The 71904-nt window shown below is 43.2% G+C and overlaps 3 protein-coding genes across 8 annotated transcripts in view; 1 reads left to right on the top strand and 2 right to left on the bottom strand.

Moving 5' to 3' along the window:
* Nucleotides 1-16148: 16148 nt before the first annotated feature.
* Nucleotides 16149-57007, bottom strand: LOC137006777 (leukocyte elastase inhibitor-like). Of its 6 annotated transcripts, XR_010892537.1 has the most exons (8): nt 56942-57007; nt 51761-51937; nt 48199-48339; nt 45166-45283; nt 42675-42817; nt 42295-42462; nt 41772-42223; nt 16149-16418 (listed from the first exon to the last, which is right to left on the bottom strand). XR_010892537.1 is itself a non-coding variant. In XM_067367814.1 (7 exons), exons 1-7 carry the CDS (start codon nt 56948-56950, stop codon nt 41828-41830), a joined length of 1152 nt encoding a protein of 383 aa, XP_067223915.1. In that variant the 5' UTR covers nt 56951-57007; the 3' UTR covers nt 37992-41827. The 6 variants fall into 6 exon arrangements, 5 of the variants coding, with proteins under 5 accessions (XP_067223915.1, XP_067223920.1, XP_067223916.1 ...); XM_067367814.1 differs by lacking the exon at nt 16149-16418 and having other exon boundaries at nt 37992-42223; XM_067367819.1 differs by lacking the exons at nt 16149-16418; nt 56942-57007 and adding an exon at nt 56724-56880 and having other exon boundaries at nt 37992-42223.
* Nucleotides 29704-37799, top strand: LOC137006314 (uncharacterized). The gene is made up of 5 exons (XM_067366948.1): nt 29704-30334; nt 31641-31738; nt 31925-32100; nt 32166-32454; nt 32872-37799. The coding sequence occupies exons 1-5, from the start codon at nt 29704-29706 to the stop codon at nt 34174-34176; spliced, it is 2499 nt and encodes an 832-aa protein (XP_067223049.1). The 3' UTR covers nt 34177-37799.
* An 11722-nt stretch (nt 57008-68729) lies between the features above and the next one.
* Nucleotides 68730-71904, bottom strand: part of pole2 (polymerase (DNA directed), epsilon 2) — a 7537-nt gene continuing 4362 nt past the window's right edge. Inside the window, exons 12-19 of the mRNA XM_067367441.1 lie at nt 71771-71860; nt 71629-71683; nt 71477-71536; nt 70238-70315; nt 70047-70155; nt 69563-69739; nt 69003-69070; nt 68730-68908 (exon numbers count right to left, since the gene is read on the bottom strand). Of these exons, the coding sequence (XP_067223542.1) occupies nt 68890-68908; nt 69003-69070; nt 69563-69739; nt 70047-70155; nt 70238-70315; nt 71477-71536; nt 71629-71683; nt 71771-71860 (656 nt within the window). The 3' untranslated portion in view covers nt 68730-68889. The remainder of the gene's footprint in view (nt 68909-69002; nt 69071-69562; nt 69740-70046; nt 70156-70237; nt 70316-71476; nt 71537-71628; nt 71684-71770; nt 71861-71904) is intronic.

The following is a 71904-nucleotide window of genomic DNA, read 5'->3' as shown; positions in this document are numbered from 1 at the left end:
GCTTCAGCACAACTGCTAGCACAACTTCTTTCTTTCAGCACAACACAGCACAACCTTCTTTTCACAACACAGCACAACTGCTTTCTTTAGCACAGCACTTCTTTACAGCACAGCACAACTGCTTTGCTTTCTTTCTTGCTTCTTCTTTCACAACACCTTTAGCACAGCACCAACTGCACCTTTTACTGACAACTGCTTTGCACAGCAGCACAGCACAGCACAGCACAGCACAGCACAGCACAGCACAGCACAGCACAGCACAGCACAGCACAGCACAGCACAGCACAGCACAGCACAGCACAGCACAGCACAGCACAGCACAACTGCTTCTTCTTCTTTCTTTAACTGCTTCTTTCCTTTCTTCTTCTTTGCACAGCACTTCTTTGCACAGCACTTTGCCTGGCCTGGCACCAGCACAACTGTGCACAGCACAACTGTACAGCACAACTGCTTCCTTTTCACACACTGCTTCTTCTTCTTCTTCTTCTTCTTCACACACTTCCTTCTTCTTCTTCACTTCTTCACACACACCACACTTCACTTCTTCTTCTTCTTCTTCTTCTTCTTCTTCTTCTTCTTCACCCCTTTCTTCCTTCTTCTTCTTCTTCTTTCTTTCTTCTTCATCTTCTTTGCACTTCTTCTTCTTCTTCTTTCACTGCACAGCACAGCACAGCACAGCACAGCACAGCACAACTGCACAGCACAGCACAGCACAGCACAGCACAGCACTGGCAGCACAGCACAGCACAGCACAGCACAGCACAGCACAGCCTGGCACAACTCAGCACAGCACAGCACAGCGCAGCACAGCACAGCACAGCACAGCACTGGCTTCCAGCACAGCACAGCACAGCACAGCACAGCACAGCACCGAGCACCAGCACAAGCACAGCACAGCACAGCACAGCACCAGCTTTCAGCACAGCACAGCACCAGCACAGCACAGCTTTGTGGCACAGCACAGCACAGCACAGCACAGCACCAGCACAGCACAGCTGGCCTGGCACGCTGGCACAGCACAGCACCAGCACAGCACAGCACAGCACAGCCTGGCAGGCACAGCACAGCACAGCACAGCACAGCACAGCACAGGCACAGCCTGTACAACCTGGCTGACACAGCACACAGCACAGCACAACCCTGGCCTGGCAGCACAGCACCTGGCACAGCACAGCACAGCACAGCACAGCACAACTGTACACAGCACAGCACAGCACAGCACAGCACAGGCACAGCCTGGCATAACAAACTGGCACACCAGCACAGCACAGCACAACAGCACAGCACAGCCTGGCCTGGCCCTGGCCTGGCCTGGCCTGGCCTGGCCTGGCCTGGCCTGGCCTGGCCTGGCCTGGCCTGGCCCTGGCCTGCCCTGGCCTGGCCTGGCCTGGCCTGGCCTGGCCTGGCCTGGCCTGGCCTGGCCTGGCCTGGCCTGGCCTGGCCTGGCCTGGCCTGGCCTGGCCTGGCCTGGCCTGGCCTGGCCTGGCCTGGCCTGGCCTGGCCCTGGCCTGGCCCTGGCCTGGCCTGGCCTGGCCTGGCCTGGCCTGGCCTGGCCTGGCCCTGGCCTGGCCTGGCCTGGCCCTGGCCTGGCCCTGGCCCTGGCCTGGCCTGGCCTGGCCTGGCCTGGCCTGGCCCTGGCCCTGGCCTGGCCTGGCCTGGCCTGGCCTGGCCTGGCCTGGCCTGGCCTGGCCTGGCCTGGCCCTGGCCCTGGCCTGGCCTGGCCCTGGCCCTGGCCTGGCCTGGCCTGGCCTGGCCTGGCCTGGCCTGGCCTGGCCTGGCCCTGGCCTGGCCTGGCCTGGCCTGGCCTGGCCTGGCCTGGCCTGGCCTGGCCTGGCCTGGCCTGGCCCTGGCCCTGGCCCTGGCCTGGCCTGGCCTGGCCTGGCCTGGCCTGGCCTGGCCTGGCCCTGGCCTGGCCTGGCCTGGCCTGGCCTGGCCTGGCCTGGCCTGGCCTGGCCCTGGCCCTGGCCTGGCCTGGCCTGGCCTGGCCTGGCCTGGCCTGGCCTGGCCTGGCCTGGCCTGGCCTGGCCTGGCCTGGCTGGCCTGGCCTGGCCTGGCCTGGCCCTGGCCTGGCCTGGCCTGGCCTGGCCTGGCCCTGGCCCTGGCCTGGCCTGGCCTGGCCTGGCCCTGGCCCTGGCCTGGCCTGGCCTGGCCTGGCCTGGCCTGGCCTGGCCTGGCCTGGCCTGGCCTGGCCTGGCCTGGCCTGGCCTGGCCTGGCCTGGCCTGGCCTGGCCTGGCCTGGCCTGGCCTGGCCTGGCCTGGCCTGGCCTGGCCCTGGCCTGGCCTGGCCTGGCCTGGCTGGCCTGGCCTGGCCTGGCCTGGCCTGGCCTGGCCTGGCCTGGCCTGGCCTGGCCTGGCCTGGCCTGGCCTGGCCTGGCCTGGCCTGGCTGGCCTGGCCTGGCCTGGCCTGGCCTGGCCTGGCCTGGCCTGGCCTGGCCTGGCCTGGCCTGGCCTGGCCTGGCCTGGCCTGGCCTGGCCTGGCCTGGCCTGGCCTGGCCTGGCCTGGCCTGGCCTGGCCTGGCCTGGCCTGGCCCTGGCCTGGCCTGGCCCTGGCCTGGCCTGGCCTGGCCTGGCCTGGCCTGGCCTGGCCTGGCCTGGCCTGGCCTGGCCCTGGCCTGGCCTGGCCTGGCCTGGCCTGGCCTGGCCTGGCCTGGCCTGGCCTGGCCTGGCCTGGCCTGGCCTGGCCTGGCCTGGCCTGGCCTGGCCTGGCCTGGCCTGGCCTGGCCTGGCCTGGCCTGGCCTGGCCCTGGCCTGGCCTGGCCTGGCCTGGCCTGGCCTGGCCTGGCCCTGGCCTGGCCTGGCCTGGCCTGGCCTGGCCTGGCCTGGCCTGGCCTGGCCTGGCCTGGCCTGGCCTGGCCTGGCCTGGCCTGGCCTGGCCCTGGCCTGGCCTGGCCTGGCCCTGGCCTGGCCTGGCCTGGCCTGGCCTGGCCTGGCCTGGCCTGGCCTGGCCTGGCCTGGCCTGGCCTGGCCTGGCCTGGCCTGGCCTGGCCTGGCCTGGCCTGGCCTGGCCTGGCCTGGCCTGGCCTGGCCCTGGCCTGGCCTGGCCTGGCCTGGCCTGGCCCTGGCCTGGCCTGGCCTGGCCTGGCCTGGCCTGGCCTGGCCTGGCCTGGCCTGGCCTGGCCTGGCCTGGCCTGGCCTGGCCTGGCCTGGCCTGGCCTGGCCTGGCCTGGCCTGGCCTGGCCTGGCCTGGCCTGGCCTGGCCTGGCCTGGCCTGGCCTGGCCTGGCCTGGCCTGGCCTGGCCTGGCCTGGCCTGGCCCTGGCCTGGCCTGGCCTGGCCTGGCCTGGCCTGGCCCTGGCCTGGCCTGGCCTGGCCCTGGCCTGGCCTGGCCTGGCCTGGCCTGGCCTGGCCTGGCCTGGCCTGGCCTGGCCTGGCCTGGCCTGGCCCTGGCCTGGCCTGGCCCTGGCCTGGCCTGGCCTGGCCTGGCCTGGCCCTGGCCTGGCCTGGCCTGGCCCTGGCCTGGCCTGGCCTGGCCTGGCCTGGCCTGGCCTGGCCTGGCCTGGCCTGGCCTGGCCTGGCCTGGCCTGGCCTGGCCTGGCCTGGCCTGGCCTGGCCTGGCCTGGCCTGGCCTGGCCTGGCCTGGCCTGGCCTGGCCCTGGCCTGGCCTGGCCTGGCCTGGCCTGGCCTGGCTGGCCCTGGCCTGGCCTGGCCTGGCCCTGGCCTGGCCTGGCCTGGCCTGGCCTGGCCTGGCCTGGCCTGGCCTGGCCTGGCCTGGCCTGGCCTGGCCCTGGCCTGGCCTGGCCTGGCCTGGCCTGGCCTGGCCTGGCCTGGCCTGGCCTGGCCTGGCCTGGCCTGGCCTGGCCTGGCCTGGCCTGGCCTGGCCTGGCCTGGCCTGGCCTGGCCTGGCCTGGCCTGGCCCTGGCCTGGCCTGGCCTGGCCTGGCCTGGCCTGGCCTGGCCTGGCCTGGCCCTGGCCTGGCCTGGCCTGGCCTGGCCTGGCCTGGCCTGGCCTGGCCTGGCCTGGCCTGGCCTGGCCTGGCCTGGCCTGGCCTGGCCTGGCCTGGCCTGGCCCTGGCCTGGCCTGGCCTGGCCTGGCCTGGCCTGGCCTGGCCTGGCCTGGCCTGGCCTGGCCTGGCCTGGCCTGGCCTGGCCTGGCCTGGCCTGGCCTGGCCTGGCCTGGCCTGGCCCTGGCCTGGCCCTGGCCTGGCCTGGCCTGGCCTGGCCTGGCCTGGCCTGGCCTGGCCTGGCCTGGCCTGGCCTGGCCTGGCCTGGCCTGGCCTGGCCTGGCCCTGGCCTGGCCTGGCCTGGCCTGGCCTGGCCTGGCCTGGCCTGGCCTGGCCCTGGCCTGGCCTGGCCTGGCCTGGCCTGGCCTGGCCTGGCCTGGCCTGGCCTGGCCTGGCCTGGCCTGGCCTGGCCTGGCCCTGGCCTGGCCTGGCCTGGCCTGGCCTGGCCTGGCCTGGCCTGGCCTGGCCTGGCCTGGCCTGGCCTGGCCCTGGCCTGGCCTGGCCTGGCCTGGCCTGGCCCTGGCCTGGCCTGGCCTGGCCTGGCCTGGCCTGGCCTGGCCTGGCCTGGCCTGGCCTGGCCTGGCCTGGCCTGGCCTGGCCTGGCCTGGCCTGGCTGGCCTGGCCTGGCCTGGCCTGGCCTGGCCTGGCCTGGCCTGGCCTGGCCTGGCCTGGCCTGGCCTGGCCTGGCCTGGCCTGGCCTGGCCTGGCCTGGCCTGGCCTGGCCTGGCCTGGCCTGGCCTGGCCTGGCCTGGCCTGGCCTGGCCTGGCCTGGCCTGGCCCTGGCCTGGCCTGGCCTGGCCTGGCCTGGCCTGGCCTGGCCTGGCCTGGCCCTGGCCTGGCCTGGCCTGGCCTGGCCCTGGCCTGGCCTGGCCTGGCCTGGCCTGGCCTGGCCTGGCCTGGCCTGGCCTGGCCTGGCCTGGCCTGGCCTGGCCTGGCCTGGCCTGGCCTGGCCCTGGCCTGGCCTGGCCTGGCCTGGCCTGGCCTGGCCTGGCCTGGCCTGGCCTGGCCTGGCCTGGCCTGGCCTGGCCTGGCCTGGCCTGGCCTGGCCTGGCCTGGCCTGGCCTGGCCTGGCCTGGCCTGGCCTGGCCTGGCCTGGCCTGGCCTGGCCTGGCCTGGCCTGGCCCTGGCCTGGCCTGGCCTGGCCTGGCCTGGCCTGGCCTGGCCTGGCCTGGCCTGGCCTGGCCCTGGCCTGGCCTGGCCTGGCCTGGCCCTGGCCCTGGCCTGGCCTGGCCTGGCCTGGCCTGGCCTGGCCTGGCCTGGCCTGGCCTGGCCTGGCCTGGCCTGGCCTGGCCTGGCCTGGCCTGGCCGCTGGCCTAGACAAACAAACAGCTGGCCTGGCCTGGCCCCTGGCCTGGCCTGGCCTGGCCTGGCCTGGCCTGGCCTGGCCGAGACGTTTTAAGCTCCTTTTAGACAAACAAACAGATTGCGGCGGTCAATCAAACAACCCGTCCGTCTCACTGGCCTACTCAGGATATATCCCCACCTAAAACTGACCCTAAACCTAACCGTCTCACAGGCCTACTCAGGATATAACCCCACCTAAAATTTACCCTAGCAACATCCTGTCTTCCAGACATCCACGCTACCTGAAAGAAGACAGCTTTCTGAATCCAACGATACCACTTATGTGCACCTCGGACCTCCGCTTCAAAAGATACGGCCAGGTAAGCTTTGGCCAATCAGATCGCATATGCAAATGAGGGTGGAATTAATGAGGGTGAAACTCGCTTTTACCTCTATACCTACTGGCAGTTAACCCCAGACTAGCCCCTAACCCAAACCTACTGGCAGTTAACCCCAGACTAGCCCCTAACCCAAACCTACTGGCAGTTAACCCCAGACTAGCCCCTAACCCAAACCTCCTCTATTACCCTTGGCTTCTCGTCGCCCTCTCCTGGATAAAACTGTGAATAGCCATGTGTAAGAAACTGCTAAGAATTCCAATATTTTAGCAGAAAATAACACTCCAGGGGGAGCTCCTGAGCGACTGACTTCATTCAAAGACATCTTTCAATTCTAACTTCCAATGATGCGTGCTCTCTCTCTCTCTCTCTCTCTCTTTCACAAACGCACACAAACTGGATGGAAAACTGTTGTTTTTATAAAGACTTGTATTACCTTTTTCCTACCTTTTTGATTCTTTGCATCCGCCAGTCTTGACCTTTGACCTTTTGGCCACTTAGAGTGGAATTTTCAAGATGGATTCCATTTATAGTCTTTTATTAGCATCCAATTTCATACAGTATTTAACTGCTCAACAGAACAAAGCCAGTCTGGGCAGTGACTAAGAACCGAACGTTTTAAGCTCCTTTTAGACAAACAAACAGATTGCGGCGGTCAATCAAACAACCCGTCCGTCTCACTGGCCTACTCAGGATATATCCCCACCTAAAACTGACCCTAAACCTAACCGTCTCACAGGCCTACTCAGGATATATCCCCACCTAAAACTGACCCTAAACCTAACCGTCTCACAGGCCTACTCAGGATATATATCCCCACCTAAAACTGACCCTAAACCTAACCGTCTCACAGGCCTACTCAGGATATAACCCCACCTAAAATTTACCCTAGCAACATCCTGTCTTCCAGACATCCACGCTACCTGAAAGAAGACAGCTTTCTGAATCCAACGATACCACTTATGTGCACCTCGGACCTCCGCTTCAAAAGATACGGCCAGGTAAGCTTTGGCCAATCAGATCGCATATGCTAATGAAGGTGGAACCAATGAGGGTGACACTCGCTTTTACCTCGATACCTGTCTTCCAGACATCCACGCTACCTGAAAGAAGACAGCTTTCTGAATCCAACGATACCACTTATGTGCACCTCGGACCTCCGCTTCAAAAGATACGGCCAGGTAAGCTTTGGCCAATCAGATCGCATATGCAAATGAGGGTGGAATTAATGAGGGTGAAACTCGCTTTTACCTCTATACCTACTGGCAGTTAACCCCAGACTAGCCCCTAACCCAAACCTACTGGCAGTTAACCCCAGACTAGCCCCTAACCCAAACCTCCTCTATTACCCTTGGCTTCTCGTCGCCCTCTCCTGGATAAAACTGTGAATAGCCATGTGTAAGAAACTGCTAAGAATTCCAATATTTTAGCAGAAAATAACACTCCAGGGAGCTCCTGAGCGACTGACTTCATTCAAAGACATCTTTCAATTCTAACTTCCAATGATGCGTGCTCTCTCTCTCTCTCTCTCTCTCTTTCACAAACGCACACAAACTGGATGGAAAACTGTTGTTTTTATAAAGACTTGTATTACCTTTTTCCTACCTTTTTGATTCTTTGCATCCGCCAGTCTTGACCTTTGACCTTTTGGCCACTTAGAGTGGAATTTTCAAGATGGATTCCATTTATAGTCTTTTATTAGCATCCAATTTCATACAGTATTTAACTGCTCAACAGAACAAAGCCAGTCTGGGCAGTGACTAAGAACCGAACGTTTTAAGCTCCTTTTAGACAAACAAACAGATTGCGGCGGTCAATCAAACAACCCGTCCGTCTCACTGGCCTACTCAGGATATATCCCCACCTAAAACTGACCCTAAACCTAACCGTCTCACAGGCCTACTCAGGATATATCCCCACCTAAAACTGACCCTAAACCTAACCGTCTCACAGGCCTACTCAGGATATATCCCCACCTAAAACTGACCCTAAACCTAACCGTCTCACAGGCCTACTCAGGATATAACCCCACCTAAAACTGACCCTAAACCTAACCGTCTCACAGGCCTACTCAGGATATAACCCCACCTAAAATTTACCCTAGCAACATCCTGTCTTCCAGACATCCACGCTACCTGAAAGAAGACAGCTTTCTGAATCCAACGATACCACTTATGTGCACCTCGGACCTCCGCTTCAAAAGATACGGCCAGGTAAGCTTTGGCCAATCAGATCGCATATGCTAATGAAGGTGGAACCAATGAGGGTGACACTCGCTTTTACCTCTATACCTGTCTTCCAGACATCCACGCTACCTGAAAGAAGACAGCTTTCTGAATCCAACGATACCACTTATGTGCACCTCGGACCTCCGCTTCAAAAGATACGGCCAGGTAAGCTTTGGCCAATCAGATCGCATATGCAAATGAGGGTGGAATTAATGAGGGTGAAACTCGCTTTTACCTCTATACCTACTGGCAGTTAACCCCAGACTAGCCCCTAACCCAAACCTACTGGCAGTTAACCCCAGACTAGCCCCTAACCCAAACCTACTGGCAGTTAACCCCAGACTAGCCCCTAACCCAAACCTCCTCTATTACCCTTGGCTTCTCGTCGCCCTCTCCTGGATAAAACTGTGAATAGCCATGTGTAAGAAACTGCTAAGAATTCCAATATTTTAGCAGAAAATAACACTCCAGGGGGAGCTCCTGAGCGACTGACTTCATTCAAAGACATCTTTCAATTCTAACTTCCAATGATGCGTGCTCTCTCTCTCTCTCTCTCTCTCTTTCACAAACGCACACAAACTGGATGGAAAACTGTTGTTTTTATAAAGACTTGTATTACCTTTTTCCTACCTTTTTGATTCTTTGCATCCGCCAGTCTTGACCTTTGACCTTTTGGCCACTTAGAGTGGAATTTTCAAGATGGATTCCATTTATAGTCTTTTATTAGCATCCAATTTCATACAGTATTTAACTGCTCAACAGAACAAAGCCAGTCTGGGCAGTGACTAAGAACCGAACGTTTTAAGCTCCTTTTAGACAAACAAACAGATTGCGGCGGTCAATCAAACAACCCGTCCGTCTCACTGGCCTACTCAGGATATATCCCCACCTAAAACTGACCCTAAACCTAACCGTCTCACAGGCCTACTCAGGATATATCCCCACCTAAAACTGACCCTAAACCTAACCGTCTCACAGGCCTACTCAGGATATATATCCCCACCTAAAACTGACCCTAAACCTAACCGTCTCACAGGCCTACTCAGGATATAACCCCACCTAAAACTGACCCTAAACCTAACCGTCTCACAGGCCTACTCAGGATATAACCCCACCTAAAATTTACCCTAGCAACATCCTGTCTTCCAGACATCCACGCTACCTGAAAGAAGACAGCTTTCTGAATCCAACGATACCACTTATGTGCACCTCGGACCTCCGCTTCAAAAGATACGGCCAGGTAAGCTTTGGCCAATCAGATCGCATATGCTAATGAAGGTGGAACCAATGAGGGTGACACTCGCTTTTACCTCTATACCTGTCTTCCAGACATCCACGCTACCTGAAAGAAGACAGCTTTCTGAATCCAACGATACCACTTATGTGCACCTCGGACCTCCGCTTCAAAAGATACGGCCAGGTAAGCTTTGGCCAATCAGATCGCATATGCAAATGAGGGTGGAATTAATGAGGGTGAAACTCGCTTTTACCTCTATACCTACTCGCAATTAGCCCCAGACTAGCCCCTAACCCAAACCTACTGGCAGTTAACCCCAGACTAGCCCCTAACCCAAACCTCCTCTATTACCCTTGGCTTCTCGTCGCCCTCTCCTGGATAAAACTGTGAATAGCCATGTGTAAGAAACTGCTAAGAATTCCAATATTTTAGCAGAAAATAACACTCCAGTGGGAGCTCCTGAGCGACTGACTTCATTCAAAGACATCTTTCAATTCTAACTTCCAATGATGCGTGCTCTCTCTCTCTCTCTCTCTCTCTTTCACAAACGCACACAAACTGGATGGAAAACTGTTGTTTTTATAAAGACTTGTATTACCTTTTTCCTACCTTTTTGATTCTTTGCATCCGCCAGTCTTGACCTTTGACCTTTTGGCCACTTAGAGTGGAATTTTCAAGATGGATTCCATTTATAGTCTTTTATTAGCATCCAATTTCATACAGTATTTAACTGCTCAACAGAACAAAGCCAGTCTGGGCAGTGACTAAGAACCGAACGTTTTAAGCTCCTTTTAGACAAACAAACAGATTGCGGCGGTCAATCAAACAACCCGTCCGTCTCACTGGCCTACTCAGGATATATCCCCACCTAAAACTGACCCTAAACCTAACCGTCTCACAGGCCTACTCAGGATATATCCCCACCTAAAACTGACCCTAAACCTAACCGTCTCACAGGCCTACTCAGGATATATATCCCCACCTAAAACTGACCCTAAACCTAACCGTCTCACAGGCCTACTCAGGATATAACCCCACCTAAAACTGACCCTAAACCTAACCGTCTCACAGGCCTACTCAGGATATAACCCCACCTAAAATTTACCCTAGCAACATCCTGTCTTCCAGACATCCACGCTACCTGAAAGAAGACAGCTTTCTGAATCCAACGATACCACTTATGTGCACCTCGGACCTCCGCTTCAAAAGATACGGCCAGGTAAGCTTTGGCCAATCAGATCGCATATGCTAATGAAGGTGGAACCAATGAGGGTGACACTCGCTTTTACCTCGATACCTGTCTTCCAGACATCCACGCTACCTGAAAGAAGACAGCTTTCTGAATCCAACGATACCACTTATGTGCACCTCGGACCTCCGCTTCAAAAGATACGGCCAGGTAAGCTTTGGCCAATCAGATCGCATATGCAAATGAGGGTGGAATTAATGAGGGTGAAACTCGCTTTTACCTCTATACCTACTGGCAGTTAACCCCAGACTAGCCCCTAACCCAAACCTACTGGCAGTTAACCCCAGACTAGCCCCTAACCCAAACCTCCTCTATTACCCTTGGCTTCTCGTCGCCCTCTCCTGGATAAAACTGTGAATAGCCATGTGTAAGAAACTGCTAAGAATTCCAATATTTTAGCAGAAAATAACACTCCAGGGGGAGCTCCTGAGCGACTGACTTCATTCAAAGACATCTTTCAATTCTAACTTCCAATGATGCGTGCTCTCTCTCTCTCTCTCTCTCTCTTTCACAAACGCACACAAACTGGATGGAAAACTGTTGTTTTTATAAAGACTTGTATTACCTTTTTCCTACCTTTTTGATTCTTTGCATCCGCCAGTCTTGACCTTTGACCTTTTGGCCACTTAGAGTGGAATTTTCAAGATGGATTCCATTTATAGTCTTTTATTAGCATCCAATTTCATACAGTATTTAACTGCTCAACAGAACAAAGCCAGTCTGGGCAGTGACTAAGAACCGAACGTTTTAAGCTCCTTTTAGACAAACAAACAGATTGCGGCGGTCAATCAAACAACCCGTCCGTCTCACTGGCCTACTCAGGATATATCCCCACCTAAAACTGACCCTAAACCTAACCGTCTCACAGGCCTACTCAGGATATATCCCCACCTAAAACTGACCCTAAACCTAACCGTCTCACAGGCCTACTCAGGATATATATCCCCACCTAAAACTGACCCTAAACCTAACCGTCTCACAGGCCTACTCAGGATATAACCCCACCTAAAACTGACCCTAAACCTAACCGTCTCACAGGCCTACTCAGGATATAACCCCACCTAAAATTTACCCTAGCAACATCCTGTCTTCCAGACATCCACGCTACCTGAAAGAAGACAGCTTTCTGAATCCAACGATACCACTTATGTGCACCTCGGACCTCCGCTTCAAAAGATACGGCCAGGTAAGCTTTGGCCAATCAGATCGCATATGCTAATGAAGGTGGAACCAATGAGGGTGACACTCGCTTTTACCTCTATACCTGTCTTCCAGACATCCACGCTACCTGAAAGAAGACAGCTTTCTGAATCCAACGATACCACTTATGTGCACCTCGGACCTCCGCTTCAAAAGATACGGCCAGGTAAGCTTTGGCCAATCAGATCGCATATGCAAATGAGGGTGGAATTAATGAGGGTGAAACTCGCTTTTACCTCTATACCTACTCGCAATTAGCCCCAGACTAGCCCCTAACCCAAACCTACTGGCAGTTAACCCCAGACTAGCCCCTAACCCAAACCTCCTCTATTACCCTTGGCTTCTCGTCGCCCTCTCCTGGATAAAACTGTGAATAGCCATGTGTAAGAAACTGCTAAGAATTCCAATATTTTAGCAGAAAATAACACTCCAGGGGGAGCTCCTGAGCGACTGACTTCATTCAAAGACATCTTTCAATTCTAACTTCCAATGATGCGTGCTCTCTCTCTCTCTCTCTCTCTCTTTCACAAACGCACACAAACTGGATGGAAAACTGTTGTTTTTATAAAGACTTGTATTACCTTTTTCCTACCTTTTTGATTCTTTGCATCCGCCAGTCTTGACCTTTGACCTTTTGGCCACTTAGAGTGGAATTTTCAAGATGGATTCCATTTATAGTCTTTTATTAGCATCCAATTTCATACAGTATTTAACTGCTCAACAGAACAAAGCCAGTCTGGGCAGTGACTAAGAACCGAACGTTTTAAGCTCCTTTTAGACAAACAAACAGATTGCGGCGGTCAATCAAACAACCCGTCCGTCTCACTGGCCTACTCAGGATATATCCCCACCTAAAACTGACCCTAAACCTAACCGTCTCACAGGCCTACTCAGGATATATCCCCACCTAAAACTGACCCTAAACCTAACCGTCTCACAGGCCTACTCAGGATATATATCCCCACCTAAAACTGACCCTAAACCTAACCGTCTCACAGGCCTACTCAGGATATAACCCCACCTAAAACTGACCCTAAACCTAACCGTCTCACAGGCCTACTCAGGATATAACCCCACCTAAAATTTACCCTAGCAACATCCTGTCTTCCAGACATCCACGCTACCTGAAAGAAGACAGCTTTCTGAATCCAACGATACCACTTATGTGCACCTCGGACCTCCGCTTCAAAAGATACGGCCAGGTAAGCTTTGGCCAATCAGATCGCATATGCTAATGAAGGTGGAACCAATGAGGGTGACACTCGCTTTTACCTCGATACCTGTCTTCCAGACATCCACGCTACCTGAAAGAAGACAGCTTTCTGAATCCAACGATACCACTTATGTGCACCTCGGACCTCCGCTTCAAAAGATACGGCCAGGTAAGCTTTGGCCAATCAGATCGCATATGCAAATGAGGGTGGAATTAATGAGGGTGAAACTCGCTTTTACCTCTATACCTACTGGCAGTTAACCCCAGACTAGCCCCTAACCCAAACCTACTGGCAGTTAACCCCAGACTAGCCCCTAACCCAAACCTCCTCTATTACCCTTGGCTTCTCGTCGCCCTCTCCTGGATAAAACTGTGAATAGCCATGTGTAAGAAACTGCTAAGAATTCCAATATTTTAGCAGAAAATAACACTCCAGGGGAGCTCCTGAGCGACTGACTTCATTCAAAGACATCTTTCAATTCTAACTTCCAATGATGCGTGCTCTCTCTCTCTCTCTCTCTCTCTTTCACAAACGCACACAAACTGGATGGAAAACTGTTGTTTTTATAAAGACTTGTATTACCTTTTTCCTACCTTTTTGATTCTTTGCATCCGCCAGTCTTGACCTTTGACCTTTTGGCCACTTAGAGTGGAATTTTCAAGATGGATTCCATTTATAGTCTTTTATTAGCATCCAATTTCATACAGTATTTAACTGCTCAACAGAACAAAGCCAGTCTGGGCAGTGACTAAGAACCGAACGTTTTAAGCTCCTTTTAGACAAACAAACAGATTGCGGCGGTCAATCAAACAACCCGTCCGTCTCACTGGCCTACTCAGGATATATCCCCACCTAAAACTGACCCTAAACCTAACCGTCTCACAGGCCTACTCAGGATATATCCCCACCTAAAACTGACCCTAAACCTAACCGTCTCACAGGCCTACTCAGGATATATATCCCCACCTAAAACTGACCCTAAACCTAACCGTCTCACAGGCCTACTCAGGATATAACCCCACCTAAAACTGACCCTAAACCTAACCGTCTCACAGGCCTACTCAGGATATAACCCCACCTAAAATTTACCCTAGCAACATCCTGTCTTCCAGACATCCACGCTACCTGAAAGAAGACAGCTTTCTGAATCCAACGATACCACTTATGTGCACCTCGGACCTCCGCTTCAAAAGATACGGCCAGGTAAGCTTTGGCCAATCAGATCGCATATGCTAATGAAGGTGGAACCAATGAGGGTGACACTCGCTTTTACCTCTATACCTGTCTTCCAGACATCCACGCTACCTGAAAGAAGACAGCTTTCTGAATCCAACGATACCACTTATGTGCACCTCGGACCTCCGCTTCAAAAGATACGGCCAGGTAAGCTTTGGCCAATCAGATCGCATATGCAAATGAGGGTGGAATTAATGAGGGTGAAACTCGCTTTTACCTCTATACCTAACCCTAACCCTAACCCTAACCCTAACCCTAACTCAAATAGCAATGTGCTGAAATATAATTTCTCTTCAAAATTTTAAATGTAGTGCCTTACCTGCAGCATTTATCAGTGAACTTCTGCTGGTAGACCCGCAGATTTTCAAACAAGGAGGGCATCACACAACAGACTGAGACATCATCAGTGCCAACACTATAAAAAAAAGACAATCGTTTCTTGCAGGGAGAAGGGGCTCAGACTGTCACGATGGCACGGACTCAATGACACATGCATTTAAAAAAATAAATAAAAATAAGTTTGTGGAAATGGTATGAACAGACAAAACAGCTGGTGTGTAGAAACCTTGACAGATAAATTTAGAATACTGTAATAGATTGTAAAGGAGACTTTTCTTTTGCAGGCTGGACAAAGAGAACCATACACTGAGAAGCTGACGAGGAGATAACAGGACAGGAGTCAATGACTAAGACTTTGAAGATGAGTTTGAAGACCATGGTCAGATAATGATAGGAATCCTCAGGCAAGCATTCGACTAGGCCAGACACCAATTTCTCTGTGTGAGTTTGCTTTGTAGTGCTGCTGATACGGCTTTGAGTGACAGGTGTGATTAGAACTCCATGGATTGTGATCACTTGTAGAGTGAGGGAGAGCATGGCATGACTGACACAGACAAAAGAAAATGGAGAGCATTTGTAAACCATGCAACATACTAGCCTGGGGAAAGAAAGAAAAAAAAAACACTTTAACTGCTTGTTAATGTTGACTTAACACACCAGTGATCAACCATCTCTAAAGCTTTTTTAATTTGCACATTGCTAGATACATCTCTGCTTTTGCTGAGATGCAAGAGAACAAAGTTAGAACATTAAGAGAGGGGAAAGGCACAAAAGAGAAAGATACTCAAGGTCCCTTGTCTCCACACAAGAAATGCTTCATAAGACAGGCCGAGGAACTCGCATCAGTGCTTCTGTTTCATTTAAGTGCATTGTGGGATGTCATTACAGAGGACTGGAGTTGAGAAACAATGCTATAACAGACAAGCACTTAAACAGCAAATTACAAAGGATAAATCTATATATGGGTTGCAAGAGATAAACGGATATTAGCAAGCAGTCATCAGTGCACCCATGATCACGGTCCCCAAAGTGCTTTAGAGAGCACATAGAAAAGTGCATCTAAATTCACCCGTCACCAAGTCTGGGGCACCCCGTATATCCGATATCGGTGTTCAAGTGAGTCAGAGGCCTTTCATATCTCTAAATAACTCTTGCAACACCATAAAATAATATGCAGCACTTTCTCAGTTAAGGTTGTCATGATCTCACTGGAACAAAGCTATCATTTTAAATAAGCAAAATGATTTTTAAAGCACTTTAAAAGACATATTGGGCATTTGGAAAACATGGGTTTAAACGGTACATGACACATTGTAAAGACATTGTAAATTGGATGAGATATCAAGTGTCACAAACAACAGACCTTGTTACTTGACAGAACTTCTCAACAACACAGACCCCATTAGATCTCAGACCTATATTAGAAAAAAGAAGTTAGCATGATACTGTAATGATATGTAGACTCAGAGCACAATGGGAGAACTTTAAACAGTTTATTGAACACGGTGAGAATGTAAACAGACAGGTATCCAAATAAAGCAGAGAGATGAATGAAGATGAAAGGGTGGTTTTTTAGTTCTCACTCCTTGCTTGAGTGTAGCAGATGAGTTACTGAATGAAGGGGACTGGATGAGCACACACCTCAGCTGAAGTTGACCAGAGTGAATCTATGAAGACAGGGGACTTGCACAGAGACACAGGAGGAAGACGTTGGAGGCGAAGGACATGGAGTGAAGACCATGGAAGAATGGAGAAGATTACTTCTTAGAAGGCTAGCCAACCAGGTAAGCAGCACATAGGGTTACATCTGGTATCCTTTAGGGAAAACAGACAATGAGTGTGACTGAGGTGTGTGCTTCAATAGTTCATGGCTGATGGGATGATGAGTGACAGGTGCAGGTGATTAGTGGTGAGTGACTGGGTGATTGCTGAAGGATTGCAGGTGATCAGAAAGAAGGATGATGGGAAATGTAGTGTGAATAGACTAGTGACCGTGACAGATAAATGTTCAACATTTTTTTTTAAACCATGTTTTCCAAATTCTGTGTGAAAGCAGCAAATGGTGAAACACTGGCATAGGCCAGCTGTTAACAGCTGCAACAAAGGATAAAAAGTCAACATTAATGAACACATACAGAAACTGCATATACATTGATATGTTGCACTTTAATTCTCAATCTTATTAATCATAATATATTATCAATAGAATGTTTTTAAGAACAGTACACAAAGGAATTCTAACATGTACTGTAATTCTTACATTTCTATACCATTAGAAGTATTGTTACATGCAGCACAATTTTAAAGCAATCAGAGGATTGAAGGTATGTATTCCTAAAAGACATTCTATGCTATACTATAAAAAAGATTTTTCTTTTGGTTTTTACACTTTGAGTTTTTATAAATTATTTTTCCTTCAATAAGAGACTCAAGAAACTTAATGAAACTATAGCATAACAAGTGAAAAAAACAAACATTAAAACCAATTTCTCTCTCAAATAGTGATGGGACTGTTGATACTGGGGCTCAGATGCTTCGATGCAGTTTTCAAAGCACTATTGTATCATACACTGTACCGATGCTTGTATCGAAATGACAATACCACGTGATTGATGACGTCTGAAGCTTCAAACGTCATGCAGTATCGGAAAGTCGGGACAGCTGGTTAGAAGAAATTGGTGCTTCAACTGATGCATAAAAGGAAAATGCATTTGATCCCGTTTTATTGCTGGGGTCTCAGAGACCCTGAACAGAACATGTCAATTATGATCACATCAGTGTATTTTATATTATTAATCAATATGTGAATCCGTTGATCAGGCTATGCATGACACGGTTGTTGTCTCATTGTCACAAATTAATTTAGATGAGATTAGATCAGATCAGATAGAACTGTATTGATCCAAGACAAGAGTGATTCCATGTCACAGATTTCCGACGCTTTGTTTGGTCACGTGCTTTTTCAAACCATATGTGCTCCGCCATGATTTAGATACGGTGCAGAATACAAGTCTGACCACCAGATGTCGCTAATGCCTACTGTGTTAAAAGCTTTGAGTAATGAACCATTTTCCAGCACAAAAAAGAAACCAGCAGGGATTAAACAGCTAGGGATGGGTATTGTTAAGGTTTTAACAGTATTACTACTCTTACCGATACTGCTTATAGATCCAGTACTTTAACGGTATTCTTATCAGTACTTTTGGTTTATATATAGATATATAAGAGCTGAATTAACTGCAGTGTCTGACATTTTTGGTGTTTTATATAAGATAAAGTAAGAACATGAACTAAGAAACAAAGTAAAGTAAAACAAACTCACAAATTCAATAAAACAAAGATACAAATTAAATAAAGTGGTTTCATTTGTTCATGTGTTAAGGTAATTAATATAGGCCTAGCCTATAAAAGAAATCCAAGTAAAGTAACCAAATGTAAAATAACACATTGTTTTCACAGTATAAATTAATAGATTAATGCTTATTAAAACTAACTATATTCAGATGAAGAGCTGTGAGTGTTACAGTACAGGGACACGGAGGCAGAAGTAAAACACACAGTGGTATTCATTGATGTTCAACAGAGTCAAATGGTAATGCAGGTGAGTAATACTGATGAATACAAAAGTGTGGGAAACAGAGAGGTAATGCTTAGTGATGGCCGATTTCGAAACACTGCTTCATGAAGCTCCGAAGCTTCATGAATCTTTTTGTTTCGAATCAGTGATTCGGAGCATGTATCAAACTGCCAAAGTCACGTGATTTTAGTAAACGAGGCTTCATTACGTCATCACTGTTTCGAAACAGTTCGAAATTTCAATGGTTCACCGATAGAGGGCGATGATAAAGTGAGCCCATGAATCATGCAGATTCACTGAGAACTATTGAACAAGTGTCTAGGGCTTTACCCTATGGTTTTACCTGATCTCTGATCAGTTTTATACATTTGTAGATGTTTTAATTATACATTAGAATAGTTAAAATTAATGATGGTAGTTATTAATCTCTTATTTGCCTGTTTAGCTTGAGCCATGGAACAGAGAAACTGTTACAGTACACTGGAGACGGACACAGACGTAATAGGTAATGTAGAGTTTATTGAACCACAGCAGAGCAAATGGATGAAACAGGTGAGTGAACAGATACTTGGAATTCGTGGAGTAGATATGAATGAGATAATTACTGTCCTTTCTTTTGTAGTTGGAGTAATGCTGAAGACTGGAGATCGCTGGAGAACCATGGAGTTGGTGTAAACACACACACACACACACACACACACACACACACATTGATTGGGAGCTGAAAATATGGCGGCGGCTGCTGTGAGTGGTTTGGGAGGCTCCACTCACGAGCGCAAATCACGACAATCAGGACATATTGCCGCTTATACAACTGGTATTTTAAAGTTTTGGCACAACGCTTTGTATGATTTCTACAAATGCTTTCTCAAACAAAAGAGAAACTGCAAACATGAGCATGATAACTACCATATTGCAGTCATGGTTACCTGTTGCGTTCTGGCGCTTATGTCTGTACTGTTCATATGTGATGTACCAACAAAAGCGGGCGAAAATACTAACCGTGCTGCTGCTGATCAAGATCCATTTGGCAATCGGGGTGAGAAAGCCAAACTATATTTTTTTGGTTTTGGCTATGCTACCATCTTCTCTCACACCTTTTCTGCCAATGAAGCACAGGCATCCAAAAGACTGAACCAACGCAACTGTATGAGCAAGCAGAAGCATGCTCCTCCAAGAGTAACTAAAACTCTAATGTTGTTACTACTTCTATCGGGAGATGTACATCTAAATCCCGGGCCTCAGCAGTACCAAGCTAATGATTTACTTCCGGAAGTTAGTGTGACAACAAATGAACTCTCTCTGACTAAAAAAAACGTGGGTGAGATGGGTCATTATGTCTCACAAGTGGAGGCTGCAGTTGACGTGCTCTTTCCTGTTGCTGGGTCCGTTGGGGCATCTGGACGTCTGGGTGCGTCCGTCGGCGGGATGGGCCGGGCAGTTGCTGGCGTTGCCTTGCTGGAGCTGCGGCGGACGCGGGGCCTTGGTCGCGGTGGGGGCCGGAGCGATGGAGAGTGCCATCCGGATCTGGCGGCGGGGTCTCGGAGCGCTGGTGTCTGTGGCCAGGATTTAGACAGTGCGGTGAGTTTCGATCAGCACGGCGCATGCACTACAGTAGATGCTGAATGGAAACAACGACGGCAACTCATAAGGTCCAAAAATCCAAATCGGGCAGCGCTTAAGCAGAAAGAGCTGAAGATCTTCCAAACTGTAAATCATGCCCAGATTATTTGGAATCCCCAAACAAAACCAAAGGGGATTTTGGGAGGACACATTAATATAAGGAGTATTTTACCAAAAATAGATCAAATTAATAGACTGTTAACTGACTCTAACCTGGATTACTTGTGTGTAACTGAAAGTTGGTTAAATCCATCCACTCCTACAGAATTAATCAACATACCTGGTTTTAAGTGTTACAGGAGAGATAGGGTCCAAGGAAGGGGTGGGGGTGTGCTATTATACATTAAAGAAACATTTAAGTGTGAGGAAGTTAACATTGATGTGAAACTGGAATGTTTGGGGCTAAATGTAATTTTGTCTCCAACAATGAAATTCAAATTAATCGTCATTTACAATCCACCTTCACATGGAGCAAATTTCGATGATGATTTGAAGAGTCTCCTATTGAATATTGACAACTGCACTGAATGTATAATTATGGGTGATTTCAATATAAACTGGCAGGAGAAAAATAATAGCAGAACAAAGTTGAAATCTTTGATGGATAAGTTCAAATATAAGCAAATAATTAATAAACCTACTAGAATTACCAGACATAGCGAAACATTGATTGATTTGATTTTTGTAAATAGACCAGAAAGAATAACTAAAACTTATAACCTGATCACAGGGCTTTCCGATCATAACATGACATTATTTGTCAGGAAGTTAACTAAAAAGCGTTTCATTAATCATAATAAAGTAGAGAACAAAATGAAAACAATAGGAATTCCTAAAGCAAAAATAAACTCCTTTGAAAATGAATTAAACCAAATTAATTGGAATAGTATTACTGCTGAGACTGATTTAAATTTAAGTGCATCCAAATTTGTCACTAAATTAAATGATGTAATAAATAAGTATACAAAAACCTGGATAAGAAAACCAAGAAAGTATTCTCTTCCATGGTTCAACAAAGACATTTGGCTAATGGCTAAAAAACGTGACCTTGCACTCAAAAAGTTTTTAAAATCTAGGAATAATACTGACCATCTAATTTTCACTGGTCTTAGGAACAAAGTCACAAGTGAGCTGCGCAAAGCAAAAACAAAATATTTTATAAAAATGATAGAAGAAGCAAATGGAAGCAGCTCCAAACTATGGCAACATATAAACAAATTGACAAGTTCTAATAGGATAAACCATCAAATGATAGATTGCCTTAAAATTGATGATAATTATGTTAATGACAACCAGTTAATTGCTAACGAGTTCAACAAATTCTTTGTTGAATCAGTGTACGATCTAGCTAAACCTTTCAAGGGCAAATTACCTTTTGAAAACAAAGTTCAGCTCAGCAGTACAGATCTTTTAAAATTCAGAGAAGTTTCGCATGACAAAGTAAGGAAAATTATTATCAATTTGAAAAATTCTACATCAAGAGACATACATAATCTTAATGTAGATCTAATTAAAAAACATCTAAGCAGTTTACTCGACCCCATTACTTATCTTGTAAACTTGTCAATACAAACAAATACTTTCCCACAGAGCTGGAAGATTGCTGTAATCACTCCAATTTACAAGTCAGGCTGTAACAGTTCTGTCACATTAGTCCCAGTAGATTACCTAATGTTATAGCTAACCCAATCAGTAGGGGGCGATCTGGAGTCTGAGTTGGCTGATTGCCTAAAATGGCTAGAGAAGAAGTATTGTGCAGGAAGTAGTGTGCTAAGCACATTGGATGTCTTCTCACCTTTGTTTGCTGTCTTTTGTTGGTGCCCTGATTTGAGGAACAACTTGTTCCTATTCTCAAATAGGGTTTCTTGTGTGCAAGGATCAGCTCAATTTCAAACAGGACCTAGACCAAAGGGACTAATTGTCTTCGTTCATCTAACAACCATCTGCTAACCATCTCATTGACTGTGGTCAACGACTGATGAATTTGCTGATATGAATTTATTTCACTTCACTTAAGGACTTTTGTCTCACACATTCACCTTTGAAGACTGATCTGTGGCTGGATACTACTTATTGCTGTACCTATGAACTGATGGACTTTCCAACAGATGGCGTTTCTTAGACTGTGGTGCTGGAATAAGACTTGTTGATGCTGATGTACTGCTCGCAATATGCATTGAATACACATGGGTGATAGAAAGGTAGCAGTCTGTGTGGTCCCTCAGTTTATTTATGTAGCATCAAAAAGTTAGGTGTTACATAATATTTGGTAGTAACACCCCATCGTTTACAAACATCATTGAGTAGTTGGGCAGTAAACTGAGGCCCGCGATCAGAAACTAAGTATGCCGGAGCTCCCCATCGTGTGAACATTTCTCTCGTCAGAATGTTTGTTATGAGGTGAGTTTTTGCAGAGCGTAGAGCAAAGAGTTCCACCCACTTGCTGCAATAGTCCACAAAGACTAATAAGAACTCGTTGGACCGTGGGCTTTTTGGGAAAGGACCCATTAGGTCCACTCCAAGCATATGGCCAGGCTCAGACAAAGATCAAGCCTGCAACTACAGGCCTATTTCCATTCTCCCTGTCGTTTCCAAAGTGTTGGAAAAAATTGTGGCGGAGCAATTAATAGAACATCTTGAAAATAACCAATTGTTGCACCCCCAGCAGTTTGGGTTCAGACAAAAGCACAGTACAGAAACCGCCAACTGTTTCTTGTTGGAACAGATCAAAGGTTCACTGGACAAAGGGAATGTCGTAGGTGCTGTGTTTTTAGATCTGAAGAAGGCCTTTGACACAGTGGACCATTTTATCTTATTGCAGAAATTACAGCAATATCAATTTTCAGCTGAAGCTCTGTTATGGCTTAAGTCCTACTTGGAGGGTAGAGAACAATGTGTGAAAGTAGGAACTGTTAAATCCAACCTAAGTCCTAATGACTTGGGAGTGCCTCAAGGGTCAGTTCTAGGACCATTATTGTTTTCACTGTATATAAATGATCTCCCAGATTGCTGTCAGGGAGTAAATTGCCAGCTTTATGCTGATGACACAGTTATCCATGTGTCAGCAAAAACATCTGCACTGGCTGGGCAGCAGTTAACACAGGCTTTACATAACATCTCAAGATGGCTCCAGCTGTCCCATTTAACTGTAAACACACAGAAAACTCTCTCAATGTGTTTTTCTATCAACCAGAGGTCCATTGACAGCATCTTTGAGGTTCATCTAGACCATGAACCCATTCAACGAAATACTTGGGCATAATCTTGGATAAACACCTGAAGTTTCAAAGTCAAGTAAATCATGTTTGTAGGAAAGTCAAATCAAATCTGAACTGTTTTCGTTTTATTAGAGGAGAGTTGTCACATCACGCGGCTTTATTGTTTATGCATGCAATGGTTTTTTCACATTTGTCATACTGTATAACAGCATGGTCACAAACATCAGTGTCCACTTTGAAACCAGTTATTGCTCTATATAAACAGGCAATTAAGATATTTGACAAAAAACCAATGAGATGGCATCATTGTGATATCATACAAAAGCATAAGGTTTTTACTTTTGAAAATTTTGTAAATTTTAGTATTTTGAAATTGACTTTTAAATGTTTGAACAACTGTGTGTCACCACTGATCTCTGGCCTCATGGAGAGGCGTCGGGGCTCTTTTAGACCTCCCACCAGAGCCTCAGTTAGTGGGGATTGTGTGCTCCCGAAGTTTAGAACATCTTTTGGACAGTCTAGCTTCTCTTTTAGAGGGGCGACACTATGGAACTCTCTCCCCACAGGATTCAAATTACAGAACAATATTAACATCTTCACCAGAGAGCTCAAAAAGTGGCTTAAATCGGGCCAAAGTTGTTCTCATGTGTAAACTGTGCCGTGTTTTGTTTAATAAAGTGTTTTTTTTTTTTTTTTTCTGTTGTAAAAGTCCCTATGGACAGGTGTTGAAAATTAGCACATGTGCTATAACACTTTAAACAATGCATCTGGTTTGTCCAATGTTATTGCTATGTCCATATTTTTTTACGCACGCACGCACGCACGCACGCACGCTGGAGACAGGTAAGTATATGAAGAGTAGTCCTTGAGGTAAGCGTCACATTGGGTATATGCAAACAAGACCGGACAAGTAGTGCTGTGTGTGTGTGCTTTATACTGGTGATGATGAGTGAGGTAATGAGGTGCAGGTGGCGGTGATCAGTACTCGGGAGATGGCGTGCATTGTGATTGGTGGAGGTTGGAACCTGACGTGTCTGTGACAGAAACAAGCCTTGAAAATGGATAAAAGAACACATATTATACACTATACACTATATATTTAATCTTATTAGATGATTAGTTAATTCCATTTAATTGGTTTTACTTTCAATAAAACCTTTGCCATACATTTGTTAAAGTGTATTTTTAATGCATGTTTGGCATGAGTTTTGTTGCATTTGCACTGCTCTGACCACTAGGGGTCACCGTGGAGACAGGTGTCAGATTGTTTCGAAGCCTCGAATCATTACGGCACATTTGATTCAGCTGCTTCAGTGTTTCATGAAGCCTCGATCTGCCCATCACTTGTAATACTGTCCTTTTATGTCCGTAGGAGAGAAGGATGATGCTGACACAGAAGACTGGAGACGGGGAACACTCACACACAGACGGAGTAGCACACGAGGAACACTGGAGATGTTGGAGACAGGTGTGTGGCTCAAAAGGAGGCCTTGAGGTAAGCATTCAGGTGAGTGAAGTGCAAACGAGACCAGACGAGGAGTGTGTGTAACGGTGCGTTCCAAACGGGATATATCGCCCTCCGAAGGGCACTTCGGAGTGAAAATAATCATGGCCGCCATATTGAAGGGTCGTTCCAAACCGAAGTGCTCAAAACTGGCCACTTCAAAGAGCCCTTCGGAATGAAGGATTTCGAAGGGAACAACTGATGGACACTTCGGGCCCCCATGATCCTTTGCACAAGGAAGTCTGACGTCACAGAATGGGTACAGGAGGCTCAGAGATTGATTTTAACTATAAAGGTATGTATAATATTTTTATGTACTACTGTAATATTTATACGAGTTAGATTTGGTACAAAATCATTATGGTCAAAACGACATTGTACTTCAACAAAAAAACTTTACAGCTCCCTTTATCAGTCCATTCAAATGTTTAAAATTCATATATACAATATAGCCTACATGCCATAAACCTAAAATAAATAAATAAACTAACGTTAAATAAAGGGTGCAGCTTGCACAATCTACTCCTCCTTGATTGTCTCGTTAAGATGACGCAGAAGTGCGTTCCAAAAAAAGAGTTTTTTTGACCCCTACACCCTTCATCCCTTCAAAGCTCTCACTCCGGAGGGTAAACCCTTTGAAGGCATTAGGGCATAGGGATGAGCCCTTCCGAATGGAACGCAGGGTAAGTCCTTTATGGAGCGGTTGATGATGGTGCTGATGACGAACAGGTGGCAGTTATTAGTAATCCGGGGATTGAGTGCGCTGGTATTGGTGCTCTGGTGATTGGGTGCGCTGTGGATGGTGAATGGTGGAACACGTCGTCTGTGACAGTGAGTGATTTTCTCTTTAGGTGCTTCTCAATTCTTATTTGTGCATCCTCGTTTCCTTTCCTTGCTTCCTTTCCTCGCGTCTTAGCTCCACCCCTCCAGGATGCGAGGGAAGGACGCAAGGAAAAGACGAGAGGACGGAGGAATTGAATCAAGTGAAATGATAAATCCTTGCTCCCTTTAGCGCCACTTCAAAGCGTCATCAGCTGCGCTCGAGGGATCTACCCACATGTTGTTAAAGTTTGGTTATTTAAAAAAATATAATAAATATTAATAAAGCAAGATGCCTAGTTGAAATATATGAGATATAAAGTTTATTTAATCTGTAAAAGTAAAGCATACATTTAAATTTTTGTGACAGATAAGAAGGGGGAGGAGAATTTATGCGTGCGTCAGGTTACTCGGTGAGAAAGACTTCCGCAAAGGATGCACCTATGTGTGTTCTCGCTCATGACTCCTCAGGAAGCCTCCTCACTCCTCGTTCCTCGCCTCCTCGCGATGCAATTAGAGAATTGAGATGTCCTTCAAGATGGCTGAGCTCGATCGTTTTCCAGGTCATAGGATGGAGGACGGAGGAGCGAGGAGATGAGGAGGGATATTGAGAAGCACCCTTTGTATTTTGTTGTTTGATTAACACTGATGGGTCCGTGTACGTTTTGATAGTTTGTTTTCCAATTTGAAATGAAATACGCAGAAACGAGAAAACGGTCGTTTCCCGTTTTTTCGTTTATAAAAAAACCCCCAGAAAAACGAGATTTTGACTCTATTTTAGTTTTTTCGGGTCACGGATAGAAAACGGAAACACGACTTCAAAACTCGTTTTCCACGCGCTCACACGCGCTCACATCATTCTCTTTCTATGAAACCTGTAAACCGGTTCTAACTCTATAGCAACAATAACTCTATAGCGGTTGACCAGAGCACTGCACTACAATCGAATGGATTTTCCCCGATTTTCCCACACATGATTGACTGGATTTACAGAAACCTTATTTAAAGGAGGCACAAAATCACTCTGGACTGTTCCCTGCTGGTGGATTGACCTGTCTAACTCGACTCAACTAACTAATTTCCAAGAAACAGCTGAAGACATATCTTTTTCGGCAACACTTGACCCATTAAAGATGGGGTAAGCAATATTTCATAAACACCAACAACAAACATGTAATCAATCAGCATTAGGGGTGTATGACGGTCGAGGAGACAGAACGAGCAAGAGGGGTATTTGAAGAAAGACTGCAGAAAGAGAGATGAGACACAATACAAAAGAGCTCAAAAGAATATCACTGGAATGAAGGTTTATGACTGGGCAAGATCTTTAGGACCCGCATTAATATTAGAAAAGCTTCCTAGCGAGAAGGCCTGAAAAAAGACGCGGAGGCGCTACAACAAACTCTTGTTTGTATTTACTCTTGTGTACTGTATGTTCATTTTTTTGTGCTACCTTGTCATTCGTTCATCATCCACGCTTTATTTTTCGTGAAACATTATTTTGTTGCATGTCAGCTGTGATAAACAGACATCCACTCTCGCATTGCGTGTGTAACAGAAAGTTGTGCAGGTAAACCACAGCGAACGGACAACCACTACATAATGCAGTGTTTAGCGTCATTGTTAGCGCACTCGTCTCGCCTGTCAGCAGCGATCAAGCCGGGGTTCGAGTAGGGAGTTCGGATTGGAGGGTGAGTTTTGGAGGCGGAGCAATGAAGAGTGGGGTGTGTTTGTTTGGGTTGATTGCAAATATCAACAATGTCCAACAGTCTTTTTGAAACATGGCTTACCCCACCTTTAATACTAACACTTACTATTCTATAACTACATATATATGAAGAGTTCATTTGCAAAAACCGATAAACGCCATTTTTAAACAAAAAATGAACTAAGTGCTGTGCATTATTCTCCATATATAGCACGTTCTGTACCCTAAATCCATTTTGTATAATAAATACATACATTTGGAAGAGCCGGTTTTGCCCACTTTCAGGCATCGCAAGTTCACGTTTTACAGCAGAAGCCGACAAGCGCCCTTGTTTGTGTACAGACAGAAACCGATAAGTCCGTTTTAGCGAATCAGCGCACAGTATTCAGGTCAGGTGACAAGGCTTCTAGTCACTTCAAAAAGACGTGCTAGCTGAGGGAAGTTTTATCAAAGCGAGGATTTATGATTTCGACTCCTGTAAGTCCTTGTACACCATACACGACTTACATGCTGAAAAATTGGTTGTCCTTTTGCTTGTGTGTGTGTGCGTGCGCGCACGTGAGTGGTTGAGTGTGTGTGTGTTTGAGAGAGAGAGAGCGAGAGAGAGAGCGTGCGTGCGTGTGTGTATGTGTGTGCCGATCTGTTTGTGTGTGTGTGTGTGTGTGTGTGTGTGTATATATGTGTGTGTGTGCGCGCGTGGGTGTGTGGGTGTGTGTGTGCACATGTGTGTTTGAGAGTGTTTTAAATGCAATTACTTGGGTTTTGTTTAACTATGAAACATGAAATGTGGAGTTATCTGCTTTTGCTAAAAAACAAACTTTTAATATATATATAAAACATACTTTCAATGAATTTAAATTTTTTAATTTACCTGTATTTTTTAGAGTTATCATTACTTAATCAAAACAGCCCAACTGCAGTTTGATTGTTATTACTTGGAATGCACAATAAAAAAAACATGATTTGTGAGAATTCATAAAAATTGAGTTATCTGTTTTTGCAAATAAACTCTTCATATATATATATATATATATATATATATATTAGGGGTGTAACGATACGGTATTCGTATCGAACCGTTCGGTACAAAACTTTCGGTTCGGTACGCGGTACGCATTATGTACCGAACGGTTCGTTGGACTAATTAATTACATTTGGAAAATAAAAAAGTTTGTGAAATACAATGTTATGCGTTCAACAAGGTAGCCCAATAACCCAAACGACGTAACAGGCAACGCCCCTGACACCCCCGAAGAAGAAAAAAACACCAACTTATACATTTATGTTATGCTGCGTTCAAACCGAACGCGTCTGGAGCGTCTGATTTAACGTTACATGTGGCTACTCAGGCAGGCGCTCGCTCACTCAGTACGCGCTGAAGGCTCTTTGCAAAATGGCTAATGTGTTTAACACATAGACTGTAAAGGTTTAACAGACCAGAAATAGAAGATCGTCCAAATAACCAACAGGTCTGGTGTTTGGGTGCACTTTGGATTCCATGTAAGCTATATAACATTTTCATTTTTTTATAAGGACCTGTTTTTGTTTTATCTCTTTCGTTTTCCTTTGATGTTTCCATAGCAACGCGTCTTGCGTGTCACTAGCGCTGAGCGCAGCAACAATAACACTGTATGACAGATGGATTGCTATTATTTTGTTTTTCCTTGTTTATTTAAAATATTCACATTAATCATATTTATCTGATATTCCGATCCTCAAATATGTGTAAGTGAGTGTGTTTTGTCGTTTAAAAGCCTTTATAAATTATCTTTATCTTGATCTATAATGCGAGATAGGCGCCGTCATCTTTGTTTGCGCTGCAGTTCACAGAGTCCTGTCAGTCGGATTTACAGCAGGTGAATTCATCATTTTCTCCCGAAATATATGCAAGTAAGTGGCTGGTCAAGTTTTACAGTAGCAATGAAGAACTATGGCAGAGAACAAATCAGATCCCAGTCCATAGTGGAGAAATACCCAGAGCGTGACATCACCATTTTGATGGGGGACCTAAATGCCAAGGTAGGAGCAGACAACACAGGGTATGAAGACATCATGGGGTGCCATGGACTGGGACAGATGAATGGAAATGGAGAAAGATTAGCAGACTTATGTGCCTTGAACAACCTGGTTATTGGTGGCAGCGTCTACCCCCACAAGAACATCCACAAAGCCACCTGGGTCTCCCCAAACCACACAACAGAAAACCAGATCGACCACATCTGCATCAACAAGAAGTTTAGGCAGTCCATGCAAGACGTAAGAGTGAGGAGAGGGGCGGATGTAGCTTCAGACCACCATTTGCTGGTGGCTAGACTAAAGCTGAAGTTAAAGAAGAACTGGGAGATGGCACACTCAGCATGCCAGAAGTACAACACAGCACTACTGAGAGATGGCCATCAGTAACAGTCGCACACGAGCAGAGAAAGCAAAGGCACAAGTAGAATACACAGAAGCCAACAAGCAGACAAAAAGGAGCATTAGGAAAGACAAGAGGAAGCACATAGATGACCTGGCTACAGCAGCAGAGGTAGTGTCATGATCATTACTGGGAGTGCCCTTGTTTGCCACTAGAGGGCACTCCAACCCGGACTGTGTCTCACCCCACTTATGAACTTCATCACCCATAATGCACTTCCCTGGACTCATTATTCCATGTTATTGCACCCAGCTGTTTTGTGTTCTCTCATTAGTGTCTGTCTATTTATACCCTGTTTGTTTCTGCTTTTGTTATGGAGGTTTCAGTTCAGGTCACTCGTTTCTTTGTTTGTTTTCTTGTTTCATGTTTGACTGCCTTTGTGGATTTTGACCCCTGCCTGTTCTGGATTTATGATTTTTGGATTGCACATTAAATAACCTCTGCACTTGGATCTTGCCGGCTTGTTTCTGGGGATACCGTGACAGAAACCTCCATCAATACTAGATCCAGCAGGATGGTTATCCAGATCACTCCTCCAGCCACGGTGAGGGAGCGGATGGCTCTTGTTCGGGCGGTGCTGGCTCTGCGACAGGAGGGGAGAGAGATAGGGTGTTTTGCCCAGTTTTTTTGGACATTTTCAAGAGGGCTGCGGTATAATGATGAGGCGCTGAAAGAGATTTTTAATGGTTGCCTGGATGACCCGTTGCCTCTGTGGGAGTTGAATGGACTGGAGGACCTGGATTTTTGGGGGTTCGTCCACTATCTCGAGCATCGGAGTGGGTGGGCCACACTGGGTCAGCCGGACCCCGTTCCAACCAGTGAGTTCGATCCAGATTCCGCTCCAGCTCGTGAGTCCGTTCCAGAGGCCACAAAGGAGGTGAGCACTGAGCCTCAGCTTCATTCCGGTAAAAGGAGGAGGAGGAGGAAGAAGGCTTCCTTCATCCTTCAAGGCCCGGAGGCCTCTCCAGAGCCCGCTCCAGCCAGTGAGTCCACTCCAGAGTCTTCAGAGGAGGTGGACACTGAGCCTCAGCTTCACTCCGGTAAAGGGAGGAGGAGGAGAAGGAGGAAGGCCTCTTCCATCCTTCAAGGCCCGGAGTCAGCTCCAGCCAGTGAGTCAGCTCCAGCCAGCGAGTCAGCTCCAGCCAGTGAGTCCATTCCAGAGCCCGCTCCAGCCAGTGAGTCCACTCCAGAGCCCGCTCCAGCCAGTGAGTCCACTCCAGAGCCCGCTCCAGTTAATGAGTCCGCTCCAGCCAGTGAGTCCATTCCAGAGTCCGCTCCAGCCAGTGAGTCCATTCCAGAGTCCGCTCCATCCAGTGAGTCCACTCCAGAGCCCGCTCCAGCCAGTGAGTCCACTCCAGAGCCCGCTCCAGTTAATGAGTCCGCTCCAGCCAGTGAGTCCATTCCAGAGTCCGCTCCAGCCAGTGAGTCCATTCCAGAGTCCGCTCCAGCCAGTGAGTCCACTCCAGAGCCCGCTCCAGCCAGTGAGTTCACTCCAGAGCCCGCTCCAGCCAGTGAGTCCGCTCCAGAGCCCGCTCCAGTTAATGAGTCCACTCCAGAACCCGCTCCAGCCAGTGAGTCCACTCTAGAACCCGCTCCAGCCAGTGAGTCCACTCTAGAGCCCGCTCCAGCCAGTGAGTCCACTCTAGAGCCCGCTCCAGCCAGTGAGTCCACTCTAGAGCCCGCTCCAGTCAGTGAGTCCGCTCCAGTCAGTGAGTCCGCTCCAGTCAGTGAGTCCGCTCCAGTCAGTGAGTCCGCTCCAGTCAGTGAGCCCACTCCAGAGCCTGCTTCAGTCAGTGAGTCCACTCCAGTTAGTGAATCCACTCCAGAGTCCGCTCCAGTTAGTGAGTCCACTCCAGAGCCTGCTTCAGTCAGTGAGTCCACTCCAGTTAGTGAATCCACTCCAGAGTCCGCTCCAGTCAGTGAGTCCACTCCAGAGCCTGTTTCAGTCAGTGAGTCAACTCCAGTTAGTGAATCCACTCAAGTCCGCTCCAGTCAGTGAGTCCGCTCCAGTCAGTGAGCCCACTCCAGAGCCTGCTCCAGTCAGTGAGTCCGCTCCAGTCAGTGAGTCCGCTCCAGTCAGTGAGTCCGCTCCAGTCAGTGAGCCCACTCCAGAGCCTGCTTCAGTCAGTGAGTCCACTCCAGTTAGTGAATCCACTCCAGAGTCCGCTCCAGTCAGTGAGTCCGCTCCAGTCAGTGAGCCCACTCCAGAGCCCGCTTCAGTCAGTGAATCCACTCCAGTTAGTGAATCCACTCCAGTTAGTGAATCCACTCCAGAGTCCGCTCCAGTCAGTGAGTCCACTCCAGAGCCTGCTTCAGTCAGTGAGTCCACTCCAGAGCCTGCTTCAGTCAGTGAGTCCACTCCAGTTAGTGAATCCACTCCAGAGTCCGCTCCAGTCAGTGAGTCCACTCCAGAGCCTGCTCCAGCCTGTGGGTCCATTTCTGTGCCCACAGATGAGGTAGGCACAGAGCCACAGCCTCACCCTCATAAGAGGAGGAAAGGGAGGAGAAGGGCTTCCTCCGTCCTTCAAGGCCCGGAGACCACTCTAGAGGTTGTTCTTCGTTTTCCCAAGTACCTTGCCCTGCCGGCGCCAACCAAGCGCCTTGCCCTGCCGGCGCCAACCAAGCGCCTTGCCCTGCCGGCGCCAACCAAGCGCCTTGCCCTGCCGCCGCCGCCAGAGCAGCCCGAGCCCGCTGCTGTCACCGAGCTGCCCGCTCTTCCTGATACGGCCACGGAGGCCGTCACCGAGCTGCCCGCTCTTCCTGATACGGCCACGGAGGCCGTCACCGAGCTGCCTGCTCTTCCTGATACGGCCACGGAGGCCGTCACAGAGCTGCCCACTCTCCCCGATATGGCCACGGAGGCCGTCACCGAGCTGCCCGCTCTCCCTGATATGGCCATGGAGCACCCTTGGTCTGCCCTGCTGCTACCGCCCAGGCCGTTGGAACCATTGAAATCCGCCTGGTCTGTTCCTCCAGCGCCACCCTGGCAATCAGCCTGGACTCCAGACCTGCCGGCGCCCGCCTGGTCAGTTCCTCCAGCGCCACCCTGGCAATCAGCCAGGACTGTAGACCTGCTGGAGCCTGCCTGGTCAGTTCCTCCAGCGCCGCCCTGGCAGTCAGCCAGGACTCCAGACATGCTGGCACCCGCATGGTCAGTTCCCCCAGCACCACCCTGGCAGTCAGCCAGGACCCCAGACCTGCTGGCACCTGCATGGTCAGTTCCTCCAGCACCGCCCTGGCAGTCAGCCAGGACTCCAGACCTTTTGTATGTCTGGTGGAGCGTCTGGTAGCCGCTCCTTTGAGGGGAGGTAATGTCATGATCATTACTGGGAGTGCCCTTGTTTGCCACTAGAGGGCACTCAAACCCGGACTGTGTCTCACCCCACTTATGAACTTCATCACCCATAATGCACTTCCCTGGACTCATTATTCCATGTTATTGCACCCAGCTGTTTTGTGTTCTCTCATTAGTGTCTGTCTATTTATACCCTGTTTGTTTCTGCTTTTGTTATGGAGGTTTCAGTTCAGGTCACTCGTTTCTTTGTTTGTTTTCTTGTTTCATGTTTGACTGCCTTTGTGGATTTTGACCCCTGCCTGTTCTGGATTTATGATTTTTGGATTGCACATTAAATAACCTCTGCACTTGGATCTTGCCGGCTTGTTTCTGTGGATACCGTGACAGGTAGCAGCAAGAGAGAACAACATGAAAGAACTGTATGACACCACCAAGAAACTGGCAGGAAAATACAGCAGACCAGAAAGACCAGTAAAGGACAGGGAAGGAAAGCCAATCATAGGAGATGAGCAACAAAGGACCAGATGGGTGGAGCATTTCGAGGAACTTCTGAATAGGCCAGCGCCACAGAACCCACCTGATATCAAACCTGCAGATACAGACCTGCCCATAGATTGTAACATCCCAACCAGAGAGGAAATAAAGAAGGCCATTATGCAACTTAGGAATGGTAAAGCAGCAGGGCCGGACAACATCCCAGCAGAAGCCCTGAAGTCAGACATCAGTACATCAGTTGAGATGCTTTACCCACTCTTCAAAAATATCTGGGAGGAAGAACAAGTGCCAGCAGAATGGAAAGAGGGGTACCTTATCAAGATTCCTAAGAAAGGAGACCTTAGAAAATGCACAAACTACAGAGGCATTACACTGCTGTCAGTACCAGGTAAAGTCTTCAACCGAGTTTTGCTAAACAGAATGAAAGACCAAGTCGACGCCCAACTCCGAGACCAGCAGGCTGGCTTTCGCAAAGATCGTTCATGTGTGGACCAGATCGCAACGCTGCGTATAATTGTTGAACAATCACTAGAATGGAACTCTCCCCTGTATATCAACTTTATTGACTATGAGAAGGCATTCGACAGTGTGGATAGGAAAACCCTCTGGAAGCTTCTCCGTCACTACGGGGTGCCCACCAAGATCGTCAGCATCATCAAGAACTCGTATGAAGGACTGAGCTGCAAAGTCATCCATGGAGGACAATCAACAGAAGCCTTCCAAGTGAGAACCGACATAAGACAAGGCTGTTTACTCTCACCGTTTCTCTTCCTGTTGGCAATCGACTGGATTATGACTTCTTCAACAGCCCAAAGAAACCACGAGATCCAGTGGACACCATGGAAACAATTGGATGACTTGGATTTTGCTGATGATCTGGCTCTACTCTCGCATACCCAACAACAGATGCAAGAGAAGACGAACCATGTGGCATCCACCTCTGCACAAATAGGCCTCAACATCCACAAAGATAAAACCAAGGTCCTCAAGATTAACGCAACTAACAACAACCCAATCACACTGGAGAGCGAAGAACTAGAGGAGGTGGAAGCGTTTACCTACCTAGGCAGTGTCATCGACAAGCAAGGAGGCACTGATGCAGACGTCAAGGCACGGATAGGAAAGGCGAGGGCAGCATTTATTCAACTACGGAACATCTGGACCTCCAAGGAATTGTCAGCGAAAACCAAAGTATGAATTTTCAATACTAATGTCAAGGCAGTTCTCTTTTATGGAGCAGAAACCTGGAGAACCACCGTCACCACCATCAAGAAAGTACAGGTTTTCATAAACAGCTGCCTAAGCAAAATATTACGCATCCATTGGCCGGATACCATTAGCAATGAAGAACTATGGCAGAGAACAAATCAGATCTCAGCAGAGGAAGAAATCAAGAAACGAAGATGGAGATGGATTGGGCACACTCTACGAAAGCCAGCAAACAACACCACCAAGCAAGCGCTGCAGTGGAACCCGCAAGGCAAAAGGAAAAGGGGAAGGCCAAGAAACACCTGGCGCCGAGATCTAGAGGCAGACATCAAGACCATGGGAGTGACATGGAACCAGCTGGAAAGAAAAGCCCAGGACAGAGATGGCTGGAGATCCCTGGTCGGCGGCCTATGCCCCAAGAGGGGTTGTAGGCGTAAGTAAAGTATGTATATATATATATATAATATATATATATATATATATATAAAAGGGTTAGGGTTATATATATATATAAAAGTACTGTAAAAACACCGTACTGTGCTGGACTGACTGGGATTCTTCACCTCTGATTCGTCACTTGCAGATTGTTGCCCTATTGTTAGTCTGATTGCTTCTATTGCCTCACTCTTTTGTAAGTTGCTTTGGATAAAAGTAAATGTAAATATAATATTTCTTTCTTAGTGTAACCGGTGGCTTGCGACGGCCTGTGTGACGTGCGGCCAGCTATGAAAAATAATTTTATTCTGCGTTGTGTAGCTTACAGGACTAGACAGTTTTCTAGATTGTCTTTATCGTCAGCTAGGAACCTGGTTGTGCTCTTTGATACCAATCTTTCATTTGAAGGCCATGTTACTAGCATCTGTAAAACCGCATTCTTCCATCTTAAAAATATATATAAACTATGACATATGCTCTCAATGAAAAATGCAGAACAGTTAGTTCATGCGTTCATGACCTCAAGGTTAGATTACTGTAACGCTCTACTGGGTGGTTGTTCCTCTCGCTTGATAAATAAACTACAGCTCGTACAAAATGCAGCAGCTAGAGTTCTTACTAGAACTAGGAAGTATGACCATATTAGCCCAGTTCTGTCATCACTGCATTGGCTTCCTGTTAAACATCGTATAGATTTTAAAATCTTGCTAATTACTTACAAAGCACTAAATGGTTTAGCTCCCCAGTACCTGAGCGAGCTCTTAATGCATTATAGTCCTTCACGTTTATTGCGACCTCAGAATTCAGGCCAGCTGATAATACCTAGAATATCAAAATCAACCGCAGGCGGTAGATCCTTCTCCTATTTGGCACCTAAACTCTGGAACAATCTTCCTAGCATTGTTCGGGAACTCTAGACAAAAAACGCATCTGTTTAAACTTGCATACACAACATATGTTTTTATCTACATCTATAATTCAAATCATGTAAATTGTTAGGCTGCATAAATTAGGTCAGCCGGAACACTTCCTATAACACCAGATGTACTCGTTACATCAGAAAAAGAATGGCATCTACGCTAATATTAGTCTTTCTGTTTATCCCGAGCTTTACTGTAGTCAACCGGATCTGGGCCGTATCCAGCTGAGACCAAGGACCGGTGCCATGACACGACCACAACGCAGCCCTGAAGTATCAGCAGAGATCGAGTCGACTAGATCATCCATTGAAGGCCTCATCAACAAAACCGTTTCAATTCCGGCGTGAAAATTACGATCTTCAACTGGATTAAACATTTTGACTGTTGAGATCCCAGTTGGACTTATGACCTTCTTAACGCTGCCTGAATCATAATCATGCACTGTTCGCGTTTGGCCAGAGGACAACTAACCACCCGACTGAGCCTAGTTTCTCCCAAGGTTTTTTTCTCCATTTTTATCACCTGTTTGTCACCTGATGTCAGTAAGAGTTCCTTGCTGCTGTCGCCTTTGGCTTGCTTAGTTGGGGACACTTAGGCCCAATCCCAATTCTACCCCTTTCCCCTTACCCTTTCCCCTTCCCCTTTGTTTCGCGCGTTCACGTGAAGGGGTAGGGGTGTCCCAATTCTCATTTGGTTGGAGGGGAAGGGGTAGGGGGAAGGGCCAGGTAGCCCTTCAAACGAAGATTTTTCGGGACCACACTTCAGACGAAGCGATATGATAAATTTCCAACATGGCCGACCAAGCGAGCAGAGAGACCCATAAATGTAAGTATTTTTTTACGGTAAACAGTATTTTAGTAATAAATAATCACTTGTTTTATGTTTCCTTTAATCTTGTGTTCATGTATACGGTTATGTTCTCCGAAAAAAGATTTGTTAAAATCGCTATGAAAACAGTTCGCTAATGTTTTTTACTTTATGATAGTTCCACAACAATTTTGTTTATATTTTATTGAAACCCGCATTGATTTGACAACATAAATTCAAATCCGGTGGCAGCTAACTTGTCTTTTTGCCGCATGCCTCATTAATGTATTGTTTTGTTGTGGTTATGTCCATAAATACGTGTACATTACATAAACAAAAAGTGCATTCAGTTTGCGTGCTTATTCATCAGTATTGTATGTTCTGTATCAACCAGGGACTCCTGAGGAAACACGCAGGCTCGTCTCCTTTGTGTTATGCGAAGAACTGAAGACAAATGCAAAAAAAATAGCTGTCGCCCAAGCAACAGAGATCACTACAGCTATCGATGGCAAATTAAAAGGCCAATTCACACCGCACCAACAAACATTTTTTTTAGCGCGACCCTTTTTATTAACGAGACCCATAAGCATATACAACCATGTAGCTAAACAAGCCAAAACGAATTATTAAAAACGAAACTGAAGGTAAACCTGCGTTGCTCTCATAGTGGTTAACGTTACCTCTCTCTTTTGGTGAAGTGGAGCAGCTGCTCTTGCTGAATGGCACGGATTGCACTATGGACTATTGTACCTTTTGTATATTTTTTTTAACAGTATTTTATTTTTTATAATGAACAAGCTGCGATGTCACGTTTCCACTGCTTTGTTGTGTGTGTGTGTGTGTGTGTGTGTGTGTGTGTGTGTGAGGCGCAGGCGCGATCAAACAGCTGTCTTTGCAGGGGACTTGCCTCATCGTCATGGCAACGGTTCGTGGCCAGGTCAGATTACGTGAGTTTGTTGCCGTCTGTTGGAAAACTGTTCACACCGCGCAGACATTCCACGACCCGACAAACGCCGATTAGACATGTTCAGTCGGGTGAAAACCGACTCCAACAGATGCCAACAGGGGTATCACACCGATCCAACAAACACCAACAGACGAGTGTTGTCGGTGTGTGATAAACATCGGCGCATCTATGACGTAGGAGCTAGCGACGACTTATGATGACGTGTAACGGTCTAGTAGTGGTTTCCCAATTCTTAGGGGAATATTTTCAGCCCTACCCCTTGACACTCTGTTTCAAGGGGCAAGGGGAAGGGGTAGGCGTAGGGGTAAGGGGAAGGGGTATAAAATAGAATTGGGATTGGGCCTTAATATTCAACAATGTTTCTGATCTGCCTGCACTGACACCATTGTATGCGAACTGAACTGAGCTGGACGATGACATCACTTTTCTCAGCTGATATATAGATAAATTAACTAAATTAATCAGTATTGATTTTTACAATGGAATGAATCAATACTGAACTTGCTTAAGATGGACAACAACATTTTCTTCTAAAGCTGCTGTACAGCCAAGATTATATTCCCTCTTTCACTGAAAAAGCTGCTTTGACACAATCTGTAATCATTGTAAATAAAGGTGACTTGACAGTATTATTTTTAAATATTTTTTGTGGGAATTGTCACTAAATAAAACATTAAAAAAACTGTAGAGGGTGGTTTTGCCCGGTTACTTTGGAAGAATTAACTGGAAAGGACTCAGAATGTATCTTTGTGAGAATTGAGATGTGATCAATAAACCTTCAATGCAAAACTACTGCATCTATGAAGATACAATAAAGGATCGAGCAAACACAAGTTTCATTTTATTTTTTGAACAATCACAAGTTCTTTATTCATAATGTTGCAAGCACCTTTAGAGTAAATGCATAAACAATTTCACTCCAGATTATTCAATAGAGGAAACAACACAGGCACTGGGGAATTAAGGCAAAAGGACATTTCAACACATGTAGTGCACAGACCAGAACCCTGATCCCTCATCTACCAGTATTATTCTTACTGTTTTTATTATTTGTTTCCTGCTGGAATCTACTCTCCTGCTGTGTCTCTCAGGATTTACACCATCGTGAGGTTACGGCTCGTGTGGACTTCTCCAACATGGCTTTAAGGTACACTACTCGCGAACTGTTGAACCTCAAAGGAAAGTTTTATCTGGCGAATGACATCTATGCTCGCTGCGATCATATTGGAATACTGAGACCTAAGCGCTATATACATCGCTCGTCAGGACGCAGTTTCTCTTGCTTGTCATCAAATACATTTGGTTACCCTACATGTTTGCGCAAATCTCAAAGGCTTTCGTGTAGGCCTATGGGGGTTAATTTTAACAACCTGTCGGCTCTTAAGCAAGTGGGGGTTTCCCCGGTTTTATCAACTGCTCCACGCGTATTGAAATCAGCACTTTTCAATGCGCGCTCTATCAACAACAAAGCTGTGATGTTATCTGACATCATTACAGAAGAAAAACTCGACCTTGTGTGTCTAACGGAAACCTGGCACAAAGAGTCTGATGGTCTTCTTTTTAATGAACTTACTCCTTCTGGATATGGTTTGTTTGATCTCCCGCGATCCTCTGGTAGAGGTGGGGGTATCATTGTTCTGTATAATCAACAACTCATCATAAGCCCTGTGGATGTCCCTCAGTTTAACTCGTTTGAATGCCTAGTACTGAGTGTTTCTGCCTCCCTCTCCACTGCCATAGTCACGGTCTATAGGCCTCCTAAGATAAATAAAGACTTTTTGTCTGAATTTGCAGACATGTTATCCTTGTTGTGCCTCAAATTTGAGAGAACTCTTATTTTGGGTGACTTTAACATCCACATGGATATAAAAGATTCTACTACAACAAAAGACTTTTCATCTTTATTGGAGTGCTTTGATTTGAACCAGCTGGTTGACTGTCCTACTCATAATAAAGGCCACACTCTTGATTTAGTGATCCTAAATGGTTCATTTGTGTCTCAGTTGTCCACTTCTGACTTAGGCCTGTCTGATCATCTTGCTGTCTATTTTAACATGGAGTTGCCTGTCATGAACACTTCCTCTTCTCGCATTATAAACTATCGCAAATGGAGATCTATTGACCCTTCTGATTTTACTGAATTTGTTGATTCTTCTTTAAGTTGTTTTTCGCCATTTGATGCATTGGAAGACAAAGTCTTCATGATTAACTCTGTTCTCTCATCCGGCCTGGATTTATTTGCCCCTTTGAAATCACGATCTGTTTCCTTTGGACGTCCCTCTCCCTGGTATAATGAAAATCTGCGTGCGATGAAGACATCATGTCGTACAATGGAGCGTAGGTGGCGTACGTCTGGCTTGACTGTCCATCAACAGGCCTGGAAAGATCACTTACTTGAATATAAGACTAAAATTGCAGCAGCAAGATCTGCTTATTTTGCACAGATTGTTGATAACAATCAGAATAACCCGAGACAATTGTTTCATTCAATCAACAAACTACTTAAATGTGACAATTCTTTGACTGGCTCTGCCTCAACTCACCTTTGTAATACGTTTCTTGATTTCTTTAATTCCAAGATTGATCACACTCGTAAATGTATTGCTTCTCTTCCTTTGTCTGTTTCTGCTTTATCTGCCTTAGAATTTTCTGGTACCCATCTCTCAAACTTTTCCACAATGGACTTGAATTCTCTTTGCAATGAGGTTTCAAAAATGAAAGCTGCCACTTCCATTATTGATCCTGTACCAACCAGGCTGTTTAAATCATGTTTTGCTACTTTATGTCCGGCTGTATTAAGTATCATTAATGATTCTTTGTGTACTGGTGTAGTGCCAGCAGCATTTAAAATTGCTGCTGTGACCCCCGTACCAAAAAAAAATAACATCAATTTTGATAATCTCAATAATTTCCGTCCCATATCCAATCTTCCGTTTCTTGCCAAAATTTTAGAGCGAATTGTTGCTAATCAATTGAATTCTCATCTTACTGCAAACAATCTTTTTGAGCCACTTCAATCGGGATTTCGTAAACTCCACAGCACTGAAACAGCTTTAGTTAAGGTCACTAATGATTTGTTAATAGCTTCTGATTCTGGCTGTCTTTATATCTTGATTCTTCTTGATCTCAGTGCCGCATTTGACACTGTTGATCACTCAATTTTACTTACTCGGTTAGAGTCTGTCTTTGGTGTTTCTGGGACTGCACTACACTGGTTTGAGTCTTATCTCTCAGATCGAAAGCAGTTCGTTGCTATGGGCGGTTGCAGGTCTGATATTGGTGTTGTGAAATCTGGTGTTCCTCAAGGATCAATTTTGGGCCCTTTACTTTTTAGCATTTACATTTATCCACTTGGTCATCTCTTAAGATCACTTGGTCTCAACTTTCACTTTTATGCAGATGATACTCAGATTTATGTACATTCAAAACCTGATGTTAATGTGGCTGTGTCTTTTCTTTCTCAATGTATTTCTGAGATAAAAAAATGGATGTCTGGAAATTTCTTGTGTCTGAACAGTGGCAAGACGGAGGTAATGCTCATTGGTTCACCCCACCAGATACGTAAAGCTGGGTCTTCAACTTTAAATGTGGATGGTTCTACACTGGAATTTCAAACAAAATTAAGAAATTTAGGGGTGATTTTTGATGCACATTTAACATTTGTCCCCCATGTTCAAAACACTGTAAAGACATCATTCTTTCATCTAAAAAACATTGCCAAATTGCGTCCTATGCTGTCACTCCCGGTGGCTGAAAAGCTGATCAATATCTTTGTGTTTTCTCGCATTGATTATTGTAATGCTTTGCTGGTTGGGGCTTCAAATGCTACCCTAAATAAATTACAGCTGGTTCAAAATTCAGCCGCCCGAATTCTGTCTGGAACCAGGACAAGAGATCACATCACTCCAGTCTTGGCATCTTTACATTGGCTCCCTGTCAGATTTCGGGTGGATTTTAAAGTTCTCATGCTTACTTACAAAGCTCTGAATGGTTTGGCTCCTCACTATCTCTCTGAGCTTTTAGCCCCCTACACACCTGTGCGTGCCCTCCGTTCTTCAGAAACTGGCCTTTTAATCGTCCCTCATACCCGTCTAAAATCTATGGGTGATAGGGCATTTTCTTCAGTCGCTCCAAGACTTTGGAATTCCTTGCCTGCTTGGATTAGGCAAGCAAAATCCCTTGGTGTTTTTAAATCCTCCCTTAAAGCTCATTTCTTTAGGGTAGCTTTTACTTGATTATACTGATATTGATTGATATTGATATATTTGTTTTGATAGTATGTTTTTATTTGGTGTATGTTTTTATACACTTTTCCTTTTGTGAAGCGCTTTGAGATGTCACTTTTAAAGGCGCTATAGAAAATAAAGTTTATTATTATATTATATTATTATTATGTAAAGCACTTTGAATTACCATTGTGTATGAAATGTGTTATACAAATAAAATTGCCTTGCCTTTCCTTGCCTAAACCGATCAAACCCATCAGCAAGTTGCCACATGAGTCGGGATCTCAAGGAGAGCAGACGCGTCCGCAGAACAGAACGCTCTTAGAGGGATTGTGGCGTATGAAGAAGAGGAAAGGGTGATTGGCGCAGAAGCGTGTCGGTAAGCAGTTCGCCACGACAGCACCGGTGGCTGCAGCCGCCTCCGTCCCCTCTTCATTCACTTCAACAAAGGACTTATGCACCACCTTAGAGAGCACCAGATCTTCGCTGGGGGAAATTCCTGTAAAATCGGCTTTCTGCAAGTCAAACGCATCCACCATTCCCAGGCTGATCAGAAGATCGTTCATGTTATAGGTTTCCTCCATCTTGAATCTGGGCAGAGACACTTTGACTTCCAGAAGATCCATCATGTCAGGTCGGGTCCACTCCATGAAGTTCTCGTAGGTCAGCGCGCTCTCCAGCTGGACAAGAGAGTCGTGTTAAAGTGTTAGACAACACACCAGATCTACTGATGAAACGCCTGCTGTCTCACCTTCTGAAGGCCGGTGGTGTCGTCCTCCATGGTGTTGGGAAGCATGATCAGCATGCTGAGCTCTTTCCCCACATACGGCAGCTCGAGAATCTGACAGTTCATTTCAGGAATGAAGGCCAGAGGAAACTTGGCCTTCTGGGACATCATCCGCACTGGCTTCGATTCATTCTGTAAACCATCAATGAAGACGTATCGCAGTCTGGTTAGAGTATCACATGACTAGCTGCATAAATCATCGAGGAGGAAACAACAGGAATATGAAGAAGAAATGAAGAATACACAACACGGATCAGTCTGCCCAAGATACGCATTTCAAAAGAGATCATCAAAATAATCACATCCAGCAAACGGCATCTTCAGTGTCTAAGAGCGAATCTTACCTTGTTCAGCTTGAACTGATCGTCTCGGGTGTGTTTCTTTCTGAACTTCCTCTCCCAGTTGCCCTTGAAGTAGATGGCGTTCACCAGCACCAGTTTGGTCAGTGAATTCACGTCCCCTTTTGCCAACAGGTCCTTAATCTTCTCTACGGTTATAAATCGACATTAAAACTGACAGCAGGAATTTCTCAAATCAAGCGATTTTATTATTAGTACTGTTTTCACTCTGTACATGCTACCCTTGGGAGATATCAATAGGAAGCATGGCGTTAGTTTTCATTGTTACGCTGATGATACTCAGCTCTATATTTCTTCACGCCCTGACGAAACTTACCATTTCGCTAAATTAACAGAATGTATAGCTGATATAAAAAACTGGATGACCAGTAATAAACTAAATTCAGAAAAAACAGAGATTATAGTTATTGGACCAAAAACTTCTTCACGTAATAATCTAGAATACTGTCTAACACTTGATGGCTGCTCTGTTAAGTCTTCGTTGTCAGCTAGGAACCTGGGTGTGCTCTTTGATACCAATCTTTCATTTGAAGGCCATGTTTCTAGCATCTGTAAAACCGCATTCTTCCATCTTAAAAATATATCTAAACTACGACATATGCTCTCAATGAAGAATGTTCTGCTCGCTTGATAAATAAACTACAGCTCGTACAAAATGCAGCAGCTAGAGTTCTTACTAGAACTAGGAAGTATGACCATATTAGCCCAGTTCTGTCGTCACTGCATTGGCTTCCTGTTAAACATCGTATACATCTTTCAAAGTATACTAAACCACGGATGCGCGCGGATGACAGAGTTTGACACATGCGCAGTAAAAGTTTTTCTATACTTCTACCAGACAGCGTGTCATCAACCGGACATTCCCTGGGCAGGATCAGAGAAGAAAAATAGTGCATCCATCACTGCAACATAGATCAGAAGATACACCAAGAGAACATGATAATTCTGAGTTTACTCGTCATATTTTTGAATAGCTCTTTACACACTCTTCTTCGACGACTGCACATAGTGCTCAGTACTGTGCGTATTGCCACCTAGTGGACTCTTCTGTCCTGCTTGCGCATGCGCTATTGCACGCGCACCGTGTCTGCGGCCGAAGTATACCCGGGGCTTTAGGCTGCATGTATTAGGTCAGCCGGATCCGGGAACACTTCCTATAACACCTGATGAACTCGTTACATCAGAAGAAGATCTACGTTAATATTAGTCTCTGTGTTTATTCCGAGGTTTACCGTAGTCAGCCGGATCCAGGACGTATCCAGATGAGATGAAGGACCTGCACCTCGACACGACCACAATGCAGCCCGGAAGTGTCAACTAAACTATCCCCTGGGATGGCCTTGTAGCAACTCATAATGTAATAACTGCACATAATGTAATAAGTATTGCATTATTATTGTAATACAACGTTCATAATGTAATAATTTTCTCAAAATGTAATGAAATCTTAAGCTCATACTGTAATGATTTTGACTTTATGAGAAATGTATTACATTATGAACTCACTCATTTTCATAATTGTAATAGCTTTTTTTAAACATAAAAATAGTATAATAGTATAATCTTAGTCTTAAACTTCCTGCAACTACTACTACTTCTTGTATACATACGGTTTACATACTGTTAAATTACAAACAGTGTTAAACACCAACACTGTGTAAAAATGTTAGGTTAGGTTAGGTTATTGTAAAAAAATGTAAAATAAACCACAGTATCGAGCAATGAGATGTGTGTGTGTGTGTGTGTGTTGCATTTCACAGGTAGTAAAAACTGTAAGAGAATACTATTTTTATGTTTTAAAAGCTATTACATTTATGAAAATATTACATGTTTTTGGAGAGTTCATAATGCAATAAATTTCTCATAATGTAAAAATTATTACATTATGAGCTCAATATTTTATTACATTAAAATTATTACATTATGAACATTTTATTACAATAATAATATAATACTTCTTTATGTGCAGTTTTTACATTATGAGTTGCTACAGGCCTCCTTCCCTTTTCTTTCCTTATGTATAAATAAAATGTTATCAAAATTATTTCAGTTCGTTTGGATCCACAAATTTTTCTGTATTATGTAGGTCAGACAAGTGATTCGGCAATGTTACAAACCTATAGACTAAACACATAAATAAATGGCATTGAAAGTCTTCTGTTTTCAGTTAAAAAGGCCTAAGTTAATGATTAACTATTTTTACAACAGAAGTGATTCAATCAAAAACCAACTTTAGCTCAATAACTTGTTTCTAGAGCTGCTGTAAAGCCAAAACAATCTCTATCCAATAATTTTCCTATCGTCACTGTGAAGCTGCTCTGAAACAATCTGTATTGTAAAAAGCTCTATATAAATGAAGATGACTTCAGTAATATAGCACTTAATCGATCAAGTGATGTCACATTACTGACATCACTGTGCTCTTTCTTCCTAACATTGCGTTAAGTTTCAGAAGAGGTTCGAACTGCTGCTCCACCTTGTGTCTGTTTCTCCACCCAGCTGTTGATGTTGACCCGCGCCGCGTCCGCCTGACCGATGAAGTTCACCGTCTCCAGTTCAGCCTGATACAGGCTCTTTGTGTCACTGAGAAATTTCTGTAACAACACAGAGGAAAAATTAAGACACAAATCATTGTTCATTTCAGTGATAAAAATTGAGTAGGTTTTGTTAAAATTTACAATTTTTAGCAGTTTTCTCAGGTTTCGTCTATAAAGCAAACACCCTTTTTCCTGTTTTCTGCTTCTGCTGTATTCTGGAGCTGATAGGATCAGTCCTGCAGCTATAATGCTGTGGATGTCCGTGTGGTTTGCATGTTTGCATGTAATGTGAGAGAGAGAGACGTTATACTGTACTGCAGTGGTTCTCCACCGGGGGGCTGCGAGATAACTTCACAATGAATTTCTGTAATTCTTTAGTTTTATTATTAATGCGTTAAGTTGAAAAATACTAAAACGTGACCTCTCTCAATGTCATGTGTCTGGACTTTCTGTTAGCATTTGTCACATGACTCCCTTCAGTTTCCCGCCACTTGTTTGTTTCCATGGTTACCATAATTAGTTGTTGTTTCAGCTGTTAATCATTAATCATCTTGTTTCTGTTCATTATTAAACTCTTTCCTGCATTCCTTGTCCAGTCTCTGTCATGTTTGGAGTTTGATTAAAGTCTTTGAGTTTTTGAAAACCTGTTTTCTCTGCCTTCTCCGGACCACATACATCGTTACACTCATGTTCTGTCCAAGCCGCTTCTCATCACGCTGTGTGTGAAATACAGACTGAACGGTAGCTCCAAACTCCCAACCGCTGTACGCAAGCTACAACTTTCGCTTGGATAAATCAAACCAGTGTCTTGCTAGTAAAGTTTTGAGAGATGACGACTGTAGGTAAAGACGATTACAGTGACATACAGGAGCCCATTAGGCATGTGTGAGTCCGTTATTATTGATGTACAAACAAACCGTGTATGTGCACCCTTGCTGTACTGATCCCTATAACATCGTAGTTTTGCACGCACACACTTCAGTATAGGCTATTGTCAACATTAGTGTCCTGCGATGGATGCTCGAGTGAGGGTCAGTGATGTTTATGTGAATAAGGGTGTCAGACACTCCAAACACAGACACGAACACTTGCTCTGACGGAGGAACTGTTCACTGATGACTTCGACCCGCTTCTGATTGATGCTTTTCTACACATTCAGAATGTTTGTTTTTATTTTACTTATATTTCACTGTGTTTAGCCATTCTGAATGGATGCGTATAGTAGTCAAGCCAAGTCACCTTTATTTATATAGTGCTTTTTACAATGCAGATTGTGTCAAAGCAGCTTTACAGTGATAACTGGTATATATTTTTGGCTGCACAGCAGCTCTTAAATAATAGTGTCAATGCAGGCAGATCAAAGCACTGTTGAATGAATGTCAAGAATACTGTTGAATATCAAATGTCAAGTCAAATGTCAAGTGTCCCCAACTAAGCAAGCCAAAGGCGACAGCGGCAAGGAACCCAAACTCCAACAGGTGACATCAGGTGGCAAATAGGTGTTAAAATGCAGAAAAAAAACCTTGGGAGAAACCAGGCTTAGTCGGGGGGGCAGTTCTCCTCTGGCGAACAGTGCTTTGTTACGAATCAGGTTGCTATCATAAGTGTGATAGGATCGCAACAATCAAAATATTGATTTCAGTTCCATCCAGTTGAGGATCGTATTCATCACGCCGGTATGGACGGTTTGTTGAGGGACTGTGGCACTGGCTGTCGTGTTGATGATGTCTTCACAATGGATGATCCAGTCGACTCAATATAGTTATATATACAGTCAGGTCAAAGCGGCGGGTTTGTCCTGTTTGACTTATTTAAGAGTAAAGACTTAAGTCGTAAAGAGTGTCTGCAGTGAAGAACTCAGGAGATTTGAATCTGTCTCATATGTTGTTTAAAAAACGTATAATAGAGCAGAGTGAGTTCTTTTACGAAGTTATAAGGCATAGCTTTAATTCACAAAATATGTTTGCAAAAAGAATACTGAAGGTTTACATCTGTCTTGAATTAGGAGAAGGAGCCTTTAAAGGTGCCCTAGAATTAAAAATTGAATTTATCTCGGCATAGTTGAATAACAAGAGTTCAATACATGGAAATTACATACAGTGAGTCTCAAACTCCATTGTTTCCTCCTTCTTATATAAATCTCATTTGTTTAAAAGACCTCTGAAGAACAGGTGAATCTCAACATAACACCGACTGTTACGTAACAGTCGAGATCATTAATATGTACGCCCCCAATAAATCTCTGCATTTGAGGGTTATATTAGCTGTTTGAACTTTGTTACGGCACTGTAATAGTCGAGAGCTCGGGGGGGCAGGGAGTGAGAGATTTAAAGGGGCCGCAGCCTGAATCAGCTCATTTATAATGATGCCCCAAAATAGGCAGTTAAAAAAATTAATAAAAAAATCTACAGGGTATTTTGAGCTGAAACTTCACAGACACATTCAGGAGACACCTTAGACTTATATTACATTTTGTGAAAGAACGTTCTTGGGCACCTTTAAGTCAAAAGGGTTAGGAACAACAATTGTACTAAAGATCACGAATCTCAGCGCTGTGAACCTCTGCTGGCATCTAGTGGAAAAGCTAACTTTTTGAGATGATAACCTCTAATTTGGAACAGCTTATTTAGATTGATGGCTTTGAGTTTATAAAATTCAAATTTATAAAATGTATTTTAGTTCATAAATCATAAACTAAAACAAAAACCTGTGTAACCTTTTGTTTAACTTTATATAATAATAATAATAATAAATAAAAACTTTCACATCAACAATAATCTGCTAAAGGTCTTTTTTAAATGAGATCAAACTTAAGTCTGTGCTCCAAAACATCAAATGTTCATGACAGATTGACAGACATTTGTCCTCTAAGGACCTCAGAGTAGCTTTTCTAAACGGGCACAGAAGGGTACAGCGGGTGAAAAGCCATTCGAGCGTCACGTGTTCTCTCTGTGTGAATGAACTGAGCTCACCTCAACAAATCGACAGGACTGCTCTCCGTAGAGGCGGTTGGCGAGACTCAGCGCGTACGGAGCTCCTGCTTTGTTCATCTCGCTCAGGAGTTTGGTGAAGCCAGCGTGGATTTCACCCTCCGCTTCAGGAAACTGCAAAGTCTGGAGACAAACAGGCAATTACAGTTTCCTGCAGATAGTGATGACTTCTGTGAGTAAACACCTGAACCAAACACTAACCCTCCTCATCTGCCATAAAATAATGGGTTCAAAATCACAAAAGTCTTCATCAGAAAAAGTTACATTCAACTTTGCCTCCATACGGCTCATGAAAATTACAATGTTTAACCAATTGTGTTATTCTGTAAAAAAACTCTGAGAAAAGGGGTTTGTCACAATCAGATGATATGGAAGCATAAACATGGTTTCTTCAGCTCACAGACGGTGCTTTGAGCCGTTTTTGCTTAAAATGTGATCAAAATTACTTACTCAAAATCATTTAATCATTCAATAAAACATGAATGTTTTGACTGTCATTCTGTCTATTCAAATTTGTCAATTAATTCATCTAAAAAAATGACAGTAGAAGTTGCTTTATAACTTGACTTACACTGATGATCATGGGCGACATTTGACTCTCGAGTTAGGGGGGGGCAAGAATTTTTTTTCTTTTTTTTTTTTTTGCAGGTAAACATCTTTTTGTACCTGCATCAGCAAATTATTCGCGGAAGTTTTAAGCAAACAAGTTTAAGTTTGCTTGTTCTTTTTTTTTACTTATTTATTTAATAATTCACTTAATTGTATTATCACGGGAAATGACGCGGACGATATCTGGAATCAGAGTTCATCATTTTGCGAGCAACTGATGATAAAGAAAAATGTCATGTCGCAATATTGATAATAGGTATTACGATTTTAAACCATGAAGCCGAGCCAGTTGATATCACACAAACAATGAGCAAACTTTGCGTGAGAGTTATGCGGATGAAGTCTCACTAGAGAACAGTAGCGCTCCTTGCCATAAATATAGGTAGGGCAGATTTTGGGTGTTAACGCTAGTTTATTATAAACATTTTGCAAGCTTTATATTCTAATCGCTGAACACATCAGACACACTTTTGGCAGAATTCGAATGTCCTTGCGTTATTCAGACTGAGGGTGGCGCTCTAATGATGATTGACAGACTTTAGTACACACAACACACAAAATCTTAGAATTGTATTTATTGCTTTTGTTTTTAGAATATTGTTTTAGAATAGTTATGTAGGAATTCGAGAAATGAGCATGTTTAAATTAAAGGGTTTATACCCTCATTAATGTTATACGCTACTCCACATAGGAAGAACAGACATGCCAAACAGTTACTGACCTGATGCAGACACATATCTGAAGCGGACTGATATCGTCTTGGTCTGGAGCGAGGTGTACGTGAGGTGTGTTTAACGTGGAAGCGGGGCAGCCAGAAATCTGCCACTATGGCTCTCTATGAGAGCGTGCTGCAATTCCATTTTTCACCACAGATTTACATAGGAAAGTTGTGTGGCGCTGTAGAGCTGGGATGGGGCTTCCCCGCTTAGTATTATGAATACATGCCTGTCGAATCCATGCGCTACAATTTAATATATCCAGCTCACTTTACGACTTAAAGTAGTCTAGAAAATCTGAAAATTATTTGTTGCAGAATGCTGAACACATTTATAATGTATTATTAATTCAGTGTACATAGGGGTAGGCAGGGGCGTAGTTTGTGGGGGGATGGGGGGGAGGTAACCCCCCCCAATATTCAAATGCTTCAGTTACAACCCCCCCCAATATTTCAACATAAAAATCACCATAGATCAGATGAAAAATATGTAGAATTAATTTATTTTGAAGCAATAATTTCGTTTCTATTGAAATATGAGTTCGTCATAATAAATTAGAGAAAAAAATACCTCCCCCTCCATTGAACCGATTGGTAACGTCCAACCAATGCGTGTCGCAATTTCACCAAAACAACGCGAATGACGCTCTACTGTTTGAATGAGAGAGTACGGGTAGCTCAAAAAATGAAGAGAACCGCTTCCCAGCCGACTATATTAAACTGCTGGTCAAAGAGAGACGTTAAAAAGAATAAAGCATGTACTGAGAAGGAGGTATGAGAATATTGTAATAGCTAGGTACACTCCACATATATTTTAGCTAGCTAGTCCATTGCAATTCAGCCATAGCTAACAGTGTAACTGCAACCAGTTACCAAAACAGCCGTCTGTTTTGTTAGTTCATGTTTTAATAGTGTCTGTATTTATCAATGACAAAAGTATTCACATCGGTGTTTGTTTTCTTCCTAAATTAATCTGACTTTTGAACAAATTGGCTGAATGAACGATTTAAGTGACTGACTCAAAAAAAACGAATCGCTGCCACCTACTGGCTGTGTTAATATTTAACATAATTTCTTTCTTTTTAGAATTACAGTTATGTTAGAATTTGATGAATGATTATACATAAATTTCATAAAGTTATGATAGATAGATAGATAGATGGATAGATGGATAGATAGATAGATAGATAGATAGATAGATAGATAGAAAATAAATTATCCAATAAACGTTACACACAAAACAGATTATTATAAAAAAAAAAAAAAAAAAAAAAAAAAAAGACAGCATACCAACGTTCAACCCCCCCAATGTTGAAACCAAATCTACGCCCTTGGGGGTAGGCCTATATTTTAGGATTAATATTTTGGTAAGGCTCTGCCCCACCTGCCCATACAGAGCCGCGGCTGGTACAGAAACTGAAAGTAAAAACCATAGACTGTGGTAAAAACTGAGCTTTTGGCATCTGTCGGCGCATATCCTCTTAGAGACTATTAATTTATTTTCTTAATATTTCTCTTGTGGTCCATAGTGAGGAAAATTGTAAAATTTTACGAAAATAAACTAGTTGTTTTTTAAATGAGGAGTATCCAACTAATCTTTTATCCTCACTCACAGCGCATCGGTTATGCGGTGATGCGCTATGATATTGTGGGGAAAATTAATTACAATATTATCTGAATAATAAAAGTAGCATAATAATAATAAGAAGAATTTAATAGCCCTGCGTGCCCCGTCCGATATACGCCACTGTGAAGGGATAAACGGCGTTCGGGCACGGCATCAAAGCGATTAACTGTTTTATCCAAATCCACATGCATGGACCGTCCAATGTTCAGTACTGCATGTCTCCTGTATCTGATGTTTATCATGCGTTTTCAGAAACGTTTACTAGACGGTGGACTAGCTTTGACTCTCTGAATAGTGGCCGCGTTTTTTGTGACCACGGTCTTATATATATATATATTAACCGCTCCAAATTGTAGTGGACGAGCTGACGGCTCACATCGGGAAAAATTATGGGGGGCAACTGCCCCCCATTGCCACACACACCCCCCCCCCCCCCCCGAGCAAACACAGCATCACGTGATCAGCATGTGAAGTGATTTATCAATTCGACTCAACACTTGCGCTCATGAATACTCCACATTTAAATCAAGTTTGCCTGTGCTTTCTTTATGCTGTTGTAAGTATAGTTTAGTTCTCGATGAGGTCAGACTCACCCGGGTCATCTGAGAGGCCGTGTTTCCTCCTGCCCCGAGAGACAGCATGGAGAGAGCAGCAGAGATGCTGAGAGGAGAATAGAAGACGTTTCCTGACGCGTTTCCATCGCGGATCTTCTGGAACAGATTGAGGGCGAACCGCGTCTGCGCTGCTGACAGATGCTCCATTCTCACACACTGAACACACACATTACATTTGCAGATGAAATAAAAATGTACCTTATTTATTTTGTTAGTGCATATTACTAGTCTTGCGGTAAACAATTGATCCGTGCAAGTTAAAACACAGAAAAATGAGTTTGTCGCAGTAATCTTTAATCAAAATCTGAAAAGTTACTTCCGGTCAGGAATGGCGTCCCTTCTCAGATGACGTCAGTTTGACGGCTTGGGTTGAAATCGCTTAAACCCCTCCCCTCCAACCGCGAGTCTGCTATGAGCGAGAGATGGAGAGGAGGAGCGCTGAAGTAAAACCCCGCCCTCTATTTAATATTCCGTTTCACTTGGAAATAAGTAGGGTAGAGTGGGGGAAAATGTGACATTACAGTGAAACAAAACATAAATGTGACTAGAATTGCCATCCTGGTTTTGAGTGACTATGGCAGGCCTTCATAATTAATTAGTATTTTGACTGAAAATATTTTTGTATAAAGGGGGCGTTTTGCCCCAGCGGTGGGGTAAAACGCCCCCTTTCTTACCAACCAGTTTGCTTCATAGATCAACAGCAAAATTAACAGACTAGCTTTTAATCTCTAAAAGTAAAAGGCAAGTAATGTATCAACATGTATAGGCTATATATATTAATATTTATTTGAGGAATGTCCAACATATCCAAATTTTTAACATTTGATAATTGATGTATTTGTTCACCACTATCACCAAGACAAACAGAAAACCCTAAATAAATATTAAACTTTGTATATTTATGTAGTGAAATATATTCAATAAATGCATTAAAGCCACTATGTTTTATCATTGGGTCACCTAACCACCTTCCATCAGTGAGCTAACTGTGCTATCAAGCTAGCCTAATGCTCACTTGAGGTAGGCTAATTATTATTATTATTATTATTATTATTTAATTTTGTTCAAATATTTTGATTTTACCACCTAGTTATACTGGATTAAGAGTAAAACAAAGGATTTGATAGACAAAAAATATGTTATTATAGTAATTATGATAGAGAGAAACTATGCCCTCTGGGGGGCGTTTTACCACACAAGCTACGACTTTTTAAGTAAATGTTTAGTTTTTAAAATATAATTATATTCCTTATAAATAACATATCCTCTCAAACTACAGACTTCACTATTCATCTATCATACATCACTGTGATATCCTGCAGAACAATATTCTCTTAAACACTTGTTTACTAATATCTGAAAATTATAGCGCTTATCATGTAATCCTCTTCTCTTCGCTGGTGTCAGCTTCTCCAAGATTTGTTTATCCTCGTTGTCAAACGCAGCGCATAGCAACAGTGAAAATGTATCTTGACTCCCTTAGTGGTTATTTTGGGAAAAACAGATGGGGGGCGTTTTACCCCAGGGGACGTTTTCCCTAACTCTACCCTATGTCACAACACTTGAAAGTCGTTGAAGTCGTTTGCAACTTCCGGTTCACGCTAACTTCTTGAATACGGATAATAAAGGAGGACACTCTGAATATGAAACACACATATGTTACATTTCAACTTTCACAGTTCGTTCTCGCGGCACGGATGTATCTGATACAAAAGAAACATCTCTAGTTGATTAGCAGTTATTTTGTTTGTGTTGAATAACAGGCGATCTGGCGCTGTAATGTGTTGTTTTGAGATCATGTTGAGCGCTCGTGCACGCTGTTATCAGTGGCGCTCGTGCACGCTGCGCAGCCTTCACACGGACGAGCGCTTCAATCTATCGCTGTTTCGCCACAGAAAACCTATTCATTCCGGTGAAATCACAAACAAAATACAATATACAATCACTGATGAACATATTTGGTTTTAATGAGAAAAAAAATGAATAAAACAACACGAGGGCGGATTCGAACCCTGAACCTCACTGAACCTCTGGCGCACATTCTACCCTCCGTCCATCAGTACAGTCTAATATTACATGAGGTTCAAAGTATTTATTGGCTAATGTAAATAGATTCAAGACTAAAAATATACTGTATTATAGTAGATGTAAGGACGAAACTATCATACTAAATATTCACACACACACACACACACACACACACACACACACACACACACACACACACACACACACACACACACACACACAGAGTATGATTCTGTGTGATTTATAAGCCTTTTGAAAAGTGGAGACATGGAGTAATGTCCTCATAAGCCACCTCTTCTTGTAATAACTCTTGTCATACCCATGTCATTATAGGCCTACACATTTGTGTCCTGATATGTCACACACACACACACATACACACACACACATACACACACACACACACACACACACACACACACTTGTCCTACTCACTTTTTAAAACAGTTTCGCCACGACAACGCTGTTTATGAAGGCAATAAGAATCGTCGCATTTCTGCTGGAAAAGTGACTTCAGGGGCAGGGGCGATTCTAGGATTTTGATTTTAGGGGGGCTCAGCCCCCAATAAGGGTATGTTTAAAAAAATATTATTTGACTGACTGTTGCTCATTTGCAGACCTACTCCCGCACGACAAGAAAAAATGTCGTATATCCATCTACAATGAAATATAAATTATTTTAGTTTTTTTTAGCTTTTTAGCCTTTATAATCAACAATACGGTTGGATATTCATAAAGTCACCCCATGAAAATTGATGTCATTTTAAGTATTTTAACTAACCAGCTAATATTCATTAAGAATATAGACAAACCATGTATTAATGTAATTGTCTATTGGCAATATGATTAATCTGTTCTATATTTATTTCTATTTATTAAAAATAACAACATGAATTATCAATTTGCCACTTCTATAAATCAAGTACAAATCTAGTATAAATAGTAAATCAAGAAAATCAAAAATCCCTTTACTCTACGCTTACTCTAATTTATGTATGACACTCCTCCTGATTCATTATTACTTAATACAAAACTATATTTAATAATACAAAACAAAATAACTCCACATTCTCTCTCTGGGCCATCTAACGTTAGTGCTTTCAGACAATGATGTGTGTCATTTCTGTGCATGGCTGCATAATGTAATGTCAAAATACATTATAATATGTCTGTAATTGTAAAAAGTAAATTAAAATAAATCATGATCGTTTTCTGAATCTAAAGTATGTTTTCATGGGTGTAAATCACTTCATTTTTGTAGGAATAAAAAACAACTATCACACAAGGGCTGAAGGTGAACGCAGCGAAACGTATTGGTATTGGATGAGAAACCGAGCCGTCCCGTGTGCTCCCAATGCTCCAGTAACATTACATTATGTAAACTGCAATGCATTTATGACAAAGAACTGCACCGATGCAGATGAAATATCATAGCATTAGCAATCTATCAATAAATGCACGCACACACGACACACACCTTGTGCTCTCTGATGTTCGCTCTGCTCGGCGCCCCCGCAGATTGAAATATGCGCTAAATCCAAGCAGACTCAGATAAGGGGAGGAGCCGAAACTTGACGCAGCTTGCCGCCGTTTCAAATGAGTTTTTTTAAAGGGGACTGAAGCGATCAAAAATTTATTAATCAAATATTTTTTTAGGGGGGCTGGGCAGAAGTTTAGGGGGGCTGAAGCCCCCCTAAAAAGGGCCTAGTGACGCCCCTGTTCAGGGGCCGTATTCACAAAACATCTTAAGCCTAAAAGCAGCTCATAACTTGCAGATTTAGGAGAAACTCTTAAAAATAATGGGCGTGTCAGTCCTAATTTTAGGAGTCCTAAATTTTTGCTCTAAGAGTATTTCACGAAGCATTTTAGCGCTAAAACTAGCTCCTAAATCTGTGAAACGTTAGTTGTCAAGAGGACTCCTAAATCACTAATACCAAATCACAAACAATCCCAATCCACCCAAACACACTGAACACCACTGAGGCAACAGCGATAGAGCTTTAGCTGCTAACCTTTTCTTCATAAATGCAATACATTTTGATTTATAGATTTGAATCTTTAACAAATAAATAAATATTGTCTGATTACCTGTGCCAGTGGTTTTCATGAGTTCACACTTACAAATGATTGAATATAGTAATATATATATATATATATATAACTGTATATAGTAGTTTAATTAGTGACAGACTACATTTTAAAACCTTTATGGCAACAATATGGCAACATTTTATTTTGACTAGAGCAACATTTGTATTTTAAAACCTTTATTTTAATATAGAAACAATCCTAACCATCTGGACTGGCTTTTTCAAGCCAACTTAAAGTTTGTCTACGAACTTTACTCATCTAGTTTAGAGTTACTCACATGATGTAAACCCGGCCTTCAGTTTCAGCAGTGACTCAATCTCCGGAGTGTCCGAGTTTATAAGAGCAGACACACACACACACACACACACGCACACACACACACACACACACACACACACACGCGCACACGCGCACACACACACACACACACAAACATACACACACACACACACACACACGCACACACAAGCACGCACACACACACACACGCACACACAAGCACGCACGCACACACACACACACACGCACACACAAGCACGCACACACACACACACGCACACACAAGCACGCACACACACACACACGCACACACACACGCACACGCACGCACACACCTAGAACATATGATGATGTAATATAGGCTACAGGCTTATATATTTAAATGTTAAATAAATGGACTTAAACTTCATATAGTGGTCTGGATTCAAACTTTCTGACAAACACAGTGAAGCATTCATTCACGTGACTGGAAACAATGTGAGGCTTATTTCGCTTGATACGCACATTCCGCTCAGAGATAACAGAAAACGAAGCATCTACACACCCATCATCAGATTCATCAAGAGACAGCCGATCAGTCGAACGCAATGATTGATCGGTTTTAAGGACAGCAAAAAAAACAACAACAACAACAACAACAACAACAACAAAAAAACAATCAATCTCTCTCTCTCTCTCTCTCTCTCTCTCTCTCTCTCACACACACACACACACACACACACACACACACACACTGAGTAAACATCTGAACCAAACACTGACCATCTTCATCTGTCACAAAATAATGAGTTAAAAATCAGTACTGCTTCTCGCTTTATGACTTGATTTACACAACCTGGGCAGTAACAGACCATTTCCTAATAATTTAATGACACGCCGATCGTTCCACACACACACACACACACACACACACACACACACACACACACACACACACACACACACACACACACACACACACACAGTTCCCTTTCCTAACTTCACTCTGCCTATGGGGAAAGCTCTCCTGAAGCCGTTTTCAGTAACGCAGTGTAACTGCATCGTCATTGGTTCCTGAACACCAATTTTTTCTCTGATTTTCGACTCCCCCATTCATTTTCAAAGGTCATTTTTTTACCAATATAAGCTCAGATCAGTGAGGCCTACAATCAATCATTTTAAAAAATAAATACAAAACCTGTCCTAATTTAAAGAAAACAAGTTGACAAAAAGATTTAATCCAGCATTTAGTGATAAAATAGCGTAACAAGTGATTTATAAGCTATTTTTGACTAGGAAAACACCACAAGTGTGATTTTATGCCTTTTTGTAATAAATAAAAACCAAAATAAAAACATTTCAGAACACACTTTTAAAGCACACTTGTGTGATTTGACAAAATTATCCACAAAAAAAAACATTTTTTTCATTCAAATACTAAGGTGCCTACTCCCAGATAAATGAGGCCTACGATTAATCAGATGCAAAAAGAAACACAAAACCAGTCCTAAATGAAAGAAAACAAGCTGACAAAAAGATTGAATCCAATATTTGGTGATAATATAGCATAATGAGAGATTTATAAGCAATTTTTTGTAAGCCGGTCATTTTTGACCGGGAACACCGCAAGTGTGACAAGATGAAAAACCTTCCCCCCCAAAAATATGAAAATTATCAAAAAAAATGGATAAGTAGTTATACCCTGTGTGAACAAAGTCACAAAGTTTCAGTCGTGATTAAATTAACTAGTATTTTTGGAAAAGAAAATCGTCTTCAGGTCAGAATGACCCAAACACCGCATGAGGGTTAAGTGTGTCGTAATTTGTTCCTTGACTTAAGAATAATAAAGTTTCCTAATTGTAAAGACCAGGTCTCAGCTCCTGCAGACATTAGACAGCGGGAGAGATATAGTTAGGAGTAACAAGAGGGAGGAGGAGACACACACTTTCCAACAGAAATATAATGTATTGGAGTTAAAGGATAAAACAACAAAAGTCCTCAGTTTGCATCACTGAAGTGGCACAACAAAGTTGATATTAGCCTCTTTAAAAAGGTCCCCTACTCTTAGAAAAGTCCTACTTTTTACTAAGAATATTTTGACACTTTAGTCAAAGCTTAAGTTGATTCTTAAGAGCATTTCTAAGAAGTTTTCACAACAGCAAGACACCAATCATTTAAAGTAATTAAAATAAAATCTTTAATTGAGAAACTGAAAATTTAGTATATAAATTTATTTAAATTTTTATTTATTTATTTAAATATTGCTTTGCAGTGTGCAAAATTATCACTAAGTAGTGATCTAGAATCCGTTTCTATCAGTCAAATTGTTTTATTTTAAATTAATGAAACATGTTAAATTGTGTGACATGATTTTTGGCAAGGCTGTCATACAAAGATATAATATTCACATCCAAAAATGAGAGAGGACCAATGAAATATTAATAACTGATCATGTTGCAGTCAATGTATGCTGTTTGTTTCTTTGTTTGTTTGTTTTATTTTTCTAAAAAAGTAGCTGTAGTTTTGTAGTTTGCCAAAAAATTTATTAGATAAAAATACCTTGACTAAGTTTGTTTTGTTCCTTCCTCATATTTTAAAATAAAAAATATTTTCCTCATATTTTGATGGTTTAAAAAAAGCAGACTTTTAGGGTCACTAATTTGTACATTGGGATAAGTTACTATATTGAGTGTCAATGGTTTTCCAAAGTATTCCCGAACACATGTGGCTTTCAAGGGAAATGTGATTTCTGAATTGTTTGACAATTTGTAAAAAAAAGTAGTGAGCCATGACCCATCTTTGCCTGCAGAGACTGAGATGCTTCTTTTATACCCAATCACGACACGTTCACCTTTTACCAATTCACCTGCTAATTGTGGATTGTTTTCATTTGTATATTTTATATATAATTCATTAATATATTAATAGCTTTTCACCTTTATTTTGCCTCTGTCCAAACTTTTTCGAAGTGTGTTGGTCAGTGAAAACATTAGAAATCTTTGTACCTTTGTCAATTAAATAAAGGTTCAAGAGAATTAACAAATCACAGAAAATTAATTTTATTTCACTCTTTCCAAAATGACCCAACTTGGAAATGGGGTTGTACATCTATCTGATTATAAGCGCTATACCAACCCTGACAGGGTGATTAATGGTGAAAAGCTGGAAGTTTAGTCTCTCAGATGACCCATCAGTCATTAGAGCATTGCTATTGAAAATGGTCATTATCAGCCAATAGGAGAGCTTGGAATGTTGCGATTGACCAATGAGATTCAAGCGTTGCATGGAGCCTTGAAAAAAATGTATTTAAATAAAGATATTGCAAATGTTAAAGAGAAGCATCTGCAAAGAGCTTGAACAAGTACTTTGTATAAAACACTTTATAGAAATTAATATTTTCATGTGTGGAGCTTTGAGTTTTCTTCTGCTGTTCTGAAGAGTTATTTAACCATAACTCATAACTAATCTTTTATTTAGGCTACGCTTATCTGTAAATTAAAAGATTTTAAAGTAATGTAAGTTTCTATTTCAATTAAAAAAAAAAAAAAAAGTATAACATCAATGACAAAACAACTTTATAACAAGTTCTAGTGCTTAGAATAATTCTATAAATTATAAAATTCTAGTGCACAAAAATTATACTTTACTTAAAACAAGGTCTTTGTATAAAACTTCTCAGAAATGCTCTTAAAAATAGTCTCAAGTTTTGACTTAAGTGTCAAAACATTCTCAGTAAAGAGTAAGAGTTTTCTAAGAGTAAGAGACTTTTATAAAGAAGCTAAAAGCAACTTTTAGTAAAGTGTAAGACGGATTCTTAAGTGCTGACTTAAGTGTTGTGAACTAAGGAACTAAGGTGTGGACTCTTTTTCTACTGATAGATGTCTCCTCATTTACAGTTAGATCAATCATGTGTCATGAGTTCATCAGCGGCTCCAACAACTCCAGGAAAACCCACAGTCAACACAAAAGTGGCTTTCTTTTGCCGCATGGTTTGATGGTCAGTTGGAAAGTCAATGAACTGCCATAGAGTAGCGACCAAATGTGATGTCCAGCCATACGAAAACTGACATCTTCAACCATAATTCAAATATTCTTAAAATGTGTTAAAAGATGCAAGCTGTTCTTGGAGTCAGTCGTTTATGTGATAATGAAATGAAATTTCAAATTATTTTTGGCCAGGCTGTCCTACAAAGAAATTATGAACACATGCAAAAACAAGAGAGAACCAATTTAATATTAAAAACTGATTATGCTGTAGTCAATGTAATATTTTAAAAATATTTAAATAATATAAAAATAAAAATATTTTCCTCATATTTTGATGGTTTAAGCAACATTGTTTGCGATTAACAAGAAACTCTTGTTTGTATTTACTCGTGTGTAGCTACTGTATGTTCATTTTTTGAGCTTCCTTGTCGTTCGTTCATCATCTGCGCTTTATTTTTTGTCGAGCATTTTGTTGCGCTTCAGCTGTGATACACAGATATCCACGTGTAAAAGTGGCAAGATAGTGAGAGTTGTGCAGTTAAACCGACGCTCACTAGAGAAGGTGTTTAACGTCATTCGCCTCGCATGACAGCAGTGATCGGTGGTTAGGATTGGAGTGTGAGTTTTGGAGGCGGCGCTGTGAAGAGAGCGGTGGGTTTGTTAAGGTTGATTTCAAATATAAACAGTGTTCAACAATGAATTTGAGAAATTGCATACAGCACCTTTACATTTATTAAAATGCATTAAACATATTAATATGTATTACATTTATTTAAGTTATTACATTTCTTATTAGGTCAGTTACAAAAAAGAATTGACATTCTATCATTTGTTCAACTCCATGTCATCATTTAACTCCAATACAGCATCTCTTCATTGGAAAGCGTGTCCCTCTTTGCGGCCATCTTGTTACTCTTAACGAGGTTAAGACACCTCTCCAGCTCTCCTAAATAATTTAGGAGCTGAGACCTAGTCTTGACACTTAGGAACCTTTATGAATCACATTATTCTTAAGTCTAAGAATAAGAGTAAAATGACGTCATTCTTAGAATTTTGAAGCACGTAAGACTAAATTTTTTAAATTTTAGGTATTCACATGTATGTAATTTTCTTTTGGTAACATTAAAATGCATTTATATGTTGCAAATTCTTTGCATGATGCATAGAGTACACTTACTTTTAGACTTTGTATAGTTTTTTTAGTATGTATATTGATTAAAGGACAACATTTGTCAATAATTAATTAATTAATCAACATTGGCCTTATTTCATTTATCAAAGAATTATTCAACATAAAGTAAACTGTTACTAAAATACCATTTTATGTGTCTCTACTGTGCGCTCTCATTTATTGTCCTCCTAAATATAACAAGGACTTCATTCAGGACTTCGCTCATTTTCTCTCACACATTGTACCTATTACGGACAACCTTTTAATTGTTTCATCGTTTCCAACTCTAAAGAAAAAAAAAAAAAGCCACTAAAAAAAAAAAAAAGATTAATTGCGACTTTATATCTCACTATTCTGACTTTATGACTCACAATTGCGAGTTAAAAAGTCAGAATTCTGAAATAAAAAGTCGCAATTAATCTTTTTTTTTTTTTGTGGTGGAAACGGTCTTCCGTAGTGTGCTGTTAAAGCTGCTAGAACTAAATATGTCTCAGGGTTAATAAATAGATCTCCCCATTGCCCAAAAACTCTGTTTAGTACAATAAATCCAGGCCTTAATCCATCTATAAATACCTCTATTGATTCCTCTCTTTACACTTGTGAGGATTTTTTGACTTTTTTCCAAAGGAAGATTGAACTAATCAGAGAAGATATCACGCCGCCATGTTGTGTTCTAGCAGCTTTCACCCCAAATTCATGTACATTTGATCATTTTGACCCAGTCTCTCTTTCAGCTCTGGAGGATATTGTTAGACACACGAAACTATCATAAACTCCCCTAGATCCTATACCTCCTCGCTTTCTAAAAGATCTTTTTGTTATCTTGGGTCCCAGTATTCTATCTATTGTAAACAGTTCTCTGAGAAATGGAGTGGTGCCTCCCTGTCTTAAGCAAGCGGTGGTCTCACTTTTACTCAAGAAATCTGGCTGTAACCCTTCAGAGCTGAATAATTATCAACCAATTTCCAAATTACCATGTCTCACAAAAGTATTGGAAAAAGTTGTGTTTTCTCAAATGACTCTTTTTTAATTGAAAATGAAATTTTAGAAAACTTCCAGTCTGGTTTTAGAGCTGGCCACAGTACAGAGACTGCGTTAGTTAAAGTAGTGAATGATCTACTGATGTTTTAATTATGTTGGATCTCAGCGCCGCCTTCAACACGGTAGATCATTTAATTCTTTTGAAGCGCTTGGAGGATGAAGTAGGTATTAAGAGCACTGCTTTAAAATGGTTTAAGTCATATTTGCATGAAAGAACATTCTTTGTGAATTCTTATTACTCTTATTCGCCGGCATCTTTAAAATATGGTCTTCCTCAAGGTACTATTTTCTTTTTCCTCAGGCTTCTATCTTATTTTCTTTGTACATGAGCCCTCTTGGCTCAATCTGCCGTCGTCATGACATCTCTTATCACATGTATGCCGACAACACTCAATACTTGCCTTTCAAAGTTGGAAATTTGAATTCGCTACAGCCTTTAATACTTTGCCTGGATGAAGTAAAAAAAATCTGAAATAATTATCTTTGGTCCATCGTATCTGAAGGAAGCTATGTCTAGTGCTATTGCCCCTCTGGATTTACCTATAAAAATACTGTTAGGAATCTGGGTGTTATCATTGACTCTTCCCTCAGCTTTGACAACCAGATTAACTCATAAGTAAAAAATTAAGACTGTTCTTAACAGCATTTTTTTTCCATAATATGGCCCCTGTTTTTTTTTATTTTATTTTTTAAATATATGTATATAAACACGTTTGAGACAGAGAGGAACTGTCGGCTATAGAACTACATACACACCTCCTCCTATACCACACGTCCTTGTACACCATGGCTGTGTATACACCATAGACTGTAAAAAAATATGGACGTAGCGCCCGTGACGTCACCCATAGAGTTCTGAACAGCAGTTTTGAAGCGAAAATGAGGCCGCGGCCATCTTAGCTGCGCGTCACCGCACGTCACTCCCGGATAACTGAAAATGGGCAAAGAGGCGGGGAGGTGGTTTGAGCTGATGTGATTGGTTGCTGAAACCACGCCCGCCTAGCTCGACGTGACCACGTTAGCAAGCAAAGGAGCTATCTATCTAGATCCTATCTAAATTATTAATAAAGATAAGTTTTAACATCAGAAAGTTCTAAAGGTTTACTGTCAATTTACGGTGTTTTTTTAAGATATAGATGCTCCAACACCAGTAATTTGTGTTGGGTGTGCAAATAAAGGTGCGTCACGTGGCCTCGTAATTCCTGTAGTTACGAGATTCTAGCTTGTAAAAAGCGTTCACGTCCTTATAGAGCTCGTAATTACAGCTTGTAAGCTGGGAGTTTTCTGAAAGCTCCCAGATATACCACGTGGCCGCGCTGTACCACCTGACAGCTGTAGATTCATTTAGGCGTTGGCAGTGCTGCCATGGAAACGCATAATTCCCAGTTCAAGGACCAGAAGGACGTGAACAGCTCCGAATATAACGTCACGTGTTGTCATTTCAAGATTTCGGTAAATACGAGGTGACGTGAACGCAGCTATACAACATGGAAAATCAAATGGGACTTCAAACCTTTATAGAGATCGCGAGATGAATCCAATCTGTGGCACTTGGGTAAAATATAAAAGGTCCATTGCAAAAAAAAAAAAAAACATTTCACATTTCTTCTGAATGATCTGCTCTCTGTCATCGTTCTTCAAGAAAGGATGCAATCTGAGCAGCGATCGTATCTAACAAACAAATGAGCCTGTGTCCAAAGCAGTGTTGTAGTCGAGTCACCAACTGTCGAGTCCGAGTCGAGTCTCGAGTCCCAGTGTTCGAGTCCGAGTCCAAGTCCGAGTCCCCAAAGAACAGTCCGAGTCGAGTCCAAGTCGAGTCACCATTACCAGAGTTCGAGTCAGAGTCGAGTCTCGAGTCCCCGGCGTTCGAGTCCGAGTCGAGTCTCGAGTTTAAAATTAAATTTAAAAATACTTAAAATGTAAAAATCAATATGATATGAGAGAGAGAGTGTGTGAGTGAGAGAGAGAGAGAGAGATCGCTTATGAATGAGTGACCGAGTGATTTAGCGTGAGTGCATTTGTATGTGTTCAAGTGAATGTGTGTGTGTGACAGCACGCGACTGGTCAGAAAGCAACGTGTAACGTTGGTCTGACATGTTTCTTGACCACTACACCACAGGATTTTAGGAGTCAAAATTGCGTCATCCATCTGACAGTGACTATCGCAACAGACAAAAAAAATCATGTAATCCGATCTGACACAGTGACTAGTAAGTTATCAACAGACAAAAAAATTGTGTAATCTGAACCAGACATTAGACATCGTCGACGTCTGATGCCAAATTGTCAAACATCGCCCAACCCTAGCTTCTTCTGTTTATTATCATATATGCATTAGTCAATAATAGTTTTTTTAAAAGCTAACGTTAGCCAATGGAAAGCATTTTACTTACTTTTCTGGGTGCATCCGTGATAGGTGTCTGTTAAAGTTTGAAGTTGTCCCAGTCTTTTCCTCAATTTTCCAAATTTGAACATTTAGCCCGCGAATCATGCACGAGCGTAAAGTGAGTGACGTCAGTGAGTGTGTTGCCAAGAGAGCGAGCGGTAGCAGTGTCTCTGAGGGGGAAAAAATAGATCCCGGCCGGTCTTGGGCACGAAACCTTATATAATATTATATATAAACTTAAATAATGCTCAAGTCCGATTTTATATATCCTCGAGTCCGAGTACGAGTCATCAGTCCGCGAGTCCAAGTCGAGTCACGAGTCCAGAGAATGGAGTCTCGAGTCGGACTCGAGTCCAAAGAATAGTGACTCGAGTCGGACTCGAGTCCGAGTCCAGGACTCGAGTACTCCATCACTGGTCCAAAGTATATATTTTTTCAAAATACTGCAGCAGTTTTAGTTATAATATCCAAGCAGTGCTGTCAGAGTTGTATATCCTCCTGATATTGTCATTGTAGTTAATCTCGCAATCAAAACTTCAGCCAATGCCACGATCCAACAACGTGTGTTCTGTTTCTTCCCCATGCACGCACATCTACAGACACACATCAGTCTCGAATATTATGCAGCAAGCCATATTTTATAATTGTATAAAATAATCGAGAAAAAAGCACAAAAACGGCTGAGATGCCAAATTCAGCGGCAGCTGAGGTAAAGTGACGGCTCACAGACAGCAGCAATCTACCTGTCACTCAAGAGACCACGCCCTTAATTATGCAGAACTTAAAGGCTTAATATAATTTAAACGGATAAGTTATAAAAAAATTCACCCCCCTCAGAGTTGTCATGAAGGGCAAAAATAGCAGTATAGACCAAAACCACAATTTGAACCAACTTGTAAACATGTTTTTTTCTGCTATCAACTTGGCCAATTTAACATGGGACTCTATGAGATTCTGCTCTCTTTTGGAACCTGTCCCTAGCGGCCAGTCGCTGAATCGCAGTTTAAGTTACTTCCGTATTGGCTTCACGAGAGAAAGGGGTATACACTTGGTATACACACTTTATGAGTGTGTCAGTCAGTAGCGAAGACTTTTACATTGAAAAGACTGAATTGTTGTCAACACGGAACAAGATGCACCTGACAAATGCTTTGACTAGCGCTGTCAGTCACGGGGAAAACCCTTAAACTGTTAAAAGGACAAGATAATGCATCAGACATTTAAACGGATGATAAATCTGAATGAATGCAGGTAATAAACTCGCTCTCTCTCACAATACTCTTCTACGTGATACAGCTTCAATGAACAATATCAATTTACGTTGCTAAGTGTGTTGTGTCGTGATACACAGAACCCTTGGGTGAAGCGCTCATAGCAGTGTTTTATCGTGAATAAATCACAACTATTGACCAATCAGAATCAAGGACAGGAACCTTTTTATAAACGACAGAGGGCTGCACGATTAATCGAAATTGAACCGAAATCACGATTTGGCTTATGTGCTATTATGATATCGCAAAGGCTGCAAATTTTCGATTTTTAATTATATAAATATGTAGACAGCATGTTAGTGATCAGCAGAATCTGTCCATCTGAAAGAACTGCGAGTCATTTATAACGTGCAGCTGAAAAAGCAACAAGTCATCTTCATTCATATCGAGGTTTTCGCAATAGTTTGAAAGCAGCTTCACAGTGAAAACAGGAAAATGAATGGAGAGATTGTTTTCTGCTTTACAGCAGCTCTAGGAAAAAGTTATTATCGTGCTGAAATAAAACATTTTTTGTGGAATTTTTTAAATTTTGCATATGAAAAATAACATAACTGAAATTATATCGCTTCACAGACTGAGAAATAACAAATAAGTTTTTACTTTGAATCACTTCCGTTGAAAAAAAACGTTAAACTTAGGGGCCGCTTAATGATACCTTTCCTGCAGAAAACAGAAGATTTGAATAGATTTAAACAAAAAATCGTCCAATTATGTCTAATTCCGGCGTAATAATCAAGGAACTGAACAGTCGGTCTTAGTAACTACAGAAGAGTCAAGTTTTAAATAGGTAAAATATCTAAACTCTTTGGTCATTTTTTAATGAGATGCTAACGGTCTAATCAGATTCAATGAACTATGCTAAGCTATGCTGAAAGTGGTACCGCCAGACCAGGGGCGTTTCCTCCGAGTAGGCAAGGGAGGCAGTGCCTCCTCAAAAAAATAGGATGAGAAAATAATCCATATTACATATAAAACAACAAATATTACAAATTATGACATTAAAAAGAGCGCAAGTCACGCGTTTTTCTTAAGGAACACTGCTCAACAGCGACACCCGCAGGTAAAGTTACACAGAGGAGTCATGCCTCCCTTTCCTCTCATAGGAATCTATAGAAAATCATCAGAACCCCGGCGTGCGGTGGGTTTTGTGGGGGGTAAATGAGAATGAATGGGGGAAAGTCACGTGAGAGGAGGCAATGTCTCCATCGCGCTATGACTGGATGTAATTGGTTATGATTGGATATGATTGGTTTGTGCGATAAATCCCGCCTCTCGTTGACGTGCGCGTTCCGCGCGTAGGTTTGACTGAACAAATGATGGCGTCAATCGCAAGACTAATCGAAAAGTAAGTAAACAGATCACCCAGTTAGATATATCACTACTTTATGTCACATCAAAATCAAACTTGAAATGGACTGAAAGCATGATTAATGCGGGTTTTTTAGTGCAATCAGCTTGGTGAAATTAAAAATGCAATTCGTGTCTGTGACAGACGGTGTTAATGGAGCATGACTGATGATCCAAAATATTCTAGGTTGACAATTAAAAAGAAAAACCGCAACAAATAAAATATATTGTTTAAATTATTGCCTTTAGTTATTATTTTGGAATGAATGTAGAAATGCTTAAAACACTTGATGCTTGATGAGATTGGCTTGGTTTTAATAAATAGAACATTACATTGTTAATGTAAAATTACAAAATAGAGTTGTATTTGGTTTTTCTTTTTTTTTTTTTTTTTTTTTGATTTACTGTAAAGTAATGTTCATTTAACAAGGAAGATTTGTCAACTTTAAGAGTAATGCACATGAATTAAAAAAAAATAAAAAAAATAAAAATTGTGCCTCCTCATTTCAGAGCGCCACTGCGCCAGACCCAGAGATTGGCTGAATGGATTCGAAAACGGTACAACTCAACTGTTTAACTCGAGGGGAGTTGGAGGCAATTTTTTTTAAGAAAAGTGGAGCGCTCCTTTAACACTGAGAATTTGAATAATTGTAATGTGATGATCAGGAGCGGATATCTACATCAGAGATAATCACAGGGGCGGGTGATGATTTGTTTTCACAGTGGATTCAGGTGACGTTAGAGCTGATCTTTATCATACTACAACACACTAAACAAAACATTACAACAAAACGTGTGGAACCAAAGTTTTCTGAAATCACGCCCCATGTAAATTTGGATAGTGGGTTTATGGGGAAATGCACAATAAATAATACAGTGATAATAATACAAACAGACTAGACATTTTTTCCCCCAGAACGAACTTGGGACCCGGCTGAACTCTTCCATGACCCGGTGGTCGGGGATTTCCTGGAACAACATGCGTTTTATTACTTCTCTGAGGCATATTTGAATTTCTGCTAAAGGGCGCCCTCTGGCATCCAGTATGAAATAAACGTGTTTAATGTTCACTCCATCCTATTCTGTGTAAAAATAGGGGGAAAAAAATCCTTCTCTCTAAAGAAATTTGTGGGATTTTTTTTTTTTTTTTCAGTGTACAGAAGTTTATATTTTCACAGTGTATGCATAAGCAGCACATATTTCATATTAAATAGGATCGATTATTCCCTCCATGAATCACATTTAAATGCTCCCAAGACTTCATATCTATACTAGATACTGTATATGATTATGAACAAATCTGTTATGATCTATATCTACGTTAAAGATACAAGTCTGTAATGAATCCCACAACAACCACATTTTGTCTATATTTATTTAACTTTAAAAGTGCATCAACATAATCAAATCAAACAATAACCATATGAAATTGACGTAAAAGAAAGCTACATTTTAAAGACTGCAATGGAAATAACAACAAAATTAAAAACATGAAGCACATCTGTCTGATTTTCCAGTTTCTTCTGGTTTAAAGCCCTTGTAATTTGCTGTAAAAGGGAACAATGAGAAATACAAGGGTTTATTTTCAAAGCACAGTGTCTTTAAATGTGTAAATGTTAATGGCATTATCGATAATCATACCTGTCCTCCACTGTTCTGTTGGACGGATAGTAAACTTTAAAGGAGAATCCACTTTTTGGAAAAGAACCCTGAAAGAGTAAGACAGCAAACAGGTTTCACATCTAACCCACCGAATCGATGATCAGTCAGCATCAGCCCAGCCATAACAAACATACGCTCACACACACACACACACACACACACACACACACACACACACACACACACACACACACACACACATGTTTGTTTTTGTGAATTGTGGGGACTTTCCATAGACTTCAATGCATTTTACACTGAACAAACTGTACATTCTATCCCCCTACCCTGCCCCTACCCCTAAACCTAACCCTCACAGGAAACTGTGCAAACTTTTACTTTTTCACAAAAACTCATTCTATATGATTTATAAACCCATTTACATTGTGGGGACCGCTGGCTGGTCCCCACGATGTAGGTGAACTCAGGTTTATATTACATCATGGGGACATTTGGTCCCCACAATGTAATATAAACAAAAGCACACACACACACACACACACACACACACACACACACACACACACACACAGCTTGAGTACCGGGTTGATGCACAGGCAGTCTGTGTTGGATACGTTGAAGGGGTCGTATTTGTCAGCGAAGACAATGACATCAGGCACGGGATAAACGCGTAAGGCGTAATCATACGCCCAGTACACTGGACACGCGTAGAGCGGGAGCGGCGTCAGGTGACCTTGTGACAGGATGGTTTTCACAAACTGTTGAACAAATGCAAAATTAACATTCTGCATGTGGCAGGCAATTTAGAGTACAATCTCTAAGAAAGCTTAATAACTTAAAGGGTTTAAAGAAAATTCTGTCATCATTTATGTCGTTCCAAACCCATCAAACTTTCATTAATCTTAGGCACAAATATAATAAAGATCTGTTTGATGAAATCTGAGACTCAAAAAGACGTTTCAAAAAGTTCATAATGAGAAACTAATCCACATGAATCGAGTGGTTTAGTCCAAATTTTCTGAAGAGACTCCATCGCACGGATTCACATATAAAGCTCTGGCTCACATGGGAAGGGATATCCAGGTTGCTGCTGGGAAGTCGGACGCAGTTTCGGCACATCTTGTTGACGAGGTCTTCTCGAATCACCACCATCTCTTGACTGCAGTACTGTATCCTGACACATAATCATAGAATAATACGAATGAAGAGTACCAGTGATGAATGACACATCAGTCGTGACTCAGAGCGGCGTGTACCTGCAGGGGTTGGTGGTGAAGACGGAGAACGGCACGCGCTGCCTGAACTCCTCTGTGATGTGCTCGGCCAACGGAGGTCTGTCAGCGGAAAGAGATTTTACACTTCGACTGCTTATTCATTCGTTCAACGAAGGTGATTGATTCAAACACAAATGAAGAAGGTTCAGCATGTGATGATGATGGAAACACTGGTCCTAACTAGGCATGTGACGGTTTCAAATTTTCACGTTGTGATAATTGCTGAAGCTTTTATCATGGTATACGGTATTATCACGATATATAAGTTGCAAAAAAAAGTGTTGTCAGTATAACAGGTTTAAGAACTCTTTTTGTAATAAAAAAAAAAACTCTGAATGTTTAAATACAATAATACAATACACAAAAATGTATATAAAGTCAAATTTTCAAACAGATTAAAGTGCAAAAGAATTAGGCTATAAAGAACAACTTTACAATAAGCTCTCATTATTTAATGCATTAACTAAGATTGAGCAACAGCTACATTTGTTACAGAAAGTGTTATTTATTGTTCATGTTAGTTCAGAAACTGATCATTGTTCGTTTGATCTCAGGTCCATTAAATAAGTTCTTTTGATTTTAGTAATGTTATTAAACAGTAACTAAGAATAATTGATGCTTTATAAGTATTTTTCATTGTCAGTTTAGTAATAATGAATTAACATGTTAACTAATGAAGTTTTCCTGAACAATAACAAATAATCAGAACATTTCTAATCATTAGGGCATGTTGTGGTCCAGATTAAAATATAAAATGTTTAAGTTTGAAAATAAATAGCCTATTAAGTCTTTAAGTATGAAGTATTTGGCGCTGTGATGAACAACAATGAGATAAAAAAAATTGAATGGTTGTTTGAAGCATTTTAAAAACGCTGTTTCCGGGGTAACCGCTGCATTTCTGCTGTTCCATCAGCGCCCTCTGCTGTCAGAGAGTGAACGTGCACTTTCATTCAGCGCGTCTCCTTTCCGTCATGTGCTTCTCGTGCACGTTAGGCTTGTTTACATCTGAGCGCGTGTCCCTTATGACGCAGAATACAGCGCTGTCGTGCATTTTATACGGTTGATGGGAAAGTATTCTTAAATTATAAAAACGTTAATAACTGGTAATAAATTTTTATTTATGGTATTTTGAAATGCCCACGATAACATTATCGTGCATATTCATTATCGTGATATATCGCATTACTGAATAACGGCACATGTCTAGTCCTAACATTATACCTGGGTAAGACATTGCCGGGCCCGGGGTCTTCTGGTCCGGGAACAAACACAAAACGACTGCTGCAAAAACACATTCAGAGGGAGTCAGTCGGACTCAGTACGTCATCAAGCTCTCACGTGTCACAGTTTCAGGTTTAATTAAAATGTCTTACCTGTTGTGAATGCTGGGAAATTCACAAATCAGATCAGCAAGTGCTTTAAAGGAATCTGAAAACAACATTGTTACACTGTGAACACTTTGTTTTCCTTTAAAAGACGATTGTGCAACAGCAAAAACTCTGAAGAGATGGCGACCTTTGAGTGTTCGGAGCTGGTTCCTGCCGTAAGGAGCGGAGGAGAAATTCCCACAAAATATGAAGCAGGTGGGCGGCATGGCAGAGTAGCCTGCAACGTCAGTCGCACACATTCACAATCACGAAGGTGTTTTA

Source organism: Chanodichthys erythropterus, chromosome 18 (genome assembly GCF_024489055.1).
Source record: "Chanodichthys erythropterus isolate Z2021 chromosome 18, ASM2448905v1, whole genome shotgun sequence".
Classification (NCBI taxonomy): Eukaryota; Metazoa; Chordata; class Actinopteri; order Cypriniformes; family Xenocyprididae; genus Chanodichthys; species Chanodichthys erythropterus.
This window is presented reverse-complemented; position numbering and strand designations above follow the sequence as displayed.

Coding starts and splice junctions, on each gene's coding strand:
- LOC137006314 (XM_067366948.1), top strand. CDS start 29,704: ATGGTTATCCAGATCACTCCTCCAGCCACGGTGAGGGAGCGGATGGCT. Junction 32,101..32,165: donor ATGGCCATGGAGCACCCTTG/GTCTGCCCTGCT, acceptor CTGTTCCTCCAG/CGCCACCCTGGCAATCAGCC. Junction 32,455..32,871: donor GCCAGGACTCCAGACCTTTT/GTATGTCTGGTG, acceptor ATACCGTGACAG/GTAGCAGCAAGAGAGAACAA.
- LOC137006777 (XM_067367814.1), bottom strand. Junction 42,818..45,165: donor GGTGGAGAAACAGACACAAG/GTGGAGCAGCAG, acceptor TTATAACCGTAG/AGAAGATTAAGGACCTGTTG. Junction 42,463..42,674: donor ATCAGTTCAAGCTGAACAAG/GTAAGATTCGCT, acceptor GATGGTTTACAG/AATGAATCGAAGCCAGTGCG.